General features: G+C 41.9%; 1 pseudogene; it reads left to right on the top strand.

Moving 5' to 3' along the window:
- Positions 1 to 33901: 33901 nt before the first annotated feature.
- On the top strand, positions 33902 to 46403 carry LOC124776064 (annotated as a pseudogene).
- The last annotated feature ends 25686 nt before the right edge of the window (positions 46404 to 72089 follow it).

Raw genomic sequence — 72089 nt, 5'->3', positions numbered from 1 at the left:
TAGAGCAAAAAGCTGCTCATTCGTACCTGCTGCTCTGTTCCCAGATCATGTCAATATTACTGAAATCCATCCATCCCATCTAAATTAAACATATCCTCATCACTTTATCCCATTCTGATGTCCATGGCATATGTTTTTCAGGAAACTCCAGTCTAACTTGTTTATGTTTGCGTGTTAGAGCAGATTTCTGCAGTCGTTTCTTGAATGCAAGATGTTTGTCATGTGATGAAATTTATCATACACGTCTGGCAGTTATCGGCAACTGTAAATCAGCGACAAGTTGTGAAGAATAGCGGTTTGAGACCCTCGCTTTGCGCACAAGTACTCTATATCTACATCTACATCCATACTCCGCAAGCCACCTGACGGTGTGTGGCGGAGGGTACTTTGAGTACCTCTATCGGTCGTCCCTTCTATTCAAGTCTCTTATTGTTCGTGGAAAGAAAGATGGTCGGTATGTCTCTGTGTGGGCTCTAATCTCTCTGTTTTATCCTCATGGTCTCTTCGCGAGATATACGTAGGAGGGAGCAATATACTGCTTGACTCCTCGGTGAAGGTATGTTCTCTAAACTTCAACAAAAGCCCATACTGAGCTACTGAGCGTCTCTCTTGCAGAGTCTTCCACTAGAGTTTAATAGTTTCGATGCCTCATATAATTTTCTATTTTGACCTTATTTTCGATCTATCCATACCGTGCGCCAAGTCTAGCGAAATTATCAATCACTGTACCTGAAAGGTTTAACTTCTTTGCGATGTGAAGATTAGACTGTCCCATTTTCTTGTACTCACCAATCATTACGTGATATCTCTTTTCCATGGTGGCACTGTCACAGTCATGGTTTATGTACACATCATGCACTGTCACTAATGGCATCTGTTTCATATCTGCCTTAAAGGTACGCACGTACACACTAACACCGCACAGAGTCCACTGCTTTATACCTACTCCGACCCACTACGACCTGAATGGTTGCTGTTTTGCTATATATTGTACTGCTGGTATCAAATGCGATACCATTTGATTGCATTTGTCGGTACCATGGATGCTATACTACTGCATATACACTGTGCACGACTAATCCAGTGTCAATATTCATACAAATATCAATGTCTTTATACTGATTTACACCTCTGTAGAAGCCTCGTGTTGGAGATCAGGCATGTTTTATGACCCTCTCCATAAACGAATTGCATTTGCGTTACGTATTACTAAAGTTCATCGTAACTTCGAAGTGAAATGATTGCTGGAGTTTCCTTGCAGATTCGAGAGAATGCCGTACGCGTTTGCTGGCATTCCGACAGCATTCTCACAGCAGGTGGTGCTGGAGTCCAGCCGCGATTGCGGCGACTCTTGCCGCAGTAACCCATTGCCGCGTGCAGGTGAACTATCTGTGTGTGGCAAAATCCGGGTTAATTGTTCCTCGAATTTGTCCCACACTCATCGCAAACCTGAGCGTTCATCCTGTTATGGTTTGTTTATTGACATTCATTACGAATACACAGTCTGATCAGAACTATCCGTACACTTCTGTTTAAAGTGGAATTGACCACTGGATGCCACGAGAGGAAGACCCGCCAGTACAGAAGGAGGCGAGGAGTGTTGCGCTGTCAGTAGAGAAGCAGGAACAGCAGAATAGGTTGGTCAGGAGGGCCCATTGGGTTCGAACTTGCATTATTCATTGCTTGTAAACTCAGTGAAAGTCCATCAAGGTCATTTCAACCCACCTAAAGATGCCCAATTCTGGTGACGTGATTCTGAAGTAGAAACGTGATGTAACAACCACATCTACACCAAGAGGAGGCAGATCTCATGTACTGACGTATACCGTAGAGCATTGCGGGAGGCTGGCGTTCAATAACAAAATAGCGCCGGTTGGTATTTTCTGCGTACTCTGTAAGGCATTTCACTGTGTGAATCACAGTGTTCTCATGGATAAATAGACGTTTTGTGGGATTGACGGAGTAGCCAACCAATGGGTAATGTAACATCCACGTGATAAATTTTTGGCTACAGTGCGACGAAAGGAAATTATGCCTCTAACAGCATGTATTCGACGTACAGTGCAAACTTATAAATATTGATTATTTATATAATATTCTATGATGTAATTAGACATATCGATGTGTATCATACAAAGACAATGATAATTGTAAATTCCTTTTATGATCTGCCTTTCTTTTCCTTTGTTTTTACCTTTTGTTGGTTGGCTTTTGTAGGTTCAGCACGCAAGACGCATATCTAACTGAGGTCTGTTAAGAAATTGTAATTATTTGTCAATTATTACTTGAAAATACAGTTCATTATTATTATTAACATCAGTGAATAATTATTTGTAACTGTAATTCCTCTCTCAGTAAGCATTATCTGTGTTAATTGTTTCTTTCCGCTGCAACGAGCGCAGCCATTGATGATTGCGATTTGTATCGCGTGTTTGTCTGTGTTTTCCCTAGAAACAAATCAAATGTTTGCTTGATGAAGTCTAAATAGTGCACAATACGAAAGTAGAGTTTCTGTAAAGTTCAATAAGCATATAAAATACTTATTTGCTCTAACAATAGAAAGTCTCTATGAATTGTCTACCGCCTCTTAACAATTATCACAGCGGCAAATTCAAATTACGCAACTCTGCAGACATAAATGCCGAACGTAATACAAATGTGTAAAAATAAATGTGCGCCGGTGGTTCCGAACTCATTTTAATGAAAATAATTCGAATCAGATTGGTTCTTTCAAAACAGTGCTCATAGCACGATCGTTATAAGAAACTTTTCTAGCTGATGTATAGAGCCGAAATTAATTACGCACGAGTTGCGAAGAATATTGTTTCAGGTAACACACGTATGTGTTGTGCGCGGCTGATATTCGGTGGTTTTAATGATCATTTTGCTGAAGATAACTGCTTCCATCTTAGTCAACATTTGTAAGGAATCTGTTGTATGAACTGTGATTTAGTGACACACAACTTACAGACAACACTTTAACACGACGTTAACTTGGAGTTCTTTAGCAACTTGATCAAATCTTTAGCCGGGAGAAAAATTATTTAGTAATTACTCAATGTAATAAAATAAGATTATCATTTCCATTTACAAATTAGTTAAATACCAAACCACTGAATAACACAGCAAAAGCCACACTAGCGTCCAACGTGGGGCCACCAATGCACATTTATTCATTTTAATAATTGAAATTGTGATCTATTACAGGTACGGGGTACCAAAACAAACTATTAATCATTGTTTATTTATTTGTTTCATGAGCATTGACATCTTCCTTCCGAACTGCCGGTGCGACAGCAACTTATATAAGCAGTGCAGTCCGCAGCTCTCGATCAACTCAGGTAGGGGAAAAAGTGTATGTTCAGTAACAGCATAGCACCACTCAAACAACGTTCGCTACGTGTGCAATTTAAAATAAAAATCAGTACCTGCAGCCATAGGTAGTAATAATTGAATATTCTGGCTGCGAGAATAATATTTTTAAGTGTTATTTGTGTATATGTGTTAGTTGTAAGATTATTTTGTGTCAATTGGTGCTTGTCAGTGATTTATATATTTGTTGTGCTGTATTGGTGATAGAATGGTTAAGCAAAAGAAAAATAAACCGAATGAGCATACTGGTGCAGAGATGACATCAGAGTCTCAGGTAGAACAATCTACCCATATTTCTGTCGAATTATTAGAAAATTTAATTATGAATGATAATTTAGAAACTGATGTCCCGAGTGATAGTAAAACTGAGAAGTTGGCAAAACAAACTGACACTCCTGCATTCAACCAGTTAGGAATTAATGACAATATTTGTTCTGGGCAAGGGGCAGAAGTTAGCAATGCTCAAGCTATGTCCATACAGGATATGCTAACAGCATTTTTTGAAAAGTTTACTATTAAAGAGCAGGAGCGTGAAAGACAACGTCAGCAGGAAAAGGAAAAACGTAGACAGGGAAAGCTTATAGAAAAACAGCAACATGAGCTCAGGGACGAAGAAAAGGAAAAGAAATTTATGGAAAATATAAACAATATTTTATTGGAAAGAGATAAAGAAATTGTCCGTAGGATAAAACAAGTGTTGGTCGATCGTGATAATGCTATTACTACCCATTTTAAGCAGGAGATCGATGCAGTAAAAACCACTATTGAACCGTTAACAAACATTCCAGTTCAGGTCAGTAGTCTTCAAACTGAAGTAGATAGACTAGAGAACCAATTCAAAGCCTTGGCTACCGCTGTGGCAACAATGCAGGAGGACATTCCCTCGGAAATCCGAAAGCAAGTCCGAACAGAAGTAGCCAGGGTGCTGAGCTCTGAAAATCAAAACTTTGAAAGTCTGACAGTATGCAGTAATGACAACACTGGTACTGACAGGGAAAAGATCGCAGATACTCCAACGGCAAATTTTAAGGCACTAGGAGGAAGACCAAATTTTAGTAATCAACCGATATTACCAGAGCAATATGTGACACCAGGGAACAATAATAGTGGATTAGAATGTACTTGTAATGAAGTAACCACACCACCTGCGAATGATAGCAATTCCATGCACTTAACTACTTTGATGCATGAAGAAAGCCTAATTAAGGATAGACAAATTCAAATATTTAACGAAGAAAGCAAGAAAAACATACATCCAGTATGAAACTTCCTGGCAGATTAAAACTGTGTGCCCGACCGAGTCTCGGTCGGGCACACAGTTTTAATCTGCCAGGAAGTTTCATATCAGCGCACACTCCGCTGCAGAGTGAAAATCTCATTCTGGATACATCCAGTAGTTTTCATTCGAAACTTCAAAAGTGTTCTTCCAAAATCATGGTCGGAAGAACAGAAAATACAGTTTGTGGTTTCACATATTTCTGGTGATGCGTCGCTCTGGGCATTAAATGCAGCAGAAACTTGCAAGACTTTCCACGACTTTGAGAAGGCGTTCCTTGATCAATTCTGGTCAGCGTCTCCTCAAGAGCGACTCCGTAAAATTGTTTACAATGCAGAAATGTACAATCCGAAGTCAGTTTCCTTAAGAAAGTACTTTGAAAAATATATTAACATGACCCGGTATTGGGATGAGCCAGTAACCACCAGAAACTTATTGCGAGTGTTAAAAGCTAGATTACCCATACATATTAGAGAAAAATTATTTAATGTTATAGACACCGATCTGAAAGAATTTCTGTCTGTAATGGATTCTCTGGATCTAGTGCAAGAAGACGCCAGAAAAAATTCTGACGTGATCAGCAATAATAATAGTCCTAATAGAAAAAATTCGTGGAATGGAAATAATGGAAATAGGGGCGAAGGTAGTCCTAAGAAAAATAAAAGTAAAGCATATAGTAACGGAAAATACAATAATAATAATAGTAGTAGGAATCCCTACAACCAAAATTTTGGTTGTCCTAATAATAATAACAGTAATTATCAGAAGGCCGAAGAACACCAACAACCGAATGGTAATCAGAGGCCGTACCACAATTAAAACCCAAACAATAACAATAGCAACCGAAAGAGACGAAATGACAACAGGTCAGACAGTCCATATAAAGACAAGCCTAAAAATATGCGGGGTGACAGTGAATTTTGGCGACAGCCAGGGCCAAGTCATTGGCAGTCGCAGCAAAATTCTGTCAGTTCAGGTCAGCCAATAAATTATGTGCAGGCTATACCTATAACAAGCAATCAATATCCACCGTGGTGGGATCCAAGCAGGCCTCCTCCGACTGAAAACTCACAAAATGTTAGAACAGTGGAGGTGCCTTCGGAAACAAAACAAAGCAATCAGAAGCCAACAAGCTAATTTCGGTCCCTGTAGGCCTTCGCCAGGTGACCGAGGCCAACAATGAAGGCAATAGGTCGACAGAACAAAAAATAAACACGATACGGTATCAGGATGGCAACAGGATCGAAGATGAGCTATATCAGGAACCTGCTGTCTCTGATAAGCCACAAAGGGAAAATATCCAAGCAAGTGTCACCGGAGCTGTAAATGGTGTAACAACTACTATTCTGCTTGACACAGGTGCGAATGTATCAGTTACGAACACGCAGTTTTTCAAGAAGGTATCGCCGATAAGGAGATTGCCGATTTTGCCGGTTGCAAATTGTAATGTTATAGGGGCATTGGGAAAAAAGGCACAGAGTATAAAATACCAGACAAAGGTGGAAGTTTCCTTGGGAAATGATCGCTTATTATGCACGTTCTTACTAATGGATAACTTGTCAGTACCGGTGCTTCTGGGTCTTGAGTTCCTTCGGGAAAGGGAAGCTGTAATTGATCTCGCCCGTGGGACATGTGCACTTAAGTACCAACAGCGACCCATAACATTAATGCTGAATCGGGAGTTCGGTGCGAACCTTCTGCTGATGAGAAAAGTGAATCTTCCTGTCAGCAAACAGAAGTTGTTAGTGTTGGATCATAAGCGCCCACAGATGTGTCACAAAAATCGAAATAACGATGCACCCAGCAACGTGAGTGACATCGTCACAACAATAGAAGAGAAAGTACAGGAGGCAACTTGCATTAATGCTTCAGAGGCTACACAATTAACAGAATTATTATCCGGATACCTTGAAGTATTCACTGAACGCCCTGGAATCATAAAAGATTACCAGTATAATATGACAGTATATCCGCACAAGACCTATTGCAGAGCATCTTACTCGGTCCCCTGGTCTAAGAAAAACGAAGTGAAGATACAATGGACAAATCAGAAGTGCAAGTGCACTATCCCACAACTGTAAATTTAATGTTTATGGTAAGATAATTAGCAGTAATAATTTTATAATATTATGTATGTATTAGTTTATAAGCTTTTATGTCAAGTATTACACTGTAATAGTCTTGAATTATTTGAACAAGGAGTAGAGAATCCTCATAATAAATGTATTTTTACTCTAAAAGGGATCAATAACTTGATAAACACTTGAGTGTTATTGCATTAAATGTGAGGAATTTTACCTTTCTATACGTAGCATAGAAATGATTAAAATGCTTAAATAATATATTTGTTCGAGTGTAAGAATGGATATAACAAAAATATTTTCATAAGATTGAGTCATGTAGTCCCACACACGTAGTGAGTGTTGGTGGTGTGTGAGCTGTGTGACTGGAAAAAAAAATAGTTAAGCGAAATCTGAATGTGTACTAATTTACGTACACGCTTTCATTACGAAGTCATTTAAAATGCTCTTATGAGCAACATTCCGGTTAGATAAACCGAACATGGACATCTGTCCCAAAAACATGGTAAATAATAATCCCAATAAAAAATAAAAAAATATAAATATATGTATATGTAATAAAAATGGAAATGTACTGTTATCTCGACAGTTCAGTAATGTAGCAGATAATGTAGCAGATTCTGAAAGTTTTATACTGTCTCATGTTTATGTGTCCGCAGCTCGTGGTCGTGCGGTAGCGTTCTCGCTTCCCGCGCCCGGGTTCCCTGGTTCGATTCCCGGCGGGGTCAGGGATTTTCTCTGCCTCGTGATGACTGGGTGTTGTGTGATGTCCTTAGGTTAGTTAGGTTTAAGTAGTTCTAAGTTCTGTGGGACTGATGACCATAGATGTTAAGTCCCATAGTGCTCAGAGCCATGTTTATGTGACAGTGTAAAATTTTAAATTTTGTTTTTCAGTCATGGTAATATGAACTTACGTGCAAGTGTACCAGACCTCATTATTTGAAAAGTGTCATTTGCATATAGATTGTCTGTTAAGTACTGTGGAAAACTACTGACAGCAATCAGAACAGTGAAACGTGTTTCGCAGGAACTTGTGGACGCGGGAAGAACTGTGATTTATATTGTGAATAATGATGAACAGTGATAAAAACTGTGATCACGCAACCTTACGAACGCTCTTGGAGTTTCAAAGTTAGCAGCAACGCTATGAACGTTGAGTACTGTTGACTGAATTAATAATTATTTTGAACTGATGACCTTTAGTAGTTTGATATGAAGCGTCTCCGCGTGCCAAATTTAATGTGACAGACTGTACAGCCATCCGCGCGGCAAAACAATAATGCAACGTTGGCTAAGCAGCGCGTCGCGAAAATATTTACATTCCGCTTAAGTAAACGAAGCACACTACGGACACCTGTATGATTAACGGTGCAGTGTTCAAAATGTGCATATTGTGATGAAATTACATGTGAATCACTACATTGTGTTGAACAGTGTCAAAATACAGAACATACTCCAAAAACAGTCTAATTCCATCCGTGTGAATGCAAGTGAAATGGACACTAATAAACTTTTCCACAGGATGAGAATAGTAATTATCTTGTCACTCATGCTTATATTTTGACATTTCATGTACCCGTCTTTAACTGAGGGGCGTGGGAAAGGAGAAACAAGACCTGCTGCAGCGCCCTCTTCTAGCCAGCAGCAGATCCAAACCACGATGCAGCCGACGGCAGCCGACGCCCCACCGACTCGGCCGAGGGCGGTCCAACAGCAGCCACTACGTGTCTGCGGTCCAACGGCTCGACACGGGGGCGGTCTTACGACGTCAGCAGCAAATTGTTATGACATTCGATAAATGAGTGACTTTGGAAATTATGATATACCACCATGAAAAAAACATTCATTATCTCATATGCTTACAACAGAGTCATAAATTTGCATTTTCCAGCATATTTTATTACATTCATGTCAAGCCTGACTGTTAAAAGTAGGTGTCTGTATTTTCTTGAAGCCCCTTGGACGGTTTTATTCCCGGTTTTCCGAGTCCAGTGAACCCAAATGGGGGGGATAAGTTAATCCGGGAAGTATCCGCAGCAATTTCCGAGATAATACAGTCACTGAAGTCATTTAAACTACTCGATTCAACTATAATTTTGTCATGTCTAAAACAACATTGAAACTAAAAATTTGCATCTTGAGAGTAGCAAATCTACGTGGATTACGTGGACTAATAAAAAAATACACAATAGATAAACTAATTTTTTTTCTCGGCCCAAGGGGCATTGTAACATCCACGTGATAAATTTTTGGCTACAGTGCGAAGAAAGGAAATTATGCCTCTAACAGTTATAAACATTATGTATTCGACGTACAGTGAAAACTTATAAATATTAATTATTTATATAATATTCTATGATGTAATTAGACATATCGATGTGTATCATACAAAGACAATGATAATTGTAAATTCCTTTTATGATCTGCGTTTCTTTTCCTTTGTTTTTACCTTTTGTTGGTTGGCTTTTGTAGGTTCAGCACGCAAGACGCATATCTAACTGAGGTCTGTTAAGAAATTGTAATTATTTGTAAATTATTACTTGAAAATACAGTTCATTATTGTTATAAACATGAGTGAATAATTATTTGCAACTTTAATTCCTCTCTCAGTAAGCATTATCTGTGTTAATTGTTTCTTTCCGCTGCAACGAGCGCAGCCATTGATGATAACGATTTGTATCGCGTGTTTGTCTGTGTTTTCCCTAGAAACAAATCAAATGTTTGCTTGATGAAGTCTAAATAGTGCACAATACGAAAGTAGAATTTCTGTAAAGTTCAATAAGCATTTAAAATACTTATTTGCTCTAACAATAGAAAGCCTCTATCAATTGTCTGCCGCCATCTTAACAATTATCACAGCGGCAAATTCAAATTACGCAACTCTGCAGACATAAATGCCGAACGTAATATAAATGTGTAAAAATAATTCGAATCAGATTGGTTCTTTCAAAACAGTGGTCATAGCACAATTGTTATAACAAACTTTTCTAGCTGATCTATGGAGCCGAAATTAATTATGCACGAGTTGCGAAGAATATTGTTTCAGGTAAAATACGTCAGTGTTGTGCGCGGCTGATATTCGGTGGTTTTAATGATCATTTTGCTGAAGATAACTGCTTCCATCTTAGTCAACATTTGTAAGGAATCTGTTGTATGAACTGTGATTTAGTGACACTTACACAACTTACAGACAACACTTTGACATGACGTTAACTTGGGGTTCTTTAGCAACTTGATCAAATCTTTAGCCGGGAGAAAAATTATTTAGTAATTACTCAGTGTAATAAAATAAGATTATCATTTCCATTTACAAATTAGATAATATCAAACCACTGAATAACACAGCAAACGCCACAGTAAGGTCTTATCTACCCAAAGGAATGCAGAAAGTTGTACTTAGTAACTGAAGCAATTTAGTACAAGGACATAATTCTGACTGGGGAGAAATCACGCATGTAGTTCCCCTTGGTTCAGTACTAGGTCCACTACTGTTCCTCACACGTGTAATCGATCTTCTGTCTATTACACAACTATCAGAATTAGTTCTTTTTGCAGATGACACTCGTGCTGTAATGAATTCAAGCACCAGCAAAGAAACAAAGAAATGATAAACACAGTTCTTGAACGTGTAATGGACTGGCTTTCTGCGAATGGTATCACTGTCAGTTCTAGAAAGACACAAGGTACTCAGTTCTGCACATCTAGAGGTATCACACCAATGATAAGTGTAACAAACATATGGTGAGGAAAGAATAAACAGAGTTGAAACTTCGAAATTCTTAGGGGCCCATATTGATGAGAATTTAAATTGGAAAAGCACTTTTTGGATCTCCTAGAAAAATTTAGTTCAGCCATATTTGCGCCTCGAATCATTGCAAATCTTGGGGAGAGAAAAATCACTAAGTTGACATATTTTGCATATTTTCATTCAGTAATGTCATATGGACTAAAATTCTAGGGTAACTCATCTTTAAGAAAGAAATTTTTATTGCTCAAAAACGTGCCTCAAGAATAATATGCAGTGCTCACTCGTGATCATCTCGTGGACATCTGTTTAAGGAGTTGACTACATCTTCAAGTTACGTTTATTCCCTCACGAAGTTTGTGTTTGTTGTGAATAACCCACTACACTCCAAAAGGAACAATGAGGTACGTAATTACAATAGCAGACGGAAAAATGACGTTCATTACTCCACATTAAGGTTATTATCTTTAGCACAAAAACTGGTGCACAATACGGCAACAAAATTTTTTGATCTTTTACCCAGTGATATAAGACTCCCCGACACACAGCAAAGCAAAATTTCATAACAAACTGAGAAAGTTTCTCCTTGGCAAGTCCTTCTATCCTGTAGAAAAATTTCTGTTACTCTAGTGTGTAAAAGGTGGTGCGTAGGAATTACTACCTCACATCTGTATATCTTTTTTCTCTTCGTAAAAAAAGAAACAAAAAAACCGTATGTACAAATTAATTTGCGATTTGAATGTTAATTGACGTTCCACATCATTACCATCTTCCATGCAGAATGATACATGGAGCATGTAACTAACTAACGAACTAACTAACTAGCTACAAAAAACGCATTAAATCGACGGAAGGAGTCACTCGCGTGCTTCAAAGTGCTACCAACAGTCCAGCTAGCACAGTGTCTGTGTTTAAGGACTTAAAAGGAACGACGCTGCCAGGTTGAGTAACTTATAAGCCATTTCTGTCTCTAGTCTGTGACATTAGTGTCCTCTATCACCACACAATATTGATTCATTTTTGCCGCCATTTCGTGAATTGTGTTTACAGCTGTTTGCTAGCAGAAAAGCTCATTGAAAACTGTTCTCCCAGTGGGGTCTCTGTTTCCTCTTTGTCGACTGGAGGTGATCAGCGACGGTACATTAGGAAGGGCGGAGGCCCCTGGGATATGGGCAGTAAAGCTGCCATCTCTTCCTGCTTTAGTCAGCAGAGCCAGTGCTTCTTCTAGTCTGGAGCGTAAGGAGCTATGCCACCATTGCATGGCATTTTCCCCATTCTTGACACATATCAAAGGACGAGAATACGCCCCACCAGCGCAGCGCGTTCCATTGCTTTGGATCGAAAGTCTGGTGTATCGGATCGAATTCTATCACGCTGCCGACATGATTGGCACCAAGATGCCAACAAATCGATGGGACACTGATCCAACCCAGAAATAACATGTTATTTGTTAAGGTGCATTTGATGTACCAAGAGCGGGAAGTGCCTGCAGCGTTCACCCTTCATTCCATGAAGCAAGCGATATAGCGAGATTCTCGTGCATTACATTTACAACAGCGGTGATTCGTTTCAATCTTTTTGCTACCTCCTAACAATGTATGTGTCATTTTGTAATTTGTTGTAAGTTTCAGAGAACATTATTTTCTTGTATTATTTATTGTTATTCTTCTTAGTCACTACATCAAATAAATGTCTGTAGACTGCAAGATAATTTACACCGTCCTACAACTTTTCCGTAATTTGGCGAACCACTAATATTAATTATGACCTGTGCACACTTATACTTGCCTTCCTGTTTTTTGAGCGCCCGTATCGTATGGTTCAAGATTTTGCTCCACGTCAGTCTACGTCTGTCAAAGGGGTCTTTGATCTGGCTGGTCTTATGAGGGAGCCTTCATGATGTTCGCTGGAGAATTTGTAGAAGGAGCTGGTAGTAGGCAGGTTGTGCTGGGACGCAGTTCAGGCAGGGCAGTTGAGGAGGTGGTGTGTGGAGGAGGCGGGGTTTTGGTGGAGCGTTGTGGTCAAGCAGTGTGCCCGGCCCATAGTGGTCGCTTTGGACAGTCAGTTGCTGCTGGACCGCAACGCAGGAGCAGCGGTCCGTATGGTGGAATTGGAGTTCGTCGTGGCAATTGTAAGGTGTATCTCACGAGACTGTCTTCGGTGTTCAGTCGCGTGAGCTGCCACGAGCCGTTTGTGGTGCCACTCCGTCTCTCTTTGGTTTGCCGCAAATACTGGCTAATGCTATTTGTATTCGTTGGCTTGCCGCTTTATTCGCACTTTACTGATTAGGATGTTTTATTCTACAGTTCTGACGATTACCGTTACAACTGTCCTGGCCACAGTGTACTGTATTCTTCCATATCACGTCAGTGTATTTAGTTAACTGATTGGGCTTCGCAGTGCCCAGGTTGTTTAGTCCTCTCTAGTGCGTTATTTTCTACAGAGCTAATAGGTGTCTATAATTCAGAACCTGGTGGCCCAGAAATGAAGGCAATCTTTTGAGCACCATTTCTTAACCTTTAAAAAGTGGCTCAGTACAATTTTTTCCCTATTGTGAACATTTGCTTTTAAGTTTAGATTTACAGTTTCCTTTCAAGCATATATTAGCGGTTGTGTTAAAGACAATAGTTGTGTTATCAGGTAGTGATTCAGATTAGTGAGTTTGTTCTTTAGAACGTTCCTCACTTAGTTATTCTACGTGTGCTATAAGTATATGTTGTTTGGAATACTTTGGCAAAGATAAAAATTAAATTTTCTGTGCATCCTCTGCTTGGGTTCAGTGCTTCTATTCCAGCTGCCCAAGTCTTACTACTCCAATCATATCGCACACCTAAGCTTATTATTCTGACTTTGGTGGTGTTATCGTAGTGCGCAGAAGGTAAATTCAACGATTAGCGCCAAAGAAACTGGTAGAGGCACCTTTTGCTTTTTAGGTCTTCTCCAGATCGGACGGGCCGGCCGCTATGGCCGAGCGGTTCTAGGCGCTTCAGTCCGGAACAGCGCTGCTGCTACGGTCGCAGGTTCGAATCCTGCCTCGGGTATGGATGTGTGTGATGTCCTTAGGTTGGTTAGGTTTAAGTAGTTCTAAGTTCTAGGGGACTGATGACCTCAGATGTTAAGTCCCATAGTAATCAGAAACAATTAAACCAACCATTGTGCATTCTGACGGACTTGGGCAATTTCATCAGGACAATGCAACACCCCACACACCCACAGCTCCTACAGAGTGACTCCAGAAACCCTTTTCGGACTTTAAACATTTCCGCTTACCACCAAAGTCCCCAAACATGAACATTATTGAGCATATCTGGGATGCCTTGCAACGCGTTGTTCAGAAGAGATTCCCCCCCCCTCCCCCGCCCCCACTCCTTGTACTACTATGTATTTACGGACAGCCCTGCGGGATTAATGGTGTCAGTTCCCTTCAGCACTACTTCAGACATTAGACGAGTCCATGCCACGTCGTGTTGCAGCACTTCTACGCTGTCTCGGGGGCACGACACGATATTAGGTGAGTGTGCCAGTTCTTTGTCTCTTCAGTGTATTAAGAATTCAGAGAAAGGGACGAGCACTGTACTTGCTCGCCTAGTGTGGTCATAGATTTGTTTTGCAACTAGCATTGCCCTTATGCTCCTCGACTCTGATCCCGAACTGTGACGCATCTATGAAGTCAACGCCAAGCAACGCTTGAGCTTATGTAAGTAGCGAAAGGAAACGAGTGGTTTGGAGTGACGAATCACACTACGCTTTGTGGCAATCCGATGGAAGGGCCTGGGCTTGACGAATGCCTGGAGACTGTTACCAACCATCATGTGTAGTGTTAAATGTGAAGTACGAAGAAAACATTGTTTATATTCAGGCACCTCATTGAAAGTGTTCCCAGCTTATTTCAAGACGTCGTAAAGGACACACCCGATCTTCATGTCCATTAGCAGATGAGCAGATGTCCAAATATTTTTGATCAGCTACTGTAGGTACTGTTTTTACAAAGTGTGGCATCACGTCTGCAAGCGCGCTCTTGGCGCCAGAGGTTTATGTGTGCTCTAAGCACACGAATCCAAAGTAATTTTACCTCTTTGAAATACAAGGTCTCCATGCCACTATCGATTCCACTAACTGGTTATCACGAATTTATAAACTTGAGATCATGATTGTCCTTCGCTCTTTTTCCTACCTGTCGTTGACTCTGATGAATGAAGATCTTATGAGAAGACGCGTTTGTGCAACTGTCTTACGTTAAATAAAACTTTAAAAGGAGTATTTGCATGTTACCTTAACTAGTACCTCAATCCGGATATGGAAGATATTTAGTCAATTTCATGCAAGATCGAATATTAGCATTCACTTACAGAAATATTTAAATATACAGGATGTTACAAAAAGGTACGGCCAAACGTTCAGGAAACATTCCTCACACACAAAGAAAGAAAATATGTTATGTGGACATGTGTCGGAAACGCTTACTTTCCATGTTAGAGCTCATTTTATTACTTCTCTTCAAATCACATTAATCATGGAATGGAAACACACAGCAACAGAACGTATCAGTGTGACTTCAAACACGTCACAGGAAATGTTCAAAATGTCCTCCGTTAGCGAGGATACATGCATCCACCCTCCGTCACATGGAATCCCTGATGCGCTGATGCAGCCCTGGAGAATGGCGTATTGTATCACAGCCGTCCACAATACGAGCACGAAGAGTCTCCACATTTGGTACCGGGGTTGCGCAGACAAGAGCTTTCAAATGCCCCCATAAATGAAAGTCGAGAGGGTTGAGGTCAGGAGAGTGTGGACGCCAGGGAATTGGTCCGCCTCTACCAATCCATCGGCCACCGAATCTGTTGTTGAGAAGCGTACGAACACTTCGACTGAAACGTGCAGGAGCTCCATCGTGCATGAACTACATGTTGCGTCGTACTTGAAAAGGCACATGTTCTAGCAGCACAGGTAGAGTATTCCGTATGAAATCATGATAACGTACTCCACTGAGCGTAGGTGGAAGAACATGGAGCCCAATCAAGACATCACCAACAATGTCTGCCCAAACGTTCACAGAAAATCTGTCTTGATGACGTGATTGCACAATTGCGTGCGGATTCTCGTCAGCCCACACATGTTGATTGTGAAAGTTTACAATTTGATCACGTTGGAAAGAAGCCTCATCCGTAAAGAGAACATTTGCACTGAAATGAGGATTGACACATTGTTGGATGAACCATTCGCAGAAGTGTACCCCTGGAGGCCAATCAGCTGCTGATAGTGCCGGCACACGCTGTACATGGTACGGAAACAACTGGTTCTCCCGTAGCACTCTCCATACAGTGACGTGGTCAACGTTACCTTGTACAGCAGCAACTTCTCTGACGCTGACATTAGGGTTATCGTCAACTGCACGAAGAATTGCCTCGTCCATTGCAGGTGTCCTTGTCGTTCTAGGTCTTCCCCAGTCGCGAGTCATAGGCCGGAATATTCCGTGCTCTCTAAGACGCCGATCAATTGCTTCGAACGTCTTCCTGCCGGGACACCTTCGTTCTGGAAATCTGTCTCGATACAAACGTACCGCACCACGGCTATTGCCCCGTGCTAATCCATACATCAAATGGGCATCTGCCAACTCCACATTTGTAAACATTGCACTGACTGCAAAACCACGTTCGTGATGAACACTAACCTGTTGATCCTACGTACTGATGTGCTTGATGCTAGTACTGTAGAGCAATGAGTCGCATGTCAACACAAGGACCGAAGTCAACATTACCTTCCTTCAATTGGGCCAACTGGCGGTGAATCGAGGAAGTACAGTACATACTGACGAAACTAAAATGAGCTCTAACATGGAAATTAAGCGTTTCCGGACACATGTCCACATAACATCTTTTCTTTATTTGTGTGTGAGGAATGTTTCCTGAAAGTTTGGCTTTACCTTTTTGTAACACCCTGTATAGTATTCGTGCTATAGTAGCATATGTGGTGTTAACTAACATTATTGATTATTTGTTATTATTTCATTTAGAGTCATTAGAACTTTCCTTCCGAAAGAAGTCCAACCTGAAGATTAACTTTAACGTTACTTGCATTAAAATCAACTTTAATAAAATTCAAATACCCCAGACCAGAGTAGTAGGATACACTACTGAGTATATGATACTCGTTTAACGCATAGACACTCTGTAACTGGCTCCCATTCGAGAAAACTTTGAATAATTGGTGTTTCCATTTCCTGTATATTAACACAAATTTGCTTTCTATTTCATGGAAGTGAATTAATACGAAAGCGGAGTGGAGAGAAAAAGTCATAAAGCGGTAAAAAGACCAGCAATTTGAAACAATGAATACCTCGTCGGTGGCAAGATACACGCAAGTAAATTTACACTCTGCGTGTATTAAGTTTAATATAAATATCACATTTCTGTAGCGTAGATTAGAGTATTTCACTCGTATGTACGCTGTAGATAAAATTTTTCAGTAATTTGGATTTTTGTTTTAGCGTAGCACAACCATCACTCAAGCACTCAGAGAATTTTTTCATCACAGACCGAATTTTGATGTAATTAATATTCTTTGACTATGACGAATAACATTTCCTATGAGATAATTAACGCTTATGTTAATTTCAATTTAATTGTGGAATGGATCCTTGTGCCGAAGAGCAGATGACAAACTCAGAATCAGAAGGAAATATCACATTTGCAAGCCAACTGAACGACCCTCCAGCAGCTTTATTTCAAAAATTGGAATCCATATTCTCGACAATTTCGAATGTATTTAACTATGTAAGAGAGTTACCGAAAAATATAAAACGACATGGCATTAAAATAAGATGACATTTCATTAAAATAAAATAATGACATTAAAAGATGACTTGTCATTAAAATAAGATACCACAGCATTAAAGCATGATACAATGTTGCTAGAGCTAGCTTAGTTTTCAGAAATTACTAAGAAACAAGACGCTGTGTCGTCCGAAACTATTGACCTTGCTGCTCAACGTGATGCACTCATGAAGGAGCTATCAGATGATACAGTTACTTTAAAGATCACACAAACTGCCATTTCCGATAAAGTACAACTACTATCCACTGAAGTCGGTGAGATCAGGCAGACACAAATCGGGTTTTCAGACACCGTTCAGCCGCTGAGATCCAAAGCAGACACCCTCACACCCGGACAAGTGAAAACAAAGGGCGAATGATTACAAACACAGCGGAAAATCTTAGTTGATGAATTCATTGCTTGGACATCTGTTATGAATGAACAAAAACCCCATTTTATTGACGTAAAAATACAAGAAGCTATGGTTAAGGTTTTCATGGAAATATCCAAAGTAGAAAACAGGATAGACACGACACACTAGTTGCGAAAGTACTGCGAAGTCCAAACGAAAAACTAAGTCAAGACCTTTCGCTGTGTCGGAATGCCATTGACAACGAAGAAGTGAAGAAAGAGGGTAAATACAAAAAATTGTGCACGACGATAGATCAGCGACCGACTCTGAATAAAATTTTGCTTCTGAGCCAACGCAGTGAAAAATAACTTGTGCGAAATCTGATGTGGCAGCCCCTGAGTCACAGAATTTGCACTGTGATGCGAGGGCGGTGCCATATTTCATGAACATGATTATGAAAGAGAATCTGATATTATTCTGACAATTCCAAGCTTTTGTGCCCGGTAAAGAACGTGTACATCTGGTTGTTTCTAATAAAGCATTTCGTGGAACAATGCCACATTCGTGGTTGGACTCACAACAAACTGTCTTTGTGAAAAGTTTTCTTCAGGATGAAACCGTCTTGTGGGTGGTGGACACTGCTGAGTTTTGCCTGACTTACGAAGAAATTGAACAGGCATTCTCGGCTAAGTACTGGTCGACGGGAGTACAGGGAATATTACTCGAAAAGGTATTTAATCCTGAGGACTTCCAGCTACGCCACGGAAGCTTGAGTAAATATTTTGAAATGTTTCTGAGTAAGACCCGGTATTGGTATAATCCAATATCTCAGCGTTATCTACTGAAGATATTAAATGCTAAACTCCCCAATCAGATTCGAGAGAAGATAGTTAACGTACCTGAACCCATTTCAGAATAATTTATGTCTGTGTTATACTCGACCAGTATAACAAATACGATAGTAATTATTCAAATGATAATAAAAGGTACAATAATCACGGAAATAATCATGGAAACATAATACGAGTGGTGAGAAATGTAACGTTAATGACTATCTTACAATGTGACAATAATAACAGTAATCAGTGCCATTTCAGAAAGCAAAGGAGACAATACAAGAGATTTCAGCCTATTTATTCTAACCTTCAAAACAACATAGAGTGGCACAATGTAATAGGCATGTAACTGTCCCAGTTAGAATTCAGACAGAAATGGAACGAATTATAGTAATTGATCTGTTCCTAAGTTGACCATGTATAGCTATGGATGCTTGGTCGAAGGAGGGGATGACTACACGGTGTGCGTATGGCAGCTATATCAGAGAGGAATTATGCTCTAATTCGTCAAATTGTCAGATTCAGGCTAGTACTGAGTCACAGATGTTAATGCACCCACAGGAAATATTCCTACCGTGGTGATTTTGGAAATAGGTGCAGCAGAAAGCATGATTTCCCAAAGTGCTCTTGAAAATTATGTCAGACGGTAGATGTACCCTTCTCTGCAAATTAGTAATTGCTGGATCACGCGAGTTAAGGGTACACGATCACTAAATCTTCGATGGCAGGCTTGCATACCAGTTATTCTGTGAAATGTAACAACAGCTAGCACATTCCTCATAATAAACTCATTGGTATGATAGGCATTAACTAATAATTGGTATGATAGGCATTAATTATCTGAGGGGAGTGGAGCACAACAGGCCTTTCTACAAGAAGATGCAAATTTATTGTTAAAGGATGTGAAGTGCTGACGGATTTAATACAAACAGAATCTGACCATGGCAAATATTGCCAGGATATAAAAATCAGGTTTATAAATAGGGAAATGTAAAAGGAACACGAAATAATAGGAAGCTGACTAGAGGAAGAAACGGTTCTGGAACCACAAAATAAAGTATCTTTATGTACGTGGTGTCTGTTCTTTCGGATATGTGGGAAAGAACAGTCACAATTTCGATCCTGCAGCCATTATGATTCAAGAAAGAAAGGAATTAATGACATTTAGGTGTTAGTGGGCATTGATTTACGTCAATGGGAAAAGTTGAAAATTTATGCCGGACCGGTATTCGAAAACAGGTCTCCTGCTCATTAGACAAACATTCTGACCACTAAGCCATGCCATCCAGTTTACAACGGCACGAATTGTCCTAGCTTGCCTCCCATCAGACCCAAATTCTCAACTTATCCTCATACTACTGACCTAGTCCCCTTTCCATTATGTCCGAAAGAACAGACACCACACATATAATTAAGGCGAGGCTGCCCAATGGGCCCTTCAGTGCGGATGCACGACACCACGCTCGAACTCTTATGGGAATCGACAAAACGACACGAGGAACGTAGACAATAGGCACTGACATACGACAGTAGTTTGTGCCTTAAGTTGAGAATGTGGGTCTGATGGGAGGCGTGCTAGGATAGTCCATAGAGTTGTGGTGACCACTGTGTCCTGATGGCTTAGTGGTCAGAATATATGCCTAGTGGGGAGCAGGCCCAGGCTCGAATCCCAGTCTGACACAAATTTTCAGCTTTCCCCATTGATGTAAATCGATGACCACTAGCAGCTAAGTGTCATTAATACGTTTGTGACTTTAAAGTATCTTTAATCAACGTTTTGTTAAAAACAATTGAAATCACACTATAAAAGATAAACCAATAACGAAATCACAATAACTTGTACACTCATGCTCATAAATTAAGGATAACTGCAGAATTTGGTACCACACAACGTGGCACTACAGAAAACTGGCACTAATAGCACAGGTACATAGGGAACACACACAACACAGATCTGTAAGTCTACGGTATTGGTGATAAGTTCAGAAAATCGTCTCGAAACACATGTGCTACAAAACGCCACTGTTTCCTGTGCATGTACCCCGACATCAATGTGGGATATAATCACCATGCACACGTACACCGGCCGCACAACGGGTTGACATACTGTGGATCAGGTGGTCGAGCAGCTGCTGGGGTATAGCCTCTCATTCTTGAACCAGTGCCTGTCGGAGCTCCTGAAGTGTCGTAGGAGTCTAAAGACATGCAGCGATATGTCGACCGAGAGCATCCCAGACGAGCTCGGTGAGGTTTAGGTCTGAAGAACAGGCAGGCCACTCCATTCGCTTGATATCTTCTGTTTCAAGGTACTCTTCCACGATGGCAGATCGTTGGAACCGTGCGTTATCATCCATCAGGAGGAAGGTGAGACCCACTGCACCTCTGAAAAGGCGGACATACTGGTGCTAAATGACATCCCTATCACCTGACCTATTACAGTTCCTCTGTTCAGATGTGTACGCGCACCACCCCACACCACCAAACCACGACCTCCATACAGGTCCATTTCAAGGACATTAAGTGGTTGGTATCTGGTTCCTGGTTCACGCCAGACGAAAACCCGGCGAGAATCACTGTTCAGACTATATCTGGACTCGTCCGTTAACATAACCTGGGATCACTGTTCCAATGATCATGTAGTGTGTTCTTGATACCAGGCTTTACGGGCTCTCCTGTAACCAGAGATCAGTGGAACGCACCTTGCAGTTCTCCGGGCGAATAAACCATGTCTGTTCAGTCGTCTGTAGACTGTGTGTCAGGAGATAACTGTTCCGGTGGCTGCAGTAAGGTCCCGAGCAAGGCTACCTGCAGTACTCCATGGCCGTCTGCGGGCACTGATGGTGAGATAGCGGTCTTCTTGTGGTGTTGTACACTGTGGACGTCCCGTACTGTAGCGCTTGGACACGTTTGCTGTGTACTGGAATCGTTGCCATAATCTTGAGATCACACTTTGCGGCACACAGAGAGCCTGTGCTACGACATGCTGTGTTTGACTAGCCTCCAGTCGCCCTAGTATTCTACCCCTCAGAACGTCATCAATATGTGTCGTCTGAGCCATTTTCAGCACACAGTCATCATTAGCACGTCTGAAAATATCTGCACACTTATTCGCTGCTCCGTACTCTGACATGCACCAACACACCTCTGCGTACGTGGACTACCGCCAGCGCCTCCGTGCGACGACAGCAGGTCAAATGCACCGCATGGTCATACCTCGAGGTGATTTAAACCCGCAAACCGCCCACCAAAACGTTTTTTCACCATGTGTCAGCATTATCCTTAGTTTATGAGCATAAGTGTAGCCAACAAAGACCTAAACCAAGAATAATCAAATACACAGGTCATAGGTAAATTAAAAGTACCTTATAGAACAAAATTTAAATTCTGAATTGCTGCTTCGACGAATCAGTAATCAAAAATGAAATTCTTGTCTTCAGGCTTTGTTCATAGCCAGCTAAAAGAAACCAAATAACAAATTAGCAGCTGCCAAATTGGCTTATAGACCCTATTAACGGTAAGTTTCATTGGACAGTCAAAAAGAAATACACACAAGTATGGTTAACAAGATAAATCCAAAATTATTCTTAACAACTGCACCAACAGCTTAAGACCCAGTGACAAAAGTGCATTATAATAATATATGCAAACACAATAACATATTAAAAACGAAAAATCTGAAACCGGTTATTTACACTTGACAATTTCATGAAAGGGTATATGGCCCAATAAACTTACCAACCACGATGCAGGTAACAGCAGGTTTAAAGGAGCGTATCATTTTTTACAAACACCGATATTCAGTAGTACTCGAATAAGTCCGTACATTAATGATTTAATTATGGTGTGCAGCCACAGCCACATAAACCGTTTTGAAAGATATAACCGCCATCTGACTGTACAACAGGTTTTATTCCACAGTCTTGATTTCAGCCTTAAGCCATATTCAAGAGTTACAAATTGTTCAAATGACTAAGCACTATGGGACGTAACATCTGAGGTTATCAGTCCCCTAGACTTAGAACTACTTAAACCTAACTAACCTAAGGACACTACACACAGCCATGTCCGAGGCAGGATTCGAACCTGCGACCGCAGCAGCAGCGCAGTTCCGGACTGAAGCGCCTAGAACCGCTTGGTCGCAGCGGACGGCTCAAGAGTTACAACTGCAACAGATTAAAGCGCAATAAAAGCACAAGTATCAGAAAAATAGCAGGGCAAACAGTTAAATTAATGTGTGGGCTGCATGGTTTGTTTTCTTACATACTTACCAACAATCATTAGACTTGAGTAGAATATGTATTTTCGGTTACATAAACCAATTTTGTCAAAAGTAAATACAAGAACGTTTATTTAATACGTTCCTTTACTGGCAACTAGCATGACTTACTCAACTGATATGGTGCGGGATAAAATAGATGGCCGAATCACAGGTTTAAATGTTACTACACTGTGTCTAAATAGCCACTGACATCATTGAAAAGACCGTCAAAGACCGTCATAAAGACTTCCCAACTTGCACCATGTGATCTGTGGTATGGCATAGTAACAGGTAGGGGGACTCATTATTATACAAGCTGGTTACATTATCTTTGAAATGGGCAGAAGATGCCAGTGTTTCCATTACATGGTGTGAGAAGAAAACTTCCTAGTGTCCTAGCGCACATGTGAAAACGCGACTTACACCATCGAAATTAAAGATGATAGACCAACAACCTTGCAAGATGTAGTAAAATGTTTGATACTTGGTCGATTATAAAATAAGCAGTTATACATTGTTATGAATTACAATCATGTTTAAAAAATCGGTCAGTTATATAAAATAAACGCTCACAAACATCGTTCGAATTTAAAATCCTTTACATAAAACCGTCAGTGATTGTTATAAAAGACCAAGTGCACAATGCTACGAAAATGGGGAAAAAGTGGTGCTGGTGGTTGGTAGAGAGGGTTGGAGGTCAGGTGTATATTAGGATTAACAGAAATGGATCAGAGGTATTAAACAGATAATGGGTGGAGGGTCATTCATTCTGGATGGGAGGAAAGATGCAAGGGGGAGAGGGGGGTTGTGGGAAGAGAAAGGGGAACAGCCAATGTGCTCAATGTTTACAATGTTACCTACATATACACCTAACTACAAGTTCATTTACACAGGTGTTTAAAAGGAACGGTATGCCTCTTAGTGTATGAAGGTTAACAGCTGTGGTAAGTCCATCTGACCTCCACACGAGTCAGCCGGGCGGATTCGTGCCGGGGACCGGCACGCCTTACCGCTCGGGAAGCAGCGCGTTAGACCTCGCGGGTAGCCGCGAGGGTAATTTTTCGTTATAGTTACTCCACGCTGCTCCGTCAGCAGAATATCGACACGCCTCCTTTGAAACGATGTCATGGAGCTGAAACAGGTGTTCCTGACGCTCTCTCTCGCACAATCTGTGACGATGTGCTCCTTGATTCTTTGTTTTCCTCCGCCCCAGAGTGTTTACACTATTTAAGAAATCATTTCGAACCAAGGAGCAGCGCTACATCGGGACGTAATTGCAAACAGTTCTTTGGTCTAAAACTTCCTTCCTGAGCAACAGCAGGTTCTGTAGGTAACGCACACCTCAAGACAATATTTCGGCAATTAGAGATAACTTTAAAAACTGAAACGTGTTGTCCGAAAAAGAGATACATGTACACACGTTGTACGAGAAGTTTTAAAGATGCACAGCCAGATGTCAGTTCATTATCGAAAATCATAGCGAGATTTGTCATCCGTATTCATAGAATTGGAAGTAGAAAGTAAAAAAGACAGCTGTAATGCAATAAGAAGTTTCATTTTATATTATGAAATTTATAAAGTACCAAACAACAGAAAGTTTATTTAATAATGTTAACAGAAGTACAACACCATTATTCAGAAGCCATTATTCCTACAAAATCGAAAGCTATATCCTAGTACTTATTTAATTTCAGTTCAAAGGCAAGTTTCGATTTCTTACTCAGATTCAATATGGCTACTATAATCACTTAAGAAAAAAGTGCTGATACAACCTTCCTTAGCAGGCTGATAAATGTATGTAAATTCAAAAACTACTATTAAGCAAGATTAGAGTGGCCAGCACGAAAGTAGAGTCCTCAAGGTCACGGCCGCTGCCTGCCGCCAGCATGGGCTCCGGGCTGTGATTCGCCCGCCTCTAGGCTTTGTTGCCATGTAGGTACCGTTAGCTGAGCAGTAGGTCAGAACAGCTGAAAGCTCAGTGTTCCCGTGCTATATCGAGTGTTCACGTCTGATCTCAGTGTCTTACTGTCTTTAGAAAGGTGCTTTGAAGTGTGTTCGATGATGAACAACAGTGCAGGAGCAACGGCCTACTTGTACACTACTGGCCATTAAAATTGCTACACCATGAAGATGACGTGCTACAGACGCGAGATTTTACCGACAGGAAGAAGATGCTGTGATATGCAAATGATTAGCTTTTCACAACAGTCACAAAAGGTTGGTGCCGGTGGCGACACCTACAACGTGCTGACATGAGGAGAGTTTCCAACCGATTTCTCATACAAAAACAGCAGTTGACCGGCGTTGCGTGGTGAAACGTTGTTGTGATGACTCGTGTAAGGAGGAGAAATGCGTACCATCACGTTTCCGACTTTGATAAGGGTCAGATTGTAGCCTATCGCGATTGCGGTTTATCTTATCGCGACATTGCTGCTCGCGTTGGTCGAGATCCAATGACTGTTAGCAGAATATGGAATCGATGGGTTCAGGAGGGTAATACGGAAAGCCGTGCTGGATCCCAACGGCCTCGTATCACTAGCAGTCGAGATGACAGGCATCTTATCGGCATGGCTGTAACGGATCGTGCAGCCACGTCTCGATCCCTGAGTCAACAGATGGGGACGTTTGCAAGACAACAAGCATCTGCACGAACAGTTCAACGACGTTTGCAGCAGCATGGACTATCAGCTCGGTGACCATGGCTGCGGTTACCCTTGACGCTGCATCACAGACAGGAGCGCCTGCGACGGTGTACTCAACGGCGAGCCTGGGTGCACGAATGGCAAAACGTCATTTCTTTCGATGAATCTAGGTTCTGTTTACAGCATCATGATTGTCGCATCCGTGTTTGGTGACATCGCGGTGAACGCACATTGGAAGCGTGTATTCGTCATCGCCATACTGGCGTATCACCCGGCGTGATGGTATGGGGTGCCATTGGTTACACGTCTAGGTCACCTCTTGTTCGCACTGAGGGCACTTTGAACAGTGGACGTTACATTACAGATGTGTTACGACCCGTGGCTGTACCCTTCATTCTATCCCTGCGAAACTCTAAATTTCAGCAGGATAATGCACGACCGCATGTTGCAGGTCCTGTACGGGCCTTTCTGGATACAGAAAATGTTCGACTGCTGCCTGGACAGCACATTCTCCAAATCTGTCACCAATTGAAAACGTCTGGTCAATGGTGGCCGAGTAACTGGCTCGTCGCAATACGTCAGTCACTACTCTTGATGGACTGTGGTATCGTGTTGAAGCTGCATGGGCAGCTGTACCTGTACACGCCATCCAAGCTCTGTTTGACTCAATGCCCAGGCGTATCAAGGCCGTTATTACGGCAAGATTGGTTGTTCTGGGTACTGATTTCTCAGTGTCTATGCACCAAAATTGCGTGGAAAGGTTATCACATGTCAGTTCTAGTATAATATATTTGTCCAATGAATACCCGTTTATCATCTGCATTTCTTCTATCCAATGCACTCAAGTTTTTTACTGACGTGGCCGACAATGAAGAAGCGAGGAATAACTTAAATTTTGCGCAAATTCATATACTGCTAATAGCAGTCTTCTCCGCTCCCTTAGTTTCCGATTCAAGAAGTGTAACGACGGACGGAAATTCTCAATGGAACGCAGAGACATTGCAGCAGCAAGAGAGAGGTTTTGCGTACACTTCACTAGCAAATCTGTGTCATTGGCAGAATCTCCAGACATGAATGAGTGTTTCGATTCTCCAAGAACGGGGTACGAACGTGATCGGAAATCAACCGACTTTGACGATTTTAACAAAGATCTCGCGCGCAGAACTGTACTTGGATATTACGACAGAGGAGAGTATCCAACGGCTAAAAAAATACAGGCTGACCTCCGTGAAAAAATTAACTACTCGGGCTCAGAGACCTCCGTTCTTCGTCTTCTCCGCTCCCTTAGTTTCCGATTCAAGAAGTGTAACGACGGACGGAAATTCTTAATGGAACGCAGAGACATTGCAGCAGCAAGAGAGAAGTTTTGCGTACAATTCACTTCTTGCGTGCTGAAGACGCCATGTCTGTAGTGTACTTTGATGAAACTTGGGTTTCACAGAACCACACCAATAAATGTATATGGCGCGACTCCAGATGAAACGGCGGTTTGAAAGTGCTTACTGGTAGAGGTGGTCGATTAATCATTGCCCACGATGGTTCATTAACCATAGGCTTCATACCAGAGGCCAAACTTGTTATTCGTGGTGGGAAAAATTCTTGCCAATCTGATTACCAATCAGGAATTAATGGAGAAATTTTTAAGAACTGGTTTATTCGACTGTTGTCTACGCTAGAAGAAGTGTCAATTATCGTGATGAATAACGCCAGCTACCACTCCATTCAGATAGAAAAGCGGCCACGTTCAAATTGGCGCAAGGAAGATATTATGGAATGGCTAAAGAGAAAGAATGTTTCATTTTCAGTCGATCAAACGAATGCTGAACTCCTGTCTAAAGAAGAAATCGTAGGTGCCAAAAAGACTTACGAATTAGATCAACTGGCAAACGAAATGGGACACCAAGTGGTACGTCTACCACCCTATCACTGCCAGTATAATCCCATTGAATTAATACGGGCCCAAGCGAAGCGAGAAGTAGCGAAAGAAATACTACTTTCAAACTTGCTGATGTCGGGAAACTAACACACGAAGCTCTTGACAATGTTACTCAGCAGGACTGGGAGAGGTGCGTAAAACACGCTGAAGCGTTGCAAGAAATTGATTTCTTGCACCAAGGTTTAAGAGACACCATAGTGGAACCTGTGATGATACACCTGGCTGAAACAAGCGACAGTGAATCTGAAGACACGGAGCCAGAAGATTCTTCAATTTAGGTAAGTGCCGTCTATGTAAAAAGCTGACTTGATTTAAATGTTTGTCTATTCATTTCAGTTATAATAGACGACATGCTGCGAATGTTTTTCCTTTACAGTGGACGTCTGATAAATTTATCACAAGGGGTGGCTATTAGTTTACTCGATATTAATCGTCAATTAAAATAAGATTTTCATTTCTGCATTAATTAACAACAGTGTTTCCTAAGAAACCTGTATCGAATGTCTTTAGATTCGGAAATAATCTTACTGCATTCGGTTTACATGTACATTCGAAATTTAACTCCTTTTTTTCATAGAAGGATTTACTGGCTGTTTCGTAGTAAGGGTAATGCAGTTCCTAAAATGACAAAACATTGTGGTACTTCTGTATCGACTGTATATATAAACAGAACAGTAGCATCAGAACAGTCCCAGCACCTATTCTGATTCGCCGAGAAATGCATAGAAATCTATGATATTTGAAGACTTTTACAAAAAGCTAGAACGTAGAATTGTATTACTTTAGTATGACAGAGGATCGTATCAGATGGCTAGAGAAATACAGGATACTGTCCGTGATAAAATTGATTATTCTGGCCAGTCACTTCAATGCACTGTCTTCTCCGCCCACTTGGTTTCTAATTCAGAAACTCTAATGATGGACGAAATTTATAACACAAGACAGGGATATTGCAGTAGTAAGAACGAGGTTTTTGTGTACCAAGCACGTATTGCGTGCTGAGAATAATAGGCTTACAGCAAATTTAGATAAAACTTGGGTTTCACAAAACCTTTCAAAATAAAATTTTGCTCGACTTCAGTGAAAATATTGGCTTCAGAATAACTACAATTACTTTTGCGTAGCGTATGTTGGTGATTTGAGTGATGGATCAATGACGAAGGATATGTATTAGCAGCCAGTAAAATATTTTCGGGAAGTAGGGAATATTCTCGGTCATATTAAAGCGAGCCGTCTGAACAAAACTCTTGGCGACGGTCTACAACGACTCGCACGCTGCTGCGCACGGAATATCGCGGAAGTAATTTGCCTCTGTACGTGATACGATACAATAATGATGTCTGAAATGTCACCAAAACTAATTTTGTAGTTATCTTAACAACTTTCTCGTGGGAAGTTCTTTCGCAGTCCTACAGAGCGAAAATTCATCAGCGACTACATTTTTCGATACGCAGTCGGCACAGTATCACGCCTCCATAATATTTTATTTTTTATCTCTGAATACTTTTATGTTTACGAAATAAAAGACGCAGCATATGCGTCTGTAAACTTTGAGGATGTTCAGTTTTTTTCAGTTCAATTACATTAGTGATGCTGTTACTACCACGGGTTGGAGTAAAAAATTACAGTATTTTCCTCCAAAATTTCTTGTAACGTTAGTTTTCATTTTTTTCATAGCAGCTAGTGAGAATTTTCTTTTGAAAAGTACTCCATCGTATTATAGACTAAAAGTAGAGTTTCCCAATATTTCTTTGAATTTTTATAAACTTGTGAAATTATCACTATAAAAAAACTGGCAATGCTGTAGGACAGAGAGATGCCCTTGAAGCCCTATTTTCGTGCTAGCCACTATAGTAGAAAAATTTAAAACTTAAAGAATGATCACCCAAGTAGCTTGTGTATTACCAAATTCCCGACATCTTTAGAGTAAGAACCAGTTTTTTAAACTAAGAGAACAAAGCAGGAATATACCTGATACAACCTCATAGTGTCGATGAAATTCTGCTATTTCCAGGTAGGATATATAACCTTCTACGACTGAAACATGTAAATATAACAACTTACAAAGTAGTTCTGAAAATTAGTTGCAGTGAGGTTAAAGTAATGGATAAAATATCAAAAAATAGTTTAAATTCATAGCGATGTCATTGAACCAATTTGTGTGTGTGTGTGTGTGTGTGTGTGTGTGTGTGTGTGTGTGCATGCGAACCATAGGTTGTATAAAATAACGTGATGTAGGTGATTACAAGTATAACGTAGCCTTAAACCAGGCTGGTAACGGTTCTCCGTATAAAAAACGAAACGCGTCTGGCGGATGGGAAATCTAATTATCCTCGTATAGCCCGCACGGCGAGCATTTGTCAGCCGTGACCTAAAAAGGCCGGTTGTACCCTTAGGCGGGAGTTTCGGACGGATCTTTTCAAAGAGTAATCGATACGCGTACGTCAGCGCCGCAAACGCTTCGATAGCAATAAAAAATAAAAAGATGAAATCCCTCTGGAACGGCGCCACTGGACGCTAACGAGACCTTTACGGTTTATTTCTGAGCCACCGGCGAACAGGTCGATATGCCATCGGAAATAGTGTCCAGCCGCGAGCCGGCTATCCTGAAACAAGCGGCTGCGACCCCATCGCTCCTCACGGCCTCCTGGAATTTCTAGTTGGAAAACAGTCAATGAACGAGAATATCCCCGGAATACTATCGCTATCTGTCTTCTACACTCCTGGAAATGGAAAAAAGAACACATTGACACCGGTGTGTCAGACCCACCATACTTGCTCCGGACACTGCGAGGGGGCTGTACAAGCAATGATCACACGCACGGCACAGCGGACACACCAGGAACCGCGGTGTTGGCCGTCGAATGGCGCTAGCTGCGCAGCATTTGTGCACCGCCGCCGTCAGTGTCAGCGAGTTTGCCGTGGCATACGGAGCTCCATCGCAGTCTTTAACACTGGTAGCATGCCGGGACAGCGTGGACGTGAACCGTATGTGCAGTTGACGGACTTTGAGCGAGGGCGTATAGTGGGCATGCGGGAGGCCGGGTGGACGTACCGCCGAATTGCTCAACACGTGGGGCGTGAGGTCTCCACAGTACATCGATGTTGTCGCCAGTGGTCGGCGGAAGGTGCACGTGCCCGTCGACCTGCGACCGGACCGCAGCGACGCACGGATGTACGCCAAGACCGTAGGATCCTACGCAGTGCCGTAGGGGACCGTACCGCCACTTCCTAGCAAATTAGGGACACTGTTGCTCCTGGGGTATCGGCGAGGACCATTCGCAACCGTCTCCATGAAGCTGGGCTACGGTCCCGCACACCGTTAGGCCGTCTTCCGCTCACGCCCCAACATCGTGCAGCCCGCCTCCAGTGGTGTCGCGACAGGCGTGAATGGAGGGACGAATGGAGACGTGTCGTCTTCAGCGATGAGAGTCGCTTCTGCCTTGGTGCCAATAATGGTCGTATGCGTGTTTGGCGCCGTGCAGGTGAGCGCCACAATCAGGACTGCATACGACCGAGGCACACAGGGCCAACACCCGGCATCATGGTGTGGGGAGCGATCTCCTACACTGGCCGTACACCACTGGTGATCGTCGAGGGGACACTGAATAGTGCACGGTACATCCAAACCGTCATCGAACCCATCGTTCTACCATTCCTAGACCGGCAAGGGAACTTGCTGTTCCAACAGGACAACGCACGTCCGCATGTATCCCGTGCCACCCAACGTGCTCTAGAAGGTGTAAGTCAACTACCATGGCCAGCAAGATCTCCGGGTCTGTCCCCCATTGAGCATGTTTGGGACTGGATGAAGCTTCGTCTCACGCGGTCTGCACGTCCAGCACGAACGCTGGTCCAACTGAGGCGCCAGGTGGAAATGGCATGGCAAGCCGTTCCACAGGACTACATCCAGCATCTCTACGATCGTCTCCATGGGAGAATAGCAGCCTGCATTGCTGCGTAAGGTGGATATACACTGTACTAGTGCCGACATTGTGCATGCTCTGTTGCCTGTGTCTATGTGCCTGTGGTTCTGTCAGTGTGATCATGTGATGTATCTGACCCCAGGAATGTGTCAATAAAGTTTCCCCTTCCTGGGACAATGAATTCACGGTGTTCTTATTTCAATTTCCAGGAGTGTATTTATTGATATATTTTTGTATCACCTTTGATGTGGCTCACCACAATTTCGTGTTTTCCCTCATGTCATAACACATACTCTATAATATCGACCCTTGTTCTATATAGTGTCTTCCACACAATTCTTTGTTCACTGATCTACAAAGAATCTCTTGAATTCTTATGAGTCCACTGTCAGCATCCTCCCGTGCCAAAGCACTTCAGACGCTTCCATTCTTGTCTTCGCACTGGTTCCTTTATCTTTTCTAGTCTGCTTAAGGAGCCACACAGCCATCCACCTAAATAATTCGAAATTTATTCACTGACTGCGAATTCTTTGACACCAGCTGTATTAGGTATGGATATACTACCTATTATTGACATATGAAAATTTATGCCGGACTGGGACTCGAACCCGGATTTCCTGTAGTGATCGCTGGCCTTAACAGCACTTTTTCCCTTATCTGCCCTTTTTTCTTTTGTATTTGTTATTTGTTGCCTTAAGGAAGTAGAGCCATCAGCGTCAGGCCGGTGAAGGCAGGGTGGGCAGGGGTCATATGCCAAGGGCTGGCCGCGTGCCACCAACCCATCCCCTCTCCCCCACTTTCCGTCCCTGAACCGCCCTCTTCGATTTTTTTTGTGGGGTGGTGGGGGGAGGGTCCGAATGGCAGGTTAAACAAACAATCCTTATCCGTATGTGACCTTAATGAAAGTAAGTAAATAGCAAATGCAAAATTAAAGCATAAATACAACACAAAAGCCGCCCTTCTGGCGGAACCAATATTAGACACTACAAGCGCGGCTATTAGTGACAAGTCATCCATGGATTGTTGTAAACCACTGTTCGGGCCGGGCACGTCTTGTCAAAGAAAGGGTCCATATGGTTCTGTCACTTGTTCTGGTCCATAACATTGACTTGCACGTAAGGTTAACTTCTCATACCCGGCACACCCCGACTACATGGAGAGTCCAAGAAGATACTACCTAGATAATTACCAAAGGATTATAGATAGTGCGGGTGCCGTCGGAGAAAAGTGAATCGTTCCAGTCGGAGAAAAGTGAATCGTTCCAACAGGAAGGTCCACACCCCGAAAAAGTGGTTCTCACCATCCCAGTATATATAAAATACAGTTCAAACCGTTGATCCAGGTCACCGAATGCATTGTGGGGACGTCTTAACCACTTTGTCTATCCACGCATGCTCCCTGGACCGACCAAAACCTCAGATGTCAGGTGTCTACGTCCATTTGCCACTGTCACCTATATTCATCACATAATGCTGACCAATAGGACGTATACAATGCGACATCTGGAGGTTTTGGGTCGGTCCGTGGAGCGTGCATGGCTAGTCGAAGTGATCAAGGCACTGCTCGCTACAAGCGGGAAATCAGGTTTCGAGTCCCAGTCTGGCACAAATTTTGGTATGTCTCTACTGAACAGTACATCTATACCTAATACCGCTCATATCAAAGAATTTGCAGTCATCGAATAAATTTCGAATTATGAAGTACAGCTGTGGATCGTTAATGATGTCTACTCTTTCATATATCCAAGTAAGGCATTCAGCAAAATAATTTAGAAAAGTCATAAATTCTAAACCATGATGATCGGAAGAGAATGTGAATTACTGCCTGTCTCATTATGACAATATTGTCATGGCTGTTTCACTCGACTCCTTAAAATAATTATTTGTTGTTGGGTTAATAAGACACTCCCATGTAGGACAGCATCAAGTGATCCAGATCGGCGTGACAGATGCTAACCTGCCGCTGCGCTGACTGCGGATTGCAGGGGGTACCTTACTAGAGTAACCTTAATCTAGACAGTTCTTCAGATTCCATCCTATCATGGGAATTCGAAAGAAATGAAAATCAGCGTGGTTTTAGCAACAAAATCAACTACAAAAAAAAAAAAAAAAAAAAAAAATTTGCCGGTCAAACACTGTTTTCCTCAAGAAGACTTTTCCCACACTTACGCTGCTTGAAATCCCTTCCTGGAATTACGATGGACGAAGGACATAGAGTGCAACGTCTAATTTTTGATTATAACTGTCACCGATGAGTGCAATGCGTTTCTTATTGTTTCTTTGTTTTATAATCATTTTTGTTACGTTATTTACAGCGGAGCCTGTTGTGCCAGCGCCGCACAGGACGCAGCAGTAGTGTACAGTGACTGCCTCTCACAAGGAGAATACTGCAAGTGCCATAAGCCGATTCCCTATAAACTTCACACAGCTGAAGAGAGATCCAAATGAGCAAACACGTGTCTCTGCTTTTCCATAGATACTCCACGTTTCTAAGAAAACGACGGTTTTCGAGGTATTATGTGCCTATTAGAGAGTGAACAATCCAACTGAAGTGGTGGGTCAGTAGAAATATTCATCTTGTTTAAACAGTTATTAGTGTACTATTGTAGTGCTAGCTAATCACGCAACAGGTATCAGTTGTACGAAACTGACTGGTGGTAAAATGAACGATTTTACCAAGTTCGAGCAGATTGGCGAAGGTATGTATGGAGTGGTTTATAAAGGACGAAATAGGAAGACTGGGCAATACGTTGCACAAAAAGGATTCGGCTGGAAAATTAGGAGGAAGGCGTCGTTACTGAAAGAGCTAATGCATCCAAACATTGTTAGACTTGAAGATTTTATTATGGAAAGTGGTAGATTTTATCTTATTTTTGAGTATTTGGATATGGATTTGATGCAATACCTAGAGTGGCTTGGAGGTGGGAATTGTCTTGCACCAGACGTTGTGTAGTCCTATGTGTACAAGATCACATTGGGTGTGCTGCATTGCCACAAACGAAGAATAATTCATGGAGATCTGAAACCACAGAATTAACTTCTAGGACCAAATGGAGTCATTTAAGTAGCTGATTTAGGATTGGGGTGTGCCTTCCGCATCCCACTCAGAGTATCCCTTTGATATAGAGCTGCTGAAGTTTTATTGGGCTCTCTTAAATACTCATGTCCAATTGATGTATGATCTATTGGATGTATATGCGTAGAAATGACAACAAAGAAGCCATTATTTCAAGGAGATATAGAAATAGACTGACTTTTAGGATCTTCCGTATATTAAAAACATCCACAGAAGAAACATGGCCTGATGTCTCAAATCACCAGATTAAAAGCCATCATTCCTTAAATGGACTCAAGAAAATTTGAGCAGTTGCACGAAGAATTTAATGTCTGTGAGAGAGGACAAGATACTCTCTCACCTATTTTTTCGTATATGGAAAATTATTAAAGATTTTTTTTTTTTACCCCCGTATGCACCTTGAGTGAGACTCTAGAAAGTTAACAGCCTGAGCAGATGTCGATGGAGCCTGATAGAGGTCTAAAAGTATGAGGTGTTTTTATGGCTCTTAGTTTATAGAAACGGCATGTTGGGAGTTGAAAGCAATTGGCAGCGAGCTCATCCCTCAGTAAATCTTGCTTGACAGGCCCACAGCCATACGGGGCAGACAGGGCAGCTGAACAATGACGAGCTACCTGCCACTGTGCCAGAAGAGGCCTGGGCTGGGGGTGACCAACTAAAGGAACGCATCTACACAGTGGAGTCATAAACTGGGCATTGTGTGCAGAGCCACACATAATAAAAATTCAATTAGTTTTGTGTTTGCCGTTACTGCAAATAGGCCTGTGAACCACTTCCGTCAGCGACCTCACTTGTATAAGAAACTCCATCATTTGAGAAACGTTTAGAAATAGAATCTATATTACATCTCACAACTAGGACTAACAAGCTCCAAGGCACAGGCGATTTAGATCAAGATCTTTAAGATTGTATCTGTTCATTTGTTGTCTTGGGAAGCAACATGACTTCAGAGAAAATCATCTCCCCCCCTCCGAAAAAAACTTGAGAAAAAGCCAGTAATTGGCGATTTTCTTTTTTTCCAGAGATGCAGGTTTCATAACTCTTGCCCTGGTTCGACGTGAGTTTGTGCTGTCGTGTGCAAGGGGAGATTTAGAGCCTCTAGGGTCCTGTGATTGGCCCAATACTGGGTGAAAGCAGTGTCATTCATGCACTTTGTGGGAAAATGGAATTTTTTTTCCGACTTTGTTCTGATAAAAGTACTTCCAATCAAGGCTATGGCATGTGTGGCTGGTGCTTGGGACCTGTCCTGAGACTGACTTCACTTGCGAGTAGTTTAGACTGGGGAACCTGTGGCCAAGTTCTTACTGCACTGACAGTGTGACTTCAGACAACTTGGAATACTTGTTTGCCGAGGGCACACTTACTTGTTTTATCAGTCTTGACATTTGGTATTCTTGTGCCCTCTGTCATATAAGTGAGCCAAATTGGTCCTTGGTACGACCAGCAAACTGGTGTGTCACACATTGAAATCTACCGTGATTTCAGGGCTCTGGTAGAGAGTAAATCGCGATCCATCTGCCTGACTGCTAGACCGTAAGATTTTTGCATTTCTTTCGTGGCCGCGATCGATTCACACATCTCGCCTCCTCTGCACCCGTCTAGCCAGTTGCAAGTTACATTGCCACATGAAGCAGACAGGGTAATGTACTACCACTCCGGCATTGTCAGGGTGTACAAATCTCAATCGCCACTTGCTCTCAGCTGTACCTATGTAGTGAAACTACAGTAGATTTTATCAATCAAAGTTTGCCCAGTGTCTGATCAATTCATATTGCGTTATCCGCATTTTTAGGACCAGAGTACTTGACTCACTCCTGCCACCCAGGATCCTAGTCCATTGTAGTCTCAAACCACCTGTTAGTTGTTTACTGTAGTCAATCAATAACTTGTTTAGCATAATTTAAGTCTGGTTTAGTAAAATAAATGTTGTTAGTAAATTTTACTTCATTCTCAATCATTTATATAGTCCCCACATAGTTAACTTTCAACTGATTTATTAAGAAAAATGTTAACTTACAAACCTGCAGATAGAATAAGTGTGAAGAAGGTCATTTGGTATCCGTACTTTGGTGACCATCACATCAAAGTTACCTATAACAGGATCATAGATACTTTTGGTTGTGAATGAGTAATTACTTTTTGAATGATTGTGTTGTTGGAGCTGGTTTCTTCAACAATACATATAAGTCTACCAATGGTACAAAGCTGAATTTTGCTACTTCTGTTACTGTCTTCTTTTGTTTAGTGTGTGTGTGTGTGTGTGTGTGTGTGTGTGTGTGTGTGTGTGTGCTTGTGTGTGTGTGTGTGTGTGTGTGTGTGTGTGTGTGTGTGAGTGCGAGTGTGGGTGTAGCAATATTTGATTTAAAGTATTTTGTACGTATACACACGTTGTAAATACACAATTTATGGGCAGTTGTTGCTAAACATGAAAATGCTTGATGTCCATTACTAAAACTTCAAAACGTCATTCCAAAAATTTAATAAAAATGTATCAGTGTGAAAGAGAAAGAAGTGGATGGCGTCATAGCTTTATATTTTTGTGCCAACGTTCGAAACCCATTTATTATTTTTATTTTCCATTTATCTGCCAGTATTCATAGAAGATTACTAAATTAATGTTTTCCAGTGTATAATGAAATGACGTTGTACTTATTCGTCTACTAATTTACTGATTACACGTATGGTGAATGAATAAGAAAACAATAAATGAATGGAAAAATAATTCTGAAATCGTTTTCGATCAACTTCCTTGTAATATACCTTGATTCATCATCTAATGGAATTATCAAGTCTTTCCGAAGAGTTATATGACAATAAAACCCATGCATCAAGGATGTTATGTGAATAGAATACAGGAATATGAGAATTTGAAAAGATTGTAAGCCCCTAAAATACCATACACAAAGGTATTATTTAACAAATTTTTGACGCTTATTGCGAAACCTGAGCCGTGCATGGCTCATGTTCCCGCCATCATTTATTTTACACCCTGCTTTTAACGTACTTCCACCTCAATACGTTAATTTAAATTACTACTGTCACCGAGTTGCTGCTTTGCCTGACCGTGAGCGGCATTAGCAGCTCGTATCGATATATCCCCTCTCGTAGTATCTTTGCTCGATTGTTATTACTTCGCCGGCCGGAGTGGCCGTGCGGTTCTAGGCGCTACAGTCTGGAACCGGAAGGTCAAATCCTGGCTTGGGCATGGATGTGTGTGATGTCCTTAGGTTAGTTAGGTTTAATTAGTTCTAAGTTCTAGGCGACTGATGACCTCAGAAGTTAAGTCACATAGTGCTCAGAGCCATTTGTTATTACTTCTCGGTCGTTGTCTGTCGTCAGCAAGTTCAGGTCGCAAGTTCGGGTCTGCCAGTCAGTTGGAACGCGTCTGGAGCGCAGTCCGGAGCTGCCAGTCAGGGAGTTGCAGTGCGGTACTAGTGCAGTCGGGTTGGAGCAGCAGTGAGGTTGCGTCGACATGGGTCACCCGACCATTGCCGCCACGCATCACTTGAGCCGGGCCACGGTCTTGGTGGATCGTCGGTTGGTCGTCCTACCAGACGACGCGGTTTGGCTCGCTGATCGTTCATGAGTCGGCTGTGTGTGTGCGCATCGACTCCCGATTTGTCTTCATGCATGCTTAGTTACTGTTGGTATCGTTCAGGTCTTCGTGCAAGTGTTTGTCAGGTTGTGTGTGTAGTTGGCGTTATTTCCACTGATGACTATTTTAGATTTTGTCAGCGTTCTGTGACTAGTCGGTCGGTTGCTGCGGACCAGGGAAGTTATCTCCATGCAGTGCAGTTGGCTGGGTCTGCTGGCGGTCCCTGCGTAGTGTTGGAGTGCGTGTGGAGCTGTCCGATTGCTACGAGCTTCATGGTTCACCGACACAGGACGTCAAAGTTGAGTAGTGGTTTCAAGTACCCAAGCCACGTCCATTCATGTTGTGTGGTTCGTTTCGGTGATTCGCTGTTGGGGAGTTTTTCCTGTGAGCAACACCGAGTGTTTGCATTGCTGACATTTAGCCGCCATGCGGTGGAATTAACTATATTGTTTGACTACAATTCAAGTGCACCAGCGGAATTTTCTACCTCGTGGCTATTAGTGTTCCGGTTACCTGACCTGGCCACTAACGTAATTTCTGGCAGTGTCCTTACCATTGTGGATAATCACGCCCGTAACATTTTGTGTTTGATTTCTCATGTACCGGTTGGTGGCAGCAAGTCATTTGTCGATCGGTCCGTGGCTGTCCCTTGGTTGAGCTCTGACGGATCAAGTGTAGTTAGGCTCACCACCTGTCTCACCTAAGTGAACGAGGGCAGACCTACCCCCTGGAGGCTTCTGAGTGCTGTTGTTTTTACTGTTTTTCTCACCGGTGTTTAATTATCTGTTTATAATCTATCATAGCAACGCTAAAAGACAATTTCTGGGTTTACTGAGTTTTATATAAGTAAGTTTGAATTCCGGCAAGTGGATACTTGCTGAAAGGTCATTGGCGTTGTGTTGTCTTTTCTTTTAGTCCAGTTTCAGCTACTTAAAACTTAAGGCTTATGGTTATATTTTTCTTTTTATTTTGGAAAATTAACTATGGGCCTTCAGCCTTGGAACCTTAATCTTAAAATTACCTTTCAAGCTTAAACATTACGGCTTGGAACCTTATTCTTAAACATTGCGGCCTTCTGCCTTTGAAATGTTATGGTAATTTATTTTAAAATCTTGAAAATTTTATTGTCGGCCTTCAGCCGTTGGTATTGCATCTTGTTTATGTTTGTCTGTCAATCCTTGCTTTGAGGCTTTGACCCTAGCTGTGATATATATATATATTTGTAATTGTAACTGCGTGTTTTCAGTCACTTGAAATTTACCTTGTTGATTCTTAAGATTTCATGTTTGGAGGCCTTCACCCGTGAAAGATTTGGCGTTTGAAACTCGTAGTGCCGCTTTGGCTGTAAATGTGTTATTAAATTACAATAAATTACAATTTTAAGGGAAACTGACCCCAACCTTATTTGGCACTTTCCACAGTCCTAATCACCTCTTCTGCCCAGCGGGTTTAGCGGGCGTTTCAAAACCCATCTGTAATTTTACAAGTAACATGACGCCCTTCATCTGCATCATACTCTGCAAGCCACATATCTCGAATTTTCTCGTCTTGGTCATTATGTGAGGCGTGTGTGGGGGAACGTAATATGTTGTCCGACTCTCCCCAAAAATTGCTCTCTCGAAATTTCGCTAGAAAATCTTTCTGTGATGCACATCGCCTCTCTTATAACGTCTGCCAGTGCTGTTTTTTGACATATCCAATTCCACACCGCAGCTACAACTGCGTCATTCAAGAAAAATTTTGAGTTCACACAGGTGATCCTTCACCAGACAAAAATGATTACAGTCCATCAAATGAGAACTGCTCCTGCTGCTCAAAAACAATATTTTGAATTCACTGGATTGTTTTCTCGATGCGGGCATTATCATGAACCAAAATCACACCACTTGAAAGCTTCCCTCTCCTCTTTGTTTTCATTTCGACAGTTCGCATTAGTTCACTGTTTGTAGTTTATGGGTGTAGTCAGTGGTTATTTTTCATACACCAAAACACTGTCATCATCAACTTTCCTCCACCAATCTGGCTTTTGAACCTTTTTTCTATATTCGATGATGATCGTTTCCACAGAGTGCCCCGCCATTTACTGGACAGTTGTCTAATTAACGGTTACTAAGCGACTCGGAAAGTTTTGTCTTTCGTCTTCACAACACCTTAAAAGTAATATCATCATCTATACGACCCTGAATGTTTTTTCGTCAGTTGACGTGGCACCTAATGTGTATAAATTATAGATTCGTGGATCATTGCAAATATTGAAACGTGTCTTCAATTCATGCACAATATAATCCGTTCATCCAACATCAGCCATTCCCTCAATCGTCTTGATATTCCTGTCCATTTTCGAAGTGAATAGCTTGACCGAACGCCCTTCGTCATTGACAAATCCATGTACACCTCTAAAGCGCTTTATCCGTTCGTACAGTTTTCGTTCACTGCGACTACCTTCACCGCATTGAAACTGCATTCTACGAATAATCTCCATAACTCTAATCATTTTTACGACACAGAAGATGGATCATTCCTCTCATTTCTTCCTTGGTGCATGCGGACAACGGTAACTCACGACAAAACGCTTTGAAATAACTGCCCGTAGCAATATTCACTGAACTAACACGCCTAATTCAGAGGAACAACAGTGAGGTTAAGGTATATAATAGTTGGCTCACTGTTGTCAATGTATGAAGCATAGAAAATACTTTTACTGATTGGCATTCCTGCCCCTTCCGTCAATAACCATAGTCTAATACGAACGAATAGCAACGCCAGTGTCTGAGTAGTAAACGAGGGAACATCAATACAAGAAATAATAGTGAGGTAATATTTTAGGCTAATTGGCTCGATGCTGAGACCTGCAAAATCTGAAACATGATGACGATTTGGTGGAAGACAGTCCTTCCAGCCAAGTAAGGCGGCATATGTAAATTGCATTTTTGCTTAATGTGGGATAAATTCGACTGAACGATACGTATTAGGTCGTGATAACGACTGAGAAATACACTACTGGCCATTAAAATTGCTACATCACGAAGATTACGTGCTACAGACGCGAAATTTAACCGACAGGAAGAAGGTGCTGTGATATGCAAATGATTAGCTTTTCAGAGCATTCACACTAGGCTGGCACCGGTGGCGACACCTACAACGTGCTGACATGAGGAAAGTTTCCAACCGATTTCTCATACACAAACAGCAGTTGACCCGCGTTGCCTGGTGAAACGTTGTTGTGATGACTCGTGTAAGGAGGAGAAATGCGTACCATCACGTTTCCGACTTTGATAAAGGTCGGATTGAGGCCTATCGCGATTGCGGTTTATCGTATTGCGACATTGCTGCTCGCGTTGGTTGTTAGCAGAATATGGAATCGGTGGTTTCAGGAAGATAATACGGAACGCCGTGCTGGATCCCAACGGCCTCGTATCACTAGCAGTCGAGATAACAGGCATCTTATCCGCATGGCTGTAACGGATCGTGCAGCCACTTCTCAATCCCTGAGTCAACAGATGGGGACGTTTGCAAGACAACAACCATCTACACGAACAGTTCGACAACGTTTGCAGCAGCATGGACTATCAGCTCGGAGATCATGGCTGCGGTTACCCTTGACGCTGCATCACAGACAGGAGAGCCTGCGATGGTGTATTCAACGACAAACCTGGGTGCACGAATGGAAAAACATTATTTTTTTCGGATGAATCCAGGTTCTGTTTACAGCATCATGATGCTCGCATCCGTGTTTGGTGACATCGCGGTGAACGCACGTTGGAAACGTGTATTCGTCGTCGCCATACTGGAGTATCACCCGGCGTGATGGTATGGGGTGCCATTGGTTACACGTCTCGATCACCTCTTGCTCGCATTGACGGCACTTTGAACAGTGCACGTTACATTTCAGATTTGTTGCGACCCGTGGCTCTACCCTTCATTCGATCCCTGCGAAACCCTACATTTCAGCAGGATAATGCACGACCGCATGTTGCAGGTCCTGTACGGGCCTTTCTGGATACAGAAAATGTTCGACTGCTGCCCTGGCCAGCACATTCTCCATATCTCTCACCAACTGAAAACGTCTGGTCAATGGTGGCCGAGCAACTGGCTCGTCACAATACGCCAGTCACTACTCTTGATGAACTGTGGTATCGTGTTGAAGCTGCATGGGCAGCTGTACCTGTACACGCCATCCAAGCTCTGTTTGAGTCAATTCCCAGGCGTATCAATGCCGTTATTACGGCCAGAGGTGGTTGTTGTGGGTACTGATTTCTCAGGATCTATGCACCCAAACTGCGTGAAAATGTAATCACATGTCAGTGCTAGTATAATATATTTGTCCAATGAATACACGTTTATCATCTGCATTTCTTCTTGGTGTAGTAATTTTAATGGCCAGTAGTGTAAGTTTCTCGTCTGCCATTGCCATCCGGTACACGCCCTTATGAGGAATCGTCCATTTTCTCTCCTTTCATTGGCTATTGTTCGAATACAGAGACTCCAGAACGGCCTAACAGAAAGGAGTAGCTGGGAAATCTGAAGGTGAACGTGCACGGAGAAGACGTACGTATTCGTGTGTGTGGAGTATATAATATGCATTTCAATTATTTTTTACATCTGTTTTGCACGATTATTACTCAAAGTGATTTTGATTACGAGTGGCACAAGTTCCAAGGATAGTTATGGTGGTAAATAAATGTCTTGGCATACTGAAAAACTGTTTGAATTACTATAACCAATAGCCAAACTGGTGCAGGCCAGGTGAGTGCTAACAACAGACCCACAACCGCCCTTTGAGACATGTGCCTGAAGGCTACACGTCCACCTGATACACTCTTGTTGTGGGATAGAGTGGTTGTGGTCGTAGTTCTTCATACTCCTGAGATGCAAAAGTAAAGTCCCCGTAATCGGAAAACGGAGTGGAGCTCCTTATGCTATCATGGGAATTTATTTTTAAAGGGTAATGAAACAAGTCGCACAATTGATAACATCTTACTAAATCTAATGTTAACATGTGTAGGCCCACCTTTAAAAGTTGATAGTCATGCACGAAATACAAAGGTCAACCACCACACAACACCACATATTAGTTAATGGGACCTCTAATTACTGAATGAAAACGCAGGTTTATGAAAGATGCTATTTATTTCCCGTAATGTGCATTCAAGTGTGAAAACCTTCAACAAGACGACATTAAATATAAAGTTAAAGAAACAGTTACGTTTAGCTCCAATCTTGGTACCAATTTCCGGATCTTGAGATGAATGTTGCCACTGGTTAAGCGAAAAGTGTATCAGACAGTGCTGTTGAAGAGTGAACTCGAGAGAGCAAACGCCATTCAAACTTGCAAATTGCATTCTGAAGGTCAATCAACTAATTGGGGTTAACGATTAACGAAACGACGAACTCCGCAAAGTTAACAAATACCACGACTCCTGAATTATACCAAGGAAAAACATTCCTACCCATATCTCTGTAAGTAACTTGAAGTTGTGACTGCGTGCGCGCCAGCTGTGTGCGGCAGCTAACAGCGATCGGAACGCATCTTCGCCTGCACGGCCCTCGCAGTTACAGCAAGACAGTCGTTCTTGCAGGCAAGAAGCCGTGTGCGTGTCCTTACTAAAATTCTAACTTCATTCTAGTTTTTATAAAAGCTTCAAGTCATCCAACAGTAACGTTTATGATTCTGATTGCCGCGGCGTCCAATCTCCAGCCAAGTTTTGCCGATGTTACGACCAACGCCCCAGTTTAATTTCAAGATTTGGACAGACCATCTTCAAAAGGTGGATTTTTTTTTCCCTTCATGTAGCGCTGTGTCTTTCCACGAGCGCTGGTAGCCGTCCGCCGCGCTACGCCCTGTCACTTAAACGCGGCTGGCTCTGAGCAGGGCGAAACAGCGAGGGTGGAGGCAGCTTCGGCCCTGAAGTCCACTTCAAGCCACACATTTATGGCCGCACCGAAGGTCGGTTGCTTGCCCTCCCCCCCCCCCCCCCCCCACCTCCTCTGCACCATGCTGACGTGCCAAATAGACGGAAAATAAAGATTCTCAAAAATACACTGAACGCCACGAAAAACGCAACACCAACTAAATGATGTGTAATCGTTGTGTAATTATGTAATTATTCAAAGTGAAAAACTTCAATCAATTTTTTGAGACCGGATACGTTATTGGCATTGCTTTTCTAGCAAACAGTGAAGTGCTGATTGTTTATCGCACTAGCCTCAATTGTTGTTTCCTACGCAGCCTGAAAAACACATCACTGAATGTGATCGAATAATGTTTTCCCGCTCTTGTACCGCTTATTGTTGTACCCTGAATTGTATCCCTGTCAATTACACGTGTTTATAGGATCTTTGCCGCCCACTGTGGTCGAGCAGTTCCAAGCGCTTCAGTCTGAAACCGCGCAACTGCTACTGTCGCTGGTTCGAATCCTGCCTCGGGCATGCATGTGTGTGACGTCCTTAGGTTAGTTAGGTTTGAGTAGTTCTAGGGGACTGATGACCTCATATGTTAAGTCCCATAGTGCTCAGAACCATTTCAACCGTTTTTTGTAGGATCTTTCTGTGGTTATTGTAATAAGGTTTTTGGAGTAAATACGCAGTTTAGCCCTGAAGAAGCTGCGAAAGCTGTTGCTTTGGTGGAAGATGGCCACAGCATTCATTACGTTGCAGGAGTCTTGAGGAATACACTCTCCACGATTTCCAGAACCGTACGAAGGTACAGGGAAATTGGAGGCTTCTCAAGGAGACAAAGAACAATCGGAGAGAGATGACCACTTCTTAGAACTTCAAGTTCTCTGTAACCCACACACCACCGTTATCAAAGCAGGAAATCAACTCCACCACCTTCGAAGGGTCAATATTAGTGAGAGAACCGTTCGAAGAAGACAAGGAGAAGCCAATCCTTAGTCCAGAAGATCTGCTACAGGTTCAGAACTCACCAGAGAGAATTGCACAGCTCGACTACGTTTCGCAAGGGAACATGTTGACTGGACAGTACAACAATGGGATCAAGTGTTGTCCACAGGTGAGTCACGTCTTGCCCTTCGACTGAAGCGAGAGGGTCTGGAGAAACCCGGGCGAAAGGTATTCCCTCAGCACATTCTCATCCAGGAGGCCTTTTCAGGGTGGTGTCAATACACCTGCAAGGACGGATTTGGTCGTCGTGAAGCATGGGAGCCTTGCCGCACGTCGATATGTGGAGGAAATCCTTCTGGAGCATTTTGTTACTTTCGACCCATTTATTAGTAATGATTTTACACTAATGCACAACATCACATGCCCATACGTTGCAGGTATTGTGCAAGAGTTCGTGAATGAAACGAGAGATTCATGCTATGGGTTGACCTGCAGGAAACCCTGACTTGAATAGCATTGAGCACGTTTGGGACTGGCTTGGGAGAAGAGCCTTTCAGCACTGTCCAGAGACCCTACAGGACCTATGGAAAGCCCTCCTGAAAGAATGGGATATGATTCGTCAACAGGACATTACCACATCAATCAGGAGCATGCCTGAAATGTTGAATGTCTTCATTGGTGCAAGACGTGGCAACACACACTTCTGAAGGTACAAGCAGAGACCTCCGAGATCGTCTCCGGAATCTGTGAATTTAAGTGTGAAGTGTAAGATCAAAACAGATGTGCATTACCTTTATAAGCTTACTCAAAATTTCCTTGAAGTGTGGATATCTGGCTTAACGTGTTAAATTTGTTTAGAATCGTCTTCCTTTTTTCATTCTTGGACACAGCTAGGAGGTACCGCAATATTCCGTCATAAGATACTGGATTAGTGTCACAATAGTCTCATAAATTTAAAATAAATTTCAAGTTTTGTAAGAAATTGAGGTGTTGCGTTTTTCGTGCCAGTCAGCAGATATCTGGTCTTTATGTTAGCAGACATGGGAAGTATTTCAAATGGTTCAAATGGCTCTAAGCACTATGGGACTTAACATCTGAGGTCATCAGTCCCCTAGACTTAGAACTATTTAAACCTGACTAACATAAGGACATGACACACATCCATGCCCGAGGCGGGATTCGAACCCACGACCGCAGCAGCAGCGCGGTTCCGGACTGAAGCGCCTAGAATCGCTCGGCCACAACGGCCGGCTCGAGAAGTACTGGGAGACCATAGAAGTATGGATATGTAGGTTGGCGCTACATGAATAATTAAGAATAGATTTAAGGAAATGGAAGTATACTGTCGCAACTTAATATACATAAAAGATTTAGTTACACAAACATATATCTATAGCAACTCTCCTTAACGTGTGGTAAATTATTTCCCGCACAAATTCTTTATAGAGGTCAGATATTTTGAATAGATGTTCACTTATCTTTTATTGCTTAAAACTATTTGTAACATAATGAAAAGAGTGGTAAATAAAATAATAAAGATAAATCGCTTAGAAACACTCATAATTTTAAATTACACAACTTCTGTTACAGACTCAGCCAGGAAAACAAAGAGTTGTCTGCAGTCACTTGATAGCTAAGACACACAAGTGACTTTGGAAGAAAATACGAAATCGTCTTAGCAGTTTTCATTTCAGCCACTAGAGGTCCGCACTAGACTGCTTCTTACTTGTTAATATTGGCCACGCAAATTTGTACAAGTCTGCTTTAACTAGTGAATTCTATATTTCACTCCAAAATTAAAAATACCTATACCCTTTGACTTCTACGGGTATCAATTTTAAAACTATTTATTCCGATCTGAGTAATACTTCTACTTCTTTAGTTACATTTGGTTTTAACGTTTCTTCAAATTGATCTTCGGGTTCTAGTTGTGTGAAAGATGTATCAGTGTTCAAGGCTGTTACTACTGGAACTTTTAACAGTTAAAAACTTAATTGAAAAAGAGATTTAGCAGATACTGCATCAGCATTTCGAATAGTCTACGAAAATTATACTGAGCAAATCCTATAGTATTCGAACATACAAAATTACATACTGCTGCAGAAGACCTAATAAAACTCCTTGCTGTCGTTGATAGAGGAAAGTATTTTCCGGCGAGTTAAGTTGCGCACAGGGGCCAAAAGGTTAGATATAAAAAACTTCCTTTTTCCGTATAGAGTATTAAGTAAGCCCAAATAAATTAACTGAAAATCACAGACGTGCAGAACACGCAGTTCTTTTTCGTAAATGCGTAGTATTTAAATAGTGATCACTAGGATGAGCATTTGAAGAAGTGGTGTACTCTGTAAGAGTCTGACTTGCCACCAATCTCTCAATGGCTGGCCTCATCGCCAATCGACGAAGCAATTTTCTTTTATTTGTGTTGGCGTTTTGTGCACATTCCACGACGTTTTGTGTCTTTGACCTAATTTATGGAGACTAATGCACTTATATAGGGTGTTGTAGGTCGAAGTAAAACGCTCTCTTCAGCGTTGCAAAGGGCTACAAGGCATGCAGTTTCATTGCAAAAACTATCTTTGAACTGAAGATTGTGAAATTGTTTTTACATAAAAAGTTATACTTCTTTCAAAAAATTTGTCTCTTGATTTTCTAATTCTTAATATTGTGGGAGCAATCGTTGTCATGAAAATACATAACAGCAATGATTATTATTTTTTCATCAATATAAATAGGAAATAGAATTCCTCTTGATATGGGCAACAAGGAGTTCACAAAGTGAAATTAAATTTGTAATGAAAACAGGGAACTAAATGAGTAAGAATGCCATTTTAACTAGCGAAGGAATTAAACAAGCTACAGTCTTACCCAGTTTTATTATATAGTCTTTCCCCAGTTATATATATATATATATTTCATACAAATTTAGTTTCACTTTGTGAGCTTCCTGTTGCCCGTATCAAGAGGAATTCTATTTGCTGGTTATGTTGATGATAAAATAATAATCATTGCTGTTATGTATTTTCATGACAACGAATGCTCCCACAATATTTAGAATTAGAAAATCAAGAGGCAAATTTTTTGAAAAAAATATAATTTTTTATGTAATAACATTTTCTCAATATTCAGTTCAAATATAGTTTGACATTTAACCAAAGCCCATTGTATTTCACAATTTCTGTTTTTAGCTTCCGTAAGTTTCATATCTTTACGCCATTCATTTCCGTTCTCGTTATGACTGTTGCTGGTCTTTAAATCATTCTCCGGCCCTCCACTATTAGCACGATTCAGCGTCCTATCTGTAGCGTGGAAGTGGCTCGTAATATATAATATATTCAGTCATTTGCCATAAGCTTGCCAGCGGGACCGGCGACACGCCTCCGGCATGATGTAGCGGGCCCAGGGGCGGAGACGCCGAGAGTCAAACGACCAGAGCGGAGCGGTGGCCTCCGCGAGCGGTGACGTCACACTGGCGGCACGGATCGACGTCAATTTAGCCGAGACAGGCCTACGCCGCGCTCGAGCATGTACCGTCTAACGGGGCCGCAAAAGAATGACAAAAAAAGGGGACGAGAATAGAGAGAGATCACAAAGAGCGAGTGCCCATAACGAGGCCATTTATATTCACGCGTCCGGCGCGGGCGGCGTGCAGTGGGCGGCGAATTTTGGGATGCCCGGCGAAAGAGCCGGTGGCCTCTGCTTCCCAGTATACTGTCGGCCCCACAACCTACTTCTAGATGTGTATTAAGGAAGGTAGAACACTAATTAATATTATTAAAAAATTTATTATAATTTTCTGATAATCAAATAGTCGCACTTAATTACCAGTTTCGATCACATATATTGATCATCTTCAGACTTGATTAATCACGAGCTGTGACAAGTCTAAGTCCTTTAACAAAGAATGTAAACGTAGGCTGTAACATAAAAAGAACAACAGTGCGGTACATCAGGCATATTAACCAACGTTTCAGAGCTACTGTATTTCAGTATATACATTGTGGATGACGAATTGCGACTGTGATTTCAACTGCCGATTTATCTGGTAATAAATATGCAACCAGTAGCTTTTTTTGGTGTTTTGATACGATTCGTTCAACAATAAACATGTTTTCGAGCCACTGCAGGCTCATCATCAGATGGAGGTGTTACAAGGACATTCTGGTGTGAACCAGGTGCAGCTAGATGTAAACAAATATACAAAGTATTTGTCTGCACTTGGTTTTACACTGATTAACAGAAACGAAAATTGGATGTTTTTAGAAAGAATGTGCATGTGATAGATATTACATTTCACAACATCATGGTATTTGTAAGATATATTATATTACAGTCCAAATATTATTAGTACAGATATTATATTTCAGTAAATTTTGCTAGCTGCAGGAGTGTTTTTATATTGGCAACATACCTCTAATATGCGGCAACAGTTACACAAAAGGTAGAGAAATGTAGTGGAGTATTTACTATGTAATTGAAAACTTTCTATAAATTACAGAATGCCATAGTTGTTACATGACAAGGAGAATAAAAGTTATGCAGGAATATGAATATGTGTTGTTATTGTCATTTTTGTTGTTTTGGTGCCAGGATGTCCAGCAAACTCTGAAAGAGAAAGGTTTGTGTTGATTCAGTTTGTGCATTTAGCATTTTCTGGGCTGATTTTAGTTTGTGTATGTAAATCTCTAATTTTTCAAGGAGGTCCATCTGTATTCCTTTTTCAGCAATTTGTAGCACAGAGAGATTCTCATTGATATCACCAGCAGAGTGCTCATGATGAGCAATATGTGATACAAAATTGGACTTATTTAAGTTTTTGGGTCGAAGGGCGTCCATATGTTCTATGTAGCCGGTTGCAAAATTTCTCCCTGTTTGACCTATGTAGAAGCAAGAGCAGGAGTATGTGAGTTTGTACATGCCAGAAATTTTATACAAATCTCCAGTGGAATTACTATTTAAAAAAATTATGTTGTAGTTTATTGTCAGTGTTGAAGGATGTTTTTATGTCGTGAGGTCCCAAAAGATTTGCAAGTTTATATGACACTTTCCTGAGGAATGGAAGACAGACAAATTTTGGCATTTCTTTCTTTGCTTGTATGGTGATGGTGATTGCTTAAGTTTACTTTGGATTTTTTCAACTAGGGTGTTTATTAAAGAGGCATTTTAACCTATATTTTGAGCTATAGATCTAAATATGTTCGTTTCTTTACACTCATGTTCACTAATTGGGGTGCGGAGCATAAGGTTTACAGATGACCTGAAGAAAGTTGATTTATGTTGGTTTGGCTGGTATGAGGTACTGGTAATGGCAACATCACTGGTTGTAGATGTTCTGTATATTTGGAAGGTATGCTTGTTATTGCGAGTGGAGATAGTCGAGGAAATTAATTCCTTCAGTGGTCTAGTGTTCAACTGTGAATTTGATATTTGGGTGCATTTTATTCATTTCTTCTGCTAGGTTATGTAGTCTTTCTTTTGGACCATTGAAAACTATTATTGTGTCATCCACATATCTTTTATAATACATAGTTTTGTCAGTAAATTGTGAGTGTACTAAAAAGAAGTCTTGTTCCAGGTCATGTAAAATTATGTCAGCAAGCAGGCCCGCAAGGCCTGCCAGACCATTGTTTTGCATATAAAATTTGCGATTGAATGAAAAATAGTTATCAGAGAGGACTAAATCAAGCATCATCATGAATTCTGCATTGCTTAATTTTTGTATTTAATTAGAGTTTTTTGTATTATTGTCAGAGTGTCTTTCCAGGGGATATTTGTGTAGAGGTTTACTATGTCAAAGGATTCAAATGTTACTTTTTCTGGCACTATTAGATTAATTCGAAACTGTTGTTAATTGAAAAGCTGTTTTCAGAGGTGTAATTTCTCTTCAGTTTATCGTGAAGTTTTTTGATAATTTTGTATCCTGGGCTGCTTATTGGATTTGCATTTGGACTTACAGGACAACCACTTTTATGAATCTTAAGCTGGGACCTTAACCTACGAGTCTGTGGATTCATTACAACACGGTACTGAGCTTCACTACTGTTCAGTAGAAAAATGCAGTTTTTAGATAGTCTTTTCAGCTTCTCTTGGTACTTTTGGGTGGCGTCTGTGTGTAGTTGAGTGATTTTGTTAGATTCAAAAAATTTTTGTGTTTTGTTATTGTGGTCTCCTTGCTAAATGACAACTGCTGTGCCGGCCGAAGTGGCCGTGCGGTTAAAGGCGCTGCAGTCTGGAACCGCAAGACCGCTACGTTCGCAGGTTCGAATCCTGCCTCGGGCATGGATGTTTGTGATGTCCTTAGGTTAGTTAGGTTTAACTAGTTCTAAGTTCTAGGGGACTAATGACCTCAGCAGTTGAGTCCCATAGTGCTCAGAGCCATTTGAACCATTTTGAACAACTGCTGTATTACTTTTATCTGTTTTTATTGCCACGGCTTCATGACAAGTAAGGTTTTTTAATTGATATTTGTGTTATCTGTTCACTGAGGGCTGATGTTGAAATTTTATTTTCTATAAGATTTTTGTTTATAATTTTATGTGCAGCATTTTGTTTGTTTTTATGTCCCAGTTTCTCTTTATATCAGTATTTCACAGAAAATAGTGCACAACAGTGCAAATGTCGACAGTACATGCATGTGTCTTTTGATTGCAAACTAACATACTTCAATGAGTCACACCTCTTGTTGTAGTCAACAGTTATGTCTACTTTACTCTTCGCCTAAAAGACTGCAAACAGTCCTGCTCGATTCTGTCTCAGGTTTGTTTTGTGGTAGTGTTAGTGGTACACTAATACTGATTTTCACAGCTGTACCGATAGGTTTACTGACGAAGAGATGGTCAGTATGCATCTCGTTTGTGGTGGCGATGACAACAATGTAAGAGCGGCACAATAACGCAGCGCCGGGCTGTTCTCACAGCGACGGCAGCCACGTAGGTGTTTTATGTTGTGCGTTTTGGTGATTGCGTGCTACAGATTTATTAATTGTTGCGAAGATATTGGCACAGAAGCAGTGGTAATTGGGGCAGGAAACCGAGAAAATCATAATCACAGTATTACGCTGCAACGAGCCGTCAGAGGCCACTGGTCCCTTGTCCCAAAATACCCTGAACCCTGAACAACCGCTCAAACTTTGTCGCTGGGTTTCTGGTTCATCCTGCGTCCCAATGCCGTTAGGACTGCTCGTGAGAAATTCCAAATTGCAATGCTTTCTCGTGGTGAGTTGCAGGGTTACAATCCTAGCAGTTTCAAAACAGCTTTGAACAACGTCAGTGGGTCGGCACTGCTGCAGCAGGTGACCTGGCAGCTAATGTGTCTGTATGTGATTGACACTCGACGGAAAATAGCAGTGGAGCAATGAAGCACCATAAACTTTTTTGAGTCCTTCATTGTTTGTGGGCGCGAATCCGTCGAATTCGACCACAATATCGACAGGCAGGTTAATGGTTGCTCCTCCATGAACACATCAGCCCACAAAGCGAAGACTGTGCACGAGTTCTTGACCAACAAATGGATCAGAGTCTTGGATCATCCACGGTATTCGCCGGATTTGGCCACACCCGACTTCTGGTTGGTCCCTAAATTCAAGATGACAATGGAAGCATACTCTTACGACTCAGTTAAGGACATCCAAGGAAACTAAAAGCAACTGCAACAAAGAACTACAGTGACTGCTTCGAAAGACTTTTAAAACGACTTCAGTTGAGTTTTTTTTTCGGTAAAGACTGTTTTGAATAAATACACACATTTTGTGAACATAATATTGAGTTTTAGTCATCGTAGCTACTGTGCTAACGGAACTGGGACACTGTACATACCGACATAGGTAAAGGTTCCATATATCAGTGGCTGCACTAATACTTATCATGTTTCGTACGACTGTCTGGTAAAAAATGAAGGATATAACGAATCGCTTATGAAGCCCGTCAACAATTTAATGATTTGTGATTATGCGGTCTAGTTGCTAGGATTTTTTATATACTGGTGAAGGATGAACGGTCTCCCGGTATGGGGAATTTGAGATGCATGTTTACATGTATGAAAATGTCGCAGAACTCTGTCACTTGCTCTGCTCGCTGCGACCGGCGGACTGTGCTCAACGACATAGACGCGACAAAGATGGCAGCCAAGGACCGCCCGATTACGCTCGCAGAATAAATGAAATACATTATAATATTGTTGTAAGTCAGTCCTGTATTGAACTGTTCAATAGACACATGTCAGATTTGCTTGATGTCTTAATGGAATGGAATTAATGTTGGTTAAGGATTGCCAGAAACTGAATTGGATCAATATTTGTATGGAATTTGGAACAATTTATCGTGCTTGACTTGCAGCGACTTTAGACTTGTGATTAATACTTTGTACATTGAACTTTATCAATGATTATTTATCAGTGTTTTTACATTCTTCTTTTTTTCAGTGTGAGAAATATTACGAAGAAGTGTTGGTTGAAAATCTTCTAAGTTTCGTGGGAATTTGCGGTTTTAGTTGTTGTTGGTTGTGCACAGGCGCAATCTCTCTACTCCAACACCGCACAGTCAGGTAACACGGCTTGTTATCAGGGCATTTAATTTTGGCTCCTATTGTGTGGTATCTGGCCTGGGTCGAAGACAATCACTTAGGGCATCCAGATTCGAGAAGGTCAATTACAATAGTTCATGGTCTCCCGGTAGTAAAGTCGTCACAAGACACTACCTAAAAGACAAAAGTTATTCTTCATACACTACGGGCCATTAAAATTGTTACACCAAGAAGGAATGCAGATGATAAACGGGTATTCATTGGAGAAATATATTATGCTAGAACTGACATGTGATTGCATTATCTCGCAATTTGGGTGCATAGACCCTGAGAAATTAATACCCAGAACAACCACCTCTGGCCGTAATAACGGCCTTGATACGCCTGGGCATTCAGTCAAACAGAGCTTGGATGGCGTGTAAACGTACAAATGCCCATGCATCTTCAACACGATACCACAATTCATCAAGAGTAGTGACTGGCGTATTGTCACGAGCCAGTTGCTCGGCCACCATTGACCAGACGATTTCAATTAGTAAGAGATCTGGAGAATGTGCTGGGCAGGGCAGCAGTCGAACATTTTCTGTATCCAAAAAGTCCCGTACAGGACCTGCAACATGCTGTCGTGTATTATACTGCTGAAATGTAGGCTTTCGCAGGGATCGAATGAAGGGTAGTGCCACGGGTCGTAACACATCTCAAATGTAACGTCCACTGTTCAAAGTGCCGTCAATGCGAAAAAGAGGTGGCCGAGACGTGTAACTAACGGCACCCCATACCATCACACCGGGTGATACGCCTGTATGGCGATGACGAATACACGCTTCCAATGTGCGTTCACAGCGATGTCGCCAAACACGGATGCGATCATCATGATGCTGTAAACAGAACCTCGATTCATCCGAAAAAATGACGTTTTGAAATTCGTGCACCCAGGTTCGTCGTTGAGTACACAATCGCAGGCGCTCCTGTCTGTGATGCAGCGTCAAGAGTAACCGCAGCGATGGTCTCCGAGCTGATAGTCCATGCTGCTGCAAACGTTGTCGAAGTGTTCGTGCAGATGGTTGTTGTCTTGCAAACGTCCCCATCTGTTGACTCAGGGATTGAGAAGTGGCTGCACGATCCGTTACAGCCATGCCGATAAGATGCCTGTCATCTAGACTGCTAGTGATACGAGGCCGTTGGGATCCAGCACAGCGTTCCGTATTACCCTCCTGAACTCACCGATTCCATATTCTGCTAACAGTCATTGGATCTCGACCAACGCGAGCAGTAATGTCGCGATACGATAAACCGCAATCGCGATAGGCTACAATCCGACCTTTATCAAAGTCGGAAATGTGATGGTACGCATTTCTCCTCGTTACACGAAGCATCGCAACACGCCGGTCAACTGCTGTTTGTGTATGAGAAATTGGTTGGAAACTTTCCTCATGTCAGCACGTTATAGGTGTCGCCACCGGCGCCAATCTTGTGTGAATGCTCTGAAAAGCTAATCATTTGCATATCACAGTATCTTTTTCCTGTCAGTTAAATTTCGCCTCTGTAGCACGTAATCTTCGTGATGTAGCAATTTTAATGGCCAGTAGTATACATGTAGAGTGAGATAAAATCTTGGTATGCAAACGAAAAAAAAAGCCTGTACACAAATATTGTCTCAAAGTGAAAAAGTCGTCGTAAATAACGGTAAAACTATTTTCTAAGGTTACTTCACAATTTGTGTACTGAGCAAGCAGTAAAGAAAACAAAAGAAAAATTTGGAGTAAGAATTAAAGTCCAGGAGGAAGAAATAAAAATTTTTGAGGTTTGCCGATGACATCGTTATTCTGTCAGAGACAGCGAAGGACTTGGAAGAGCAGTTGAACGGAATGGACAGTGTCTTGTCAGCTCCTGTAGCAGACTGCCTTCATTAGCAGCTTCTATCATTAATACTGAGACGAAAAACCGACATTTTGTAAGACAGACCCCTAAGCCACCTTAACAGTGACCGTTCAGGACCGTAAAATGCGAATTGGTTATTCATGACCAACAAAGTTTGAGATACAGGTGCAGTGAGATTTCATATGGTGTGAACCAACCGCCGTTTGACAGACTCCTGTGGTGCGAGCTTCCGGTGATTTCTAGTTGAAACACACTTCCATTTTAGCCTCCGCTTCTGGGGAAGAGGAACACGGGAGAGGAAGACGTCGGCCCCCTGCGAGCTTCTTTTCAGGCGACATCGGGTACCGCCTGTTCGTCCATGTGTTCTTGGCTTCGGCAGCTTCCAATTTAGAGAGCTCATATTTTTCCAATGCCGCTATCAGAGATTTACGGACGACATAAAGATAGGAGTCCCCCGGGAGCCAGCCAGGGCGCCACTTCTCCGCCCCCCCTCCTTCCCCACCCCCACTGCCTCGCTCTCCCGTCCCATCCCATCCCATTGCATCCCATACCATCCCAGCCATTCGTTCCCAGCCGCACGGAGACCTCTCCAATTGCCGGCAGAGTCTCACCCTCACTCGCTATTAGCTGCTCCTTCCGCAGTGTGTGGCACACCTTACTAAGGCTTTCCAAGAGGCGGAGGTGACATTAACAGAATCTTAGCGCTTCCTTTGTCATGCTTTCGTCTTATGCTTTCGTAATTAGCTATATAGCAATCAAGCGGACCTCAAAACGAGATTAATTTTCCAATTTTCTAATCTGGTACCAGATTACATAATGAAGTGGCGAAGTACAAAATGATTTTGCTGTTTGAGGCCTAAGGCTATTTTTAAGTCTAACACCATTTAGTAAACAATAGCGCAATAGAAACTGGTATAGGTACGCGTATTCAAATACAGAGATATGAAAACCGGAACAATATGTTGCTACGATCGGCAATGCCTATATAAGACATCAAGTGTCTGGCGCAGTTGTTAGATCGGTTACTGCTGCTACAATGGCAGTTTATCAAGAGTTAAGTGAGTCTGAATATGGTGTTGTAGTCAGAGCACGAGCGATGGGACACAGCATCTCGGAGGTAGCGATGAAGTGGGGATTTTTCCGTACGACCAATTCACGAGGGTACCGCGAATATGTGATATCCGGTAAAACATCCAATCTCCGACATCACTGCGGCCGGAAAAAGATCCTGCAAGAACGGGACCAACGACGACTAAAGTGATTCGTTGAACGCGACAGAAGTGCAACCTTTCCGCAAATTACTGCAGATTATTTCCTGGGCCACCAGGACCTCAAACTTACACACATGAACTGATGAGGATGAGATAAATTACTGTTGAGAGCGAATGTAAAACCAACATAAAAAATCACAAAGTAAAAATGAAAGTTAATGAATAGCCATCAGTCACAACCATAGTAAATCAGGTACAGAACCTGCAACACAGACAACACAATAATCCCCAATAGATCAAGAAAAAAACAATGCTAATACAAATGTAAAATAGTATCATGATGAAGAAACAATCAATCTCAAAAGCCTGCAAATGGACAATACAACGAAGCAGAAAACGGCGGCTAAGAAATAGAGCGCCACCACAGGTGGATCAATGCGTTATTGACTTGCTTTATTTGTAAAGCTCTTCTCTTGAAAAAATCATTCAACTTTTCTGAAATTGTAATCATTTGTATGTCTGTACATGTACATCAAATCTACCGATTTTCAACAAAGATTGCTTGTGACTGACCTGTATGACCCCAGTACAATGTACTGCACTTCCACTCCGTCACTCCTTAGCACACTGCTGAATTTAAGACACTATACGAAATCTATTCCATTTCTCAAATTTCAGCTTCTATGGTAAGTTAGCCACTGACCGAGTCTATTAGTTGCAGAGCAGTTCTACAGAGTGATTCTATTGCGCAGATTATTATTGCCTTGTCGTGTTGATTCATTTCAGGGCTGCCTTCAGTGAGATGAACTGGTAATGCATTTTAGTTATTCACTTCATTAACTAGTATATGCAGTGCCTACTTTTATTAAAATTAAGTAATTCAGCTATAATGTTTCAGTGTCTGTTTTCAGTAAAACGGACTGCTGATTATCAGTAAGAAAAATGGAGGCACATGATTGCGTATGACATCGACAGTGGGAGACGCACAACCGGTTATTGTGGTAGTGACCTGTGATACGTACAATAAGCTTAAAAGATAGGTTACGCAACTTAATCAAACAACTTTTCCAAACGGAATTTAAAAATGAATATGTTCAAATATAATAGTTTACATCAAATATATTTTAGAATAGGAAACAAGACTGATATGCAAAACTCTGTATTGTTTTACTGCATTATGGATCAATTGCGAGAAGAGGGGAAGTGTAAAGCGATATGCAGAGTTAAATGACTTTTTTGGGACATAGTGCCTTAAAAAGTTTTCATTCCATTACGTTGTACTCACAACGTCAAAGGATGCATTACACGAAGACTGAAACGTCCAAGCATTCTGAGAGATCTGATGTAAGTAGTAGGACAACCTTCGTGCAGCCCCACTTTCCATTGTTGCCAAACTTATTCAAGATGGCGGAGATGACGTCATCCAAGATGGCGGCATACAGACTTGGCAAAAGCGCATGACGTCATCCAAGATGGCGGATTTTGGCGGGAAAATAGGCCAAATGTGCTACATCCACTAACCTAACCACCAGAAAAAATTGCGGGAAATTTGAATTTTGGAGGGAATATAGACCAAGTGGGCTACCTCCTCATTATTATTCATTATCATTTATTAACATTCATTATCATTCATTATCATTTATTATCATTTATTATCATTGGCCTACCTCCACGAGAAAATTCACCCCAAATTCACAGTCCAAAACGATAATGGCTGCAAAACAATACTTGTCTTTGTTATTATTCATTATCATTCCTCATTTATTATTATTTAATATCATTATTGGTTGTCATTTATTATTTATTATCAGTTACTAATATTGGCCTACCTCCACTAACATGGAAAATCGCGCCATGTTCAAATTCACACTCCATAATCTCTGCAAAGCTGTACTTCTATTATTTATTATTATTATCATTTACTATTATTTATTAGCATTTATTATTATTTATTATTATTTATTCAAGATGGTCGATTTTTGCGGCAAGAAAGCCAATTCCCTTACTTCCATAACAAAAAATCTCTCACAAATTAAGATTCAAACACGATAATCTGTCACACCTACGAAAATAAAAGAGACCAATTGGGCCATGTGCACTAACCTAAGTCCATCTCATCCTACGAAGTATGAATTTTTCGCCCTCATTTATCGTTTCACTCCTAAGCTATAAAAATCACGTCACATTGTAATAAAGTGCACTTTTACTAACATGAGTTACCCCCTGTGAATTCGTGGCAAAAGGACTGAAGTCTTTATTTCAAACAGTAGCGCCATCACTTGTTCTCCGGCAGAGTTAGTACACATCCTCGATATCGCGGCAACACCCTCTGCACTCGGCATGCGGACCACGCTCCGACTGACTTAGTTCATATCGTCGCCTGTAGAGGAGGCTTCCCCGATCACCGTTAGCCCGCGTCTGCTCCCGGCGGCTGGGACCTGGTCGCCGGTTACGGCGCGCACTCCCCCGCCGTTGCCGTAGAGTCCACCTACGTAAACATGTTTTCGCTGGTCGCGTTGGAACTTGTCAAGGCTGACGTCACAACGGTCAGTCATTCGATCCAGCACGCGGTGGACAGAGAACGCACTCTCACAATTTTGGCGGCAAAGTTGTTTTCCTGGACAGGTTCGAGGAGGTCCATATTCATCTCAGACACCGGCCGATTGGTCCGCGTCCCATCACGTGTCTCAGTCGTGGACAAAAGATCACATTTCGCGCCAAAGTTGTTTTTCGGGGCACTGCAATCTCCCCTCACGTACACAACGGTCCGAGATGTTTTCTACAAGCTCCAAAGTTAAGTTAGTTAAGTTATATCACGTGACCCGCTAAAAGCTATTCTTCATTATTATTCATTATCACTCATTATCATTTATCATCATTCATTATCATTTATTATTGTTATAATAAGAATTATTATTATTATTATTATCAGACCGAGAACGGCGTGTTACACTTTTGGCACCGAAGTTTGCTCAACAGTTAAATCCGCCATGACTGTACAAGAGCACGTTTGCATCACGATACCCCTTGCTAAGTTAGTTGACTCTCTCTCGCGTGTGCGTTATAACCGGACACGCGCCCAGCATACATCCAAGCGATTACATCACACACCCCCTATCGCCGCCTCAATACACGTGACGGACATAGTCTTCTGTAAATACGCTAACATCCACATCGCCCATCTAACCTAGCAATTACCTAAGTAATTAATTCCATTTCAAAATTAATCATATTAAATAATTCAATTTAAAATTTCATATACGTATGCAAAGGTGCTCATCTACCAACATTCAACTACTTTTAGAGGACCGCCGCCTCTTCCTAGGAACCCTCGCCGAGTTTGAATTCTGGCATTAAACACAGGTCGCTTATGCTTTCGGGATCAATCTAAGACCATTGCGTGTAAAGAAACGACACTTGTACTAACCTCATCCACCCGACCACCACTTCCTCCTACGATCAGGTCCTAAGTGTGACATCTGCCAGTAAACATAGCTCACTTGTATCTTCGCTACCAATGCAAGAAAACTGATGAAAACGATGCCTACCATCACTTCCTAGGGGGCAGTTAATAAAAGGACTCAGAACGCACTAGGCTGATGGAAGGAGGAAGGAGTTTACTTTATCAATTTGGGAGCAGTTTGTTTACGGATGGAGTATATGTATCAGACAACACATGCTCTGACATGCCCCACACCATACAGACCTGCAAACCACTCCCACATAACTCATTTATAATGCTCTAGGCACACGCTTGCTAATTGTAAACAGTTAAAAATAACTCATAGCACAGCCTACAGACATGCAAACTGCTCGTAAACAAATCAAAACATTTTCCTCCAAATACCCAAACAACTCCTAATTTTCGAAAATAATTTCAGTCCAGACCTGCAAACTGCTCCTAAATAATACACCACAATGATGTGTAGACACGCTAAGTACTCATAAACTACTCAAATAGCGCATATGAAGACCGGATATTAAGACCTACCGACCCGATCCCGAAATAATGCAATCAACGGCGCAAGCACAGTCCACTGAGTACACAAGAGGCAGCGATAACTGACGTATACCTAAGATCTCGAAACGCGCTCAGCCCCTGCTCGTCTTCCGCAAACATGAAGTGGCGGCAACTCCCTCATGCGTAACACCTGTGAAATTCCTATCCAAATACCTGCTCACCTACATCCATGTGCTGATGTGATCGGGTGGGAATGCAACCCCGAGCTACAGCCAAACGCAGGCCAAAGTTGTATGTAGGCGCCCTTAATGACCGAGCGTTTATTTACACACACACACACACACACACACACAATGCACAATCCAAACAGAGCCGCGCGCGTTCAGCCTTCCTCACTCGAACTGCCGTCCGGTGAAGATGCTTCAGAATTCCATTACACAATATCAGAACCTGCTGTCCCCTCTTAGCAGTTCTAACAGATCATAAGTGACGATTGACTGGCACTTGACCGCGCGCGCTACAACCCCCGCGAAGTGAGCCAGCCACAGCTCGCACCCGCCAGATGCCGCCGCCGAACACCGGTGAAAGTTGCATTCCAAGCAGCGAGCACACCAGCCTCATATTCGAGGCATCTCCAGGCTATCCTAGTTTTCTTGTGCTGTGGCTGTCCCTTATTTAAAATCATTCAATGTTATGCTATCGACTGTAAGAATATGATTTACAAGGTGGAAGGTATAGTTTCCTGTGAGCGGCCGTGCATCAGTCTGTGTTAATGTCTGTGCAGGGCAGGAATTCTAGCTAGTCAGAGGTCTATGTCGCGCTAAAGTACTAGAACTGTGCTTAATATCGACGAGTGTGAGGTGAATATCATAATACTATATTAAAAATATTTTTGGTCTTCTAATACACGAGTCTGGAGATGTCTGTATAAAAGGGAGCAGGTTCTGATCAGATAGACTGACGCGTTTCTGCCAACGGGAGAAAGGCCCTCGAAGTAGCTGAACTGTTCTGAGGGCGACTTGGGTCGACTGAGGGTGCATTGATGTAAAATGGCTATTTTGAACCATATAGGAAAATGAATTTTATCTTTATTACAAGGACAAGGTGCGAGTCAGAATATTGTTACCATTGGTCTGTGTTTAAGTATATAATATTAAATGCCCTATCCTCGGTGAGAGGGGTGTGTATGTAGGTAAAAGTATTTGCTTATTTGACTACATGTATGCGTAATTTAGTACGTTTAATTGTTCACCGATTATGACTATCTGTGGAAACAGGAATTATTATGTTCTATTGAGGTGGGTTGTATGTGGGGAGCGTAAATGCTTGTACAAAATTATTATAACGGGATGGGGGGCAAGTAAGTAGAACAAGTTCTGTGAAAGTGTGTGTTGAAGGACTGAGCGAGTGGATGACGCGACTCATCTATGACTGTATCATTAGGACATGGAAATAAATGTCGGATAACCTAAATTGAGGTCTTTTTTTCCTCTTTTTGATCATATGTATGACTTCTGCTTGGAATTATGTTTGTCTATTTGTTCTAAATGCATACTAATATATGCTTAGAAAGGAAGAGTGTTTTTTATTATTGAGTTTTGGCAGGAGTGAATAGGCTTTTATATATGAGAGTATTTAAGGTTTGTGAGTGGAAGTTGCCAGCGCAGCATGAATGACGTCGGGTTCGCTGGCTGGGAGAGAGACACTGTTTACATGTCGAGTTGGAGATGCAGGGGAGGTTAGAGATCTGCGCTATTCAGGAATCCATTTGTGCAATGTATGTGATTAGACAATAGCTGGAGAGCAGGTATAGAGAAAGCCCACTTTGGCATGCTGGTCCTGGGGCTGAGTGGGTGGCTGTTTAGATGGACAGATATGTGGCTTTGAAATGCCGCCGACGGCGCTCGCATTTCCGGCGAATGGTCAAGACAAGATCCTGTTGCAGTAAACGAGGTCTCTCTGTTTCTAAACAGGCTGCAGAAGGTAATGGATATGTCTTTTTCGGACTTAAATTGCAGATATCAGATGCGAAAAGATCTGGAAATGGGATCTGCTGAACGACGTGTAGGGTGTGACGAATGCCATGTTGGAATTTTACTGTAGCATGCATGTTCGGGAAAGGTGACACGTTTCACACTGGGTGCAGCCATCTTGAATAATGGTAATTGTGTAATCAACTACTGTGATGACAGAGCGCTCTGTTGATTGTGATAGGAGCTAAACACAGTTGAACTTGGAGCCATTTTTTTTTAGGTAAACGAAGTGTATGATCTTCTGCAAAATTCAAACTCCTTACCAAAATTGGATATCTTGAATGAGGCCCTCTGCTGGTGGCGATGTGTACTAACGCAGTTGGACTCCGGAACTCATGGCGAACACACGTGCATGTGAAACTTCCCCTTTGAAAAATTTATACACGAGACTGTGCTTAAACTGACACACAATATTTTGTTAGCGCAACGGAAACTGACTTTCAATAATCCCTACAAAAGAATGGGCCCTGACTAACAGTAAACTATACCTTTCACAAATCACTTACCTCACACTGGCTGTGCTGTGTGCAGTCTGTGGCTAGTTTGCATTGTTGTCTGCCATTGTAGAGGGGCAGCTGGATGTTAACAGCGCGTAGCGTTGCGCAGTTGGAGGTGAGCCGCCAGTAGTGGTGGATGTGGGGAGAGAGATGGAGGAGTTTTGAAATTTGTCATGAACTGCTATATTTATATATGATGATATCAAGGTAAATACATTGTTTGTTCTCTATTAATATCTTTCATTTGCTAACTATCCCTATCAGTAGTTAGTGCCTTCAGTAGTTTGAATCTTTTATTTAGCTGGCAGTAGTGGCGCTCGCTGTATTGCAGTAGCTTGAGTAGCGAAGATTTTTGTGAGGTAAGTGATTTGTGAAAGGTATAGTTTACTGTTAGTCAGGGCCCATTCTTTTGTAGGGATTATTGAAAGTCAGTTTCCGTTGCGCTAACAAAATATTGTGTGTCAGTTTAAGCACAGTCTCGTGTATAAATTTTTCAAAGGGGAAGTTTCACATGATATAAATGATTCCTGCCCTGCACAGACATTAACACGGACTGATGCACGGCACCTCACAGGAAACTATACCTTCCACCTTGTAAATCATATTCTTACAGTCGATAGCATAACATTGAATGATTTTAAATAAGGGACAGCCACAGCACAAGGAAACTAGGATAGCCTGGAGATGACTCGAATATGAGACTGGTGTGCTCGCTGCTTGGAATGCAACTTTCACCGGTGTTCGGCGGCGGCATCTGGCGGGTGCGAGCTGTGGCTGGCTCACTTCGCGGGGGTTGTAGCGCGCGCGGTCAAGTGCCAGTCAATCGTCTCTTATGATCTGTTAGAACTGCTAAGAGGGGACAGCAGGTTCTGATATTGTGTAATGGAATTCTGAAGCATCTTCACTGGACGGCAGTTCGAGTGAGGAAGGCTGAACGCGCGCGGCTCTGTTTGGATTGTGCATTGTGTGTGTGTGTGTGTGTGTGTGTGTGTAAATAAACGCTCGGTCATTAAGGGCGCCTACATACAACTTTGGCCTGTGTTTGGCTGAAGCTCGGGGTTGCGCTCCCACCCGATCACATCAGCACATGCATGTAGGTGAGCAGGTATTTGGATAGGAATTTCACAGGTGTTACGTATGAGGGAGTTGCCGCCACTTCATGTTTGCGGAAGACGAGCAGGGGCAGTGCGCGTTTCGAGATCTTAGGTATACGTCAGTTATCGCTGCCTCTTGTGTACTCAGTGGACTGTGCTTGCGCCGTTGATTGCATTATTTGGGGATCTGGTCGGTAGGTCTTAATATGCGGTCTTCATATGAGCTATTTGCATAGTTTATGAGCACTTAGCGTGTCTACACATCATTGTGGTGTATTATTTAGGAGCAGTTTGCAGGTCTGGACTGAAATTATTTTCGAAAATTAGGAGTTGTTTGGGTATTTGGAGGTATATGTTTTGCATTATTTACGAGCAGTTTGCATGTCTGTAGGCTGTGGTATGAGTTATTTTTAACTGTTTACAATTGTCTAGAGCACTATAAATGAGTTACGTGGGATTGGTTTGCAGGTCTGTATGGTGTGGGGCATGTCAGAGCATGTGTTCTGTGATACATATACTCCATCCGTAAACAAACTGCTCCCAAATTAATAAAGTAAACTCCTTCCTCCTTCCATCAGCCTAGTGCGTTCTGAGTCCTTTTATTAACTGCCCCCTAGGAAGTGGTGGTAGGCATCGTTTTCAGCAGTTTTCTCACATTGGTAGCGAAGATACAAGTGAGCTTTGTTTACTGGCAGATGTCACACTTAGGACCCGATCGTAGGAGGAAGTGGTGGTCGGGTGGATGAGGTTAGTACCAGTGTCGTTTCTCTACACGCAATGTTCTTAGATTGATTCCGAAAGCATAAGCGACCTGTATTTAATGCCAGAATTCAAACTCGGAGAGGGTTCCTAGGAGGAAGTGGCGGTTGGGTGGCTGAGGTTAGTAGAAGTGCCCTTTCTTTACGTGCAATTTTCTTAGGTTGGTAGCAAAAGCGTAAGTGAGGTTTCTTTACTGACAGAATTCAAACTCGGCGAGGGTTGCTAGGAAGAGGCGGCGGTGCTCTAAAAGTAGTTGAAAGTAGGTAGATGAGCACCTTTGCATACGTATATGATATTGTAAATTGAATTATTTAATATGATTAAATTTGAAATGGAATTAATTACTTAGGTAATTACTTGGTTAGATGGGCGATGTGGATGTTAGCGTATTTACAGAAGACTATGTCCGCCGCGTGTATTGAGGGGGCGATAGAGGGTGTGTGATGTAAGCGGTTGGATGTACGCGGGTCGCGTGTCCGGTAATAACGCACACGCGAGAGAGAGTCAACTAACTTAGCAAGGGACATCGTGATGCAAACGTGCTCTTGTACAGTCATGGCGGATTTAACTGTTGAGCAAACTTCAGTGCCAAAAGTGTAACACGCCGTTCTCGGTCGAATAATAATAATAATAATAATAATAATAATTCTTATTATAACAATAATAAATGATAATGAATGATGATAAATGATAATGAGTGATAATGAATAATAATGAAGAATAGCTTTTAGCGGGCCACATGATAGAACTCAACTTTGGAGCTTGTAGCAAACATCTCGGACCGTTGTGTGACGTGAGGGGAGATTGCAGTGCCCCGAAAAACAACTTTGGCGCGAAATGTGTTCTTTTATCCACGACTGAGACACTTGGTGAGACGCGGACCGATCGGCGGGTGTCTGATGTGAATATGGACCTCCTCGAACCTGTCCAGGAAAACAACTTTGCCGCCAAAATTGTGAGAGTGCGTCCTCTGTCCACCGCGTGCTGGATCGAATGACTGACCGTTGTGACGTCAACCTTGACAAGTTCCAGCGTGTCCAGCGAAAACATGTTTACATGGGTGGACTCTACGGCAACGGCGGGGGAGTGCGCGCCGTACCGGCGACCAGGTCCCAGCCGCCGGGAGCAGACGCGGGCCAACGGTAATCGGGGAATCCTCCTCTACAGGCGACGATATGAACTAAGTCAGTCGGAGGGTGGACCGCGTGCCGAGTGCACAGGGTGTTGCCGCGATCTCGAGGATGTGTACTAACTCTGCTGGAGAACAAGTGATGACACTACTGTTTGAAATAAAGACTTCAGTCTTTTTCCTACGAATTCACAGGAGGTAACTCATGTTAGTAAAAGTGCACTTTATTACTATTTGACGTGATTTTCATAGCTTAGGGGTGAACAATAAATGAGGGCGAAAAATTCATACTTCGTAGGATGAGTTGGACTTAGGTTAGTGCACATGGCCCAATTGATCTCTTTTTTTTCGTAGGTGTGACAGATTATCGTGTTTGAATTTGAATTTGTGAGAGATTTTTTGTTATGGAAGTAAGGGAATTGGCTTTCTTGCCGCAAAAATCGACCATCTTGAATAAATAATAATAAATACTAATAAATAATAGTAAGTGATAATAATAATAAATAGAAGTACGGTTTTCCAGACATTATGGAGTGTGAATTTGAACATGCGCGACTTTCTATGTTAGTGGAGGTAGGCCAATGATAATAAATAATAAAAAATGATAATAAATAATAATAAATGATAATAAATAGTAATAAATGATGAATGATAATGAATAATAACAAAGACACGTATGGTTTCACAGCCATTATCGTTTTGGAATGTGAATTTGGGGTGAATTTTCTCGTGGAGGTAGGCCAATGATAATAAATGATACTTCCTGGCAGATTAAAACTGTGTGCCAGACCGAGACCCGATCCCGGGACCTTTGCCTTTCGCGGGCAAGTGCTCTAACCGACTGAGCTACCCAAGTCGTCACAGCCTTATTTCCGCCAGTACCTCGTCTCCTACCTTTCATTCTAGAGATAATAAATGAATGATAATGAATGAGAATGAATGATAATGAATGATAATGAATGTTAATAAATGATAATGAACAATAATAAAAAAAAGTAAGGTATTGCATGCATTATCTTGTTGGAATTTGAATTTCACACCTATTTTTTCTGGAGGATTAGGCTCCATGTAGCCCAATTGGTCTATTTTCCCACCAAAATCCAAATTTCCCGACATTTTTCCTGGAGATTAGGTTAGTAGACATAGCACAATTGGCCTATTTTCTTGCTGAAATCCGCCATCTTGGATGGCGCCATGCACTGTTGCCAAGTCTACATGCCGCCATCTTGGATGACGTCATCGCCGCCATCTTGAAGAAATTTGGCAACAATGGAAAGTGGGGCTGCACGAAGGTTGCCCTACTACTGATGTATCGTGTCGTGGAACTTACTTATTCTCTGTACGTCTTCGCTTCCTCCTTTAGGTACAGAATTATGAACCTTTATGCTACACACTGTCACAGATCTTGATACAACTTGCACTTATTACAGTGTTGTTACATGAATATATCAAATGCATACTTGAACCGTCAGCAGTTTTTGTTTTAAACCCAAATATCTACTGGTTTCTGTCTTGGACCATCTTCACCAATGAGAGTTAGAACGGTTTAAGCCACCATATTACGAAGATTAGGTCTAAGTCCTAATATTCTCTGAAGTATTGCTATTGTATACAATTAGTATTCGTATGTTTACCTTTAAAGTCCTTTGTCACATATTTACATTCATGGCATACACCACACATTTGAAGTAATGACTAAAGCAGTATGGTGGCTTAAACCATTTTCACCCTCATCTGCGAAGATGGTGCCAGACCTAAACCGGTAGATGTTTGGATTTAAAATAAAAACAGATGACTGTTCAAATATGCATTTTATACATTACTTTGTGGCTGTTGACAGTCACCTTCCAAAAATGTTTATTACAGTAATATGTTTGGGTCTGCTACAAATGCATTACGTCATGATTTCTTTCTCCTTTCTGAACTTCAAATTTCTTTTTCTTTGAACAGGGGGGCCGTCATCTGGCTTGTTACTGATTTGATGAAGCCCAGTACACGTTTCACTCTCATGCCAGTGACCCAATCTCGGAACAGTATTTACGCCCCACGTTCAGACTGATTTGTTGGATGTATTTCAGTTTCTTTCTTCTACAATTTAAACCCATAAAAGCTCCCCCTCATACCATGCACGTTACTTCGTCATGTCTTCAGACGTGTCCCATGACGCTGTCCCTTCTAGTTAATATTTTCCTAACCATTTCTTTTCTCACTAATTCTCATTTTTTATCTATCTACTTAACTTTCTCTATGATTCTATAACCCATAGATTTACCTCAATTACATTTGCTGAATGTCACTACTACTTTTTAGCAGCCTTGGGCTTTTAGCATCTTGATTCCAGTAGAACTGGAAACTAATTTTTCCAATTTAGGAGAAATAATACTTTATTTGATCTATGCTAGTCGTCTATGTTGCAGTCTACTTTCATTAAAAAGAAGTGAACCTTTGTTGTTCTGTAGTTGTTCATCGTATGAACTCTGTAACAAACAAATATCAAACTGCATAAATTTTAGAACGAGATTAATTGCAATTTATTGCGTAAGTTCATAGCGTTTTAGCCGGCCGAAGTGGCCGTGCGGTTAAAGGTGCTGCAGTCTGGAACCGCAAGACCGCTACGGTCGCAGGTTCGAATCCTGCCTCGGGCATGGATGTTTGTGATGTCCTTAGGTTAGTTAGGTTTAACTAGTTCTAAGTTCTAGGGGACTAATGACCTCAGCAGTTGAGTCCCATAGTGCTCAGAGCCATTTGAACCATTTTTTTTCATAGCGTTTTTGTTTTGCATGTTGGTATTTCGTTTGCTGTGGATTTATGTATCGATTGCAATTTTTTATTTCTAGTTCACTGTTGCAAATGGGGTTTACATATTGTCATTTCTGTCATTTGGACCTAGTGAATGGAAATGTGGTCGCTAGAAAATGGACTTCCGAGAGGAGAAATCGGAACATTTCGGACATATTCTTCCGCTTGAGCTCAATAGAGGCGTGACGGCATTAGAAACACCCAGAAATATTTGCGCTGTGTTTGGGGATAACGCCACTGGACACAGCGCGGCAAAAAATGGTTTTCTCATTTTAAGGAGGATTGTTTTGACATTATTGACTCTCGACGTTCAGGAAGAACTTCGAAGTTTGATGAAGATCGTTTATACGCATTATGCTCACTGAACCACGTCAGTGTACTTGAAAACTGGCTATGAATTGCGATCATTCCACTATCGTGCGACATTTGCATGCAATGGGGAAGTTCAAAATTTGGGTACGTATACACTGCATGTTCTAAGCTAAAATCATAAAAATCATCTTGCTCGCCATCAACTAAATCGTGAATAACACAGACCATTGCTATCCTGTGTTGTTACTGGTAACGATAAATGGTGTTATTGTGCTAACATAAGTAAAAGAAAGGAATGGTTGACCCCAAACACAGCAAAAACACTGCGAGCATCCACAAAATATAATGTTATTCATCTGGTGGAAAAGCGACGATGCGGTGTATTATGAGTTGCTTCTCCGACATTTATTGTCAACGACTGAAAAGTCTTGCAAACGCGTTGCAAGAACAACGACCAGGAAGACTGCGAGCAGTGGTGCTACTCCACAACACTCGCCCGCATTCTGTTAGACTGACAATAAACGCTATATATGAGTTGGATTGGGAAGTCATTGCGCAAAAATCTTATTCATCTGATCTTGCGCCCTCATATTTTCATCCTTTCCGCTCTCTGTCAACCTTCAGCGAACTCCCTTCCCGGATGAAAATGCGCTCCGAAGGTGGCTCTACGAAGTCTTCGCCTGAAAACCACATGATTTCTACAGTCGCGGAATCGAAAAGTTAGCCCAGCGCTGGTAGACTGTTTCAAAAAGTGAACGAGAATGTACTGTTGATGACAGAAGTGTGTCTGTAGTGTTTATTAAACTTACGGAAAACGCTATGAACTTATGCATCACCCTAATATTATAAAAGAGTGAGTAAATATCTGCAAATAAACAATTAAAATAATGGCCGAAAGAGTTACTCGAATCAGTTGCGTTAGTTATTTAGAGGGCAATGCAATGAAAACGAGAAACATGGAAAAAGGTAAGTAAACTGTTTATTATTTCAAATTTAATCGCCATTGCTTTTAAAACATTTATGTCACAGCACGACAACACTTTCGATATCTTCATGGAATAATGTTTGTGTTTGCGTATGGAACCGTGATTATACCCAGGTGTACACCCCTTCCTCCAAAGCAAATCGATGACCGCCGATGTCTTTCTTCAGGGTTCAAAATATATTGAAATCGAATCGAGAGAAATGGGGACTATATGGAGGATGTTTAAGGGCTTCCCAGTGACACTTGTAGCGTACTCGAAACAATATTGGCGACATGTGAGCTGGCATGTTGTTGGCAGATTATTACGACTACGATGCAGAAGTTCCACTGGAAAGCCCATACACATCCTCCACGCAGTTGCGATCGCTCCCCACGCGATTGCCATCTTTTTGGAGCCCTGAAGAAACACTTTCATAGCCACTGATTTGTTTCAGACGAAGAGGTGTGCGCTTGGATACGATGATGTTTCCGTAGACAATCGTAAACATTTTTACAAGAAGACATTGATCATCGTGTCTCACAGTGGGTTAAATGTATTAACAGTTATAACGATTACTTTTGAAATTATAAACAGTTTACTCGCCTTTTCTGCATCTGTCTCGTTTTCTCCAGTAACACTTCCACTATCAAAGTCCTGAAGTAGAATTTGAGAAGTCTTCTTCATTTTGGAAATCCCTCTTTACAACTGTTAATCTGCAACTCTGCGTGTAATTACAGAAGTCGACACGGTTCCAAGGCTGTAAAACCTGTCACGGCGTTAAAAGTTTTGATTTCTTGCACCGGCTTCATAATTTGTAAAGCGAAGTAAGGGACAGCAAAACAGGACTGAGAGAGACGACAACGAAACAGAGAGACAAAAGTTGGGGAAGTTGTGATGGAGACATGGCTCCAAGTTACGGCCAACTGGATTTAAAGGCGAGCCATCGGGTGTACTGCATGACGTGACCGACGAAGGACGAGAGCGGTTGGTGGCGTGGGCAGTAGTGGCTGCGGCGGCACTGGAGTCCTCAGTGTCGCAACGCGTCACGGCAGCTCGCGTGACTGCCCGGCGCAGCGCTGTGATTCACGAAGTGGCCGCCAGGGGGCGGAGGTGGAGGGTGGCGGGTTGCGTGACAGGGGTGGTACACTGAGGGAGAAGGGGTGAGGGACCAGGGAAGCGAAGACCGGCCCGCTCGGTCCTTCTCCCACTTTCTTCCCTGCCACTAAAGTTCGCAGTCCCTCTTCGAGCAGCACAGGTAACTTTCAAAAGTTTTCCTAACCGGAGAAGACGGCAAAGTAGCGGGCATCGCTCACTCGGTGAAGTTGGGCCGTATCTATTAATGAACCACCACTCCATTACACTGCTTTACTAGTGTATTCAATAATTTGCTACATAATTGAACGGTATCAGGTGAGTGTCCCAAATATCGCCTACCCGAACTCTTTCCTGCTTTTAGTTCTCCTTTACGTGACAACAGATGCAGCTGAAAAGCCAATAAACACTACAAGCAACTGTCATGAGTTAGTTTCTACCAATCAAGGCTCCTCTAACATTCACCTAGGTAAAATTGCTCATCCCAGTTTAAGAATTAGTTTCAGTTGTAAGGAGCCATCTGTAATATAATTACTTGAAAGAAGATAAACTTCTTAGCCAACATCGTTTGCAGACAACCTTTATTGTCGATTACAGCTTTCGATGACCATCTTCAGATCTATGAATACATTTATACAATGTGAAAAAGCACAGAGACAAAATTAAGTAAACAATAGCAGTTACATTTTAATACCAATGCCTTGCTACAACATACCTCGATAAAAGGTTATTGCGTACTCCTATACCAGCTGTACAAGTACTCTCTCCAAAACTACTGACCGATGACCTCAGCTGTTTGGTCCCGTAGAGCCTTACCTTACCTAAAAATTCTGTGTAATTCAGTGGCGCTTTGGCACTGGTAGACTGGCAGGAGGTGGTTGACATTGGCCGGAAAATTGTCAGTTGGCACCGATAGGTGTCCCTAGTTCATCATATACATCCTCAACTGTTGTAACTACGTGAATTCAATGTGTCAGCCACTGTCACTGTAAATATTGTATCATTTTAATACGCGGTAATTACATAAGTTGTCACACGTAGCTTTGATTGCTATCCAAATGATACAGTGGAAGCCCACCGTGTAAC

This window comes from Schistocerca piceifrons, chromosome 1 (assembly GCF_021461385.2).
Source record: "Schistocerca piceifrons isolate TAMUIC-IGC-003096 chromosome 1, iqSchPice1.1, whole genome shotgun sequence".
NCBI classification, from domain to species: Eukaryota; Metazoa; Arthropoda; class Insecta; order Orthoptera; family Acrididae; genus Schistocerca; species Schistocerca piceifrons.
The sequence above is the reverse complement of the archived record's forward strand: the minus strand, read 5'-3'. Positions and strand labels throughout refer to the sequence as shown.